Genomic DNA, 72,089 nt, shown 5'->3' with positions numbered 1-72,089 from the left:
AGCTGCTTAAGTAGGCAGAGCTTCTCCATGACTGGAAAACATATGTCACCTGACACAAGCATGGCAGCTTGGGAGATGTAGTCCCAATACAGGCACCTGTTGTCTAGTGACGCCGAAGACACCATCTAGCAAAAAACGGTGCAACAAAACGGCGCTCACCATGCGGGATGGCCACAGTTCTGTGCGCAGTCACACGGCGCCCGCAAGAGTGTTTATCCAGGAGCACGGGGAAGCCGAACCGCCGCATGCGCACATGGTTGAAGTGTGACAAGTGACCACTGTTTTGCTGCAGTCCATCATTTTCGTAGAACAACGGAGAGTGACAACACATCCATCCCTCCACGCTATATACATCTTCCCTGATGCTTCACACACACCCTCACACTTCACCTACAGGCCCGCAATGCACACGCTCTCACACTGTGCATAAGCCCACACACTACACATATGCACGCACACTGGGCGAGCACCCACACATTGTGCATATATTCACACAGCTGGGACATGCCCTGGCAGTGTGGGCTTTGCTACTTCCATTGGTGGCAGTACCAGACTGATTTGCATATGGCTGGTCCCCATCTGCAGTGGTGCAGACGGGCTAAAAATTGCTACCGCAGAAGATTGCCCAGAATACTGCAGGTAGTTAAGCTTCATTCAAAACCTTCCACACATTATTTGGCTATGTGCTCTCTATCTATGTGAGAGAGCATATCCCCAGACTTGGGTCCCTATCTCACTGTGCCACAGAAAACCAAGCCGCAGTCCACTGATGAAGCCCATCAGTGCAGAAACATGTCTGGGTTGCTTCTATTTGCATACAGAGGGGACATAGACGCAGTACCAGACTAATTTACATATCTTATGCAATGGAGTAGATGGACTAAAAAAACGGTGCTACGGAAGGCTGCCCAGGGGGCTGCCAGTGGTTACGCTTAATTCAAAACTTTCCACCCATCACGTTTTTTGGATAACTTCACGCATTGAAAATGCATTGGTTCTACGTCTTTTCTTCATTTCTTTATTTCTACTGCGCCGGAGCTGCAGGCATCAGGGTGCCACATTTACATGCAGAGTCCCATTATACCAACAACGGGACAACCTGAATCTACGGATTTTCAGGTGGGTTTTAGCTTAGATTAAGGGAGTTATCTAAACAAGTGAGTCTTGAGTTTCTTTCCGAAGGTAATGTATGAGATTTCCCGTTTTATTTGTGATGGGAGGTTATTCCATAACGTTGCAGCTTTGGTGTGAAAGGCTTTACCGAGTCCGTTGGTTTTCCTGAAACTGGTGGTTACGAGGTTGCCCTGTGCTTCAGACCTGAGTGCCCACGAAGAAACCTTGGTACATATGTAACCGGTTTCTTCTTGAGGTATTCTGGGGCTTTCCCATGGACGCACCTGTGGGCTGGCATCAGGGTTTTGAACTGTATACTATCTTCGATAGTAAGCCAGTGTAGATTTCTCCTATCTTCACTGATGTGTTCTGTTTTCCTTTTTCCTTTGATGATTCTCACAGCCCTATTTTGTATTTTTTGACATTTTGCAATTTGCCTTTTGTTTGCTCCTAGTAGCAGGGCATTGCCGTAATCTACCCTGGACAATATTGTGGCTCTTGCTACTGTGATGCAATTTTCCTCACTTAGATAGAGGCATATTCTGTGTAGGAGCCTCGCGTAATATGAGCAGTTCTTTGTCAGTTGCATGACCTGGGACTCTGCGCTCAGTGATGCTTCCATGTGCATCCCCAGAGTTTTGACTTTGTTCACAACTTTTTTTTGGGTCTCATTGATATTGAAACACTTGCATTGATGGTTCAGTCTTGCTCTGGCTGCGTTAGTCCCAAAAATCATTAGTTCTGTCTTTTTGGCATTGAGACAAAGCCAGTTGTTGGTCATCCATTTTTCAATAAACCTGTAACTTTTTTTACATTAGAACTGTCATGGGTGTAGTCACCGCTATGTTTTATTACCAGTTGGGTATCATCGGTGTAATTGGTGAAAAAAACGCCAATTTTTTACAGGATCATACAAAGAAACCTAATATACAAGTTAAAAAGAAGTGGTGACAGACTGGCTCCTTGCGGTACACCGTAGCAAATTTTTTCTGCATTAGAGAAGTTATCCCTCCAGTGGATCTTTGACTCCCTGTCCGAGAGAAAGGAGGATATCCAGTGGATTGTCTCTTTGGAACCGTCTGCTCCTCTCTCTAATGCAAGTTTGAGTTGGCTGTGGTCCAGTAGGTCAAAGGCTGCGCTAAGATTTAATAGTATATGGAGCCCTGTTTTTTCATTCTCCACTATGTTTAGCATGTAGGATTGGAGATCTAGCATTGCCGTCTCGGTACTATGTGCCTCCCGGAAACCTGACTATTGGCTTTGAAGGATCTCATTCATTTCAACGAATGCCTGACATTGGTTTGTGGCAAATTTGTCTAATACCTTTAGTAGAAAAGTTACAGTTGGTGATGGGTCTTAGATTCCCCGGATCACTTTGGTCTAATTCTGTTTTTTTTTGCTGAAGTGTGATTGTGACTGTTTTGATGTCAGTTGGTACCCGGCCTTCCCGAAAGGAGCTGTTCACCATTTTGGTAAGAAAGGGGGTGAAAATATTGGCATTCTCCAGTATCAGTTTGGGTGGGATAATTTTTTCTGCACATGTAGTGGGTTTCATTGGTTTGAGAGTTTTGAGCATATCTTCTATCTTGATTTCATGGAATTTAAAGATTACTTGCTGTGTTATAGCATTCTCTCCGTTTACTAGTTCCACCTGGTTTATTTGTGCCTCTCTGAGCTTTCCTTATTTTATCTGCAAACGCTATTTGAACTTTGTCGGAATCTTTACTGGACAGAGAGAACGGGGGGTTAGTGATTTGGGTTTTTCTATTGTCTTGAGGATTTCAAATAGTTTGCTAGTTGAGTTTTCTGCTGTTTTTATTTGATCATTGTAATAAATTCTCTTGGTGTCGCAGATACCTTTTCTGTAGTTTTTATCGCTATCTTTCAAACTGGCTTTGTTTTCTTGTGTTGTTTTTTTTTGCCATTTTGCTTCTCTCCTCCTCTTTTCTCTTTTGAGCTCGACCAGTTTTGTGTTAAACCATTTCTGGTGGTTTTTATTGGGTCTTAGTAATCTGTTTCTCAGGGGGGCTTTTAAGTTCATTAGTTGCTTTGCCTGTGAATTAAATATGGTTGGGTCAGAGTTCTTAACTTGGAAGTCAATGTTATTTAAAGTTTTTTCGAGCAGGAGTGCGTCTTTGTCTTTTTTGTTTCCATACCAGATGTTGACATCCCCTAGGGCCAAATTGCTGTGTTTTTACCTTTCAGCGCATTAAGTTGTTGGGTGATGTCATCATTGAAATCCGAGACAAGTGATGTATATAGGTCTGTATATTGGAATTATGTTAATGCTGCTGTTTGCTGTGGAGAGTGTTTAAGATGCAATATTTTGCAGCCTGCGCTGGTGGTCGTAGATGGAAACATACAAATGTTGTCTCTAACTATCATGGGAACTCATCCCCCTGTGCCTGATTCCCTGTCTTTGTGGTATATCACATAGCCTTGGGGTACTGCTATAGAGCATGTAGGCCCACTGGGTTCCTGTAACCATGTCTCGGTTATGCAATCCACATTCACTGAATCCCTTATGATAAGGTCATGAACTTCTTGGGCGTGTTTATGCTACTCCTTCGCCACTATATGTTGTCATTATTTGCATTTCAGTCATTTACTTTAACTCCTGGTGCTTTGAACTTTCCCCACCTATGTCACTTTTACCACTGTCTCCTTTTAGTGCCTAAATCTAACCCACCATTTATTTGTTATTTATTCTGTATTTTATTTTCTGTAATGCCAACCTAGGTGGCAAGCAACCGAGTGTGGCACATTAGACATCACACCTTCAATTTCCAGGATCATCCGACCGGACCAGGCACCTATCCAGTATTTCTAAGCAACGTTGATTGCTCCTGGCCTGGGATGGAGAGTTGTGAGTCCAATAATTGCAAGGAGGCGAGTATTATGCATTACAAAATGCTTTATTTAGCTCCACATCAGCTGGAAATATAATACAAAAATACAAATACCATAATCCCTTTCACCCAACATCTATTCCCCATGAGTGTAGTCCTTTAAATCATCTGTCCCAGTGAAGTCCATCCTCTCTCCATCCTGCAACACCATCAGCAATTCACCATAGAGCCTTGAGGGAGAACCGTAAGCATCTCGCCAAGCCCGCACAACCCCAACGTGACCACCCTAAGAGCCATGCTCACCTCAGCTAGTGAAGATTCCCTCTGTCGGAAGAGACAAACAAAAGCATTACGGAGGGTACTCGCAGGAGGGATCATACTAGCCTCTATGCCATTAATAGAATCATGACTCTGCGTCACATGCTGGAGCAGTCGACATTTTATGGCATGGCACAGATGTAAACATTCACTGCCTTTCCAAGACAGCTCAGGAAGCATGCGCAATAGGCTTGCAATAAAAGCAGTAAAATATCCCTGCATGAGACAAAGAACATCCTCCACTCTAGCCCCAGCCCAGAAGGTCTTAGATGCCATAGCCCCTAGTAAAATGAGCCTCAAAGATAGAAACCTGGTCCATCACTCACCGGTTTCACCCTGCCAACAAGGGGGATGCCAATGGTCGAGCAGGCACATGAACGGAGATAATTGAACAGGAGAGCACCACGAGTCCCACAGTCCTAGATTCATACTCATGGAGACACAGTAGCGCACACAACTGGAGAAAGTAGGAAAAAGAAGGGATGGTGAGGGGCGTAGGAGACACATAAAATCTGGGGGGGACAGGGGACATCTTGGGGACTTGTTTTATTTATTTATTTATTTATTTATTTATTGTGTTTTAGTCAAAGAACTCGACTTTTCACAAAATTAGAATTAAAATAGCAGTACGTATTAAAATACAAATATCACTGTATAAAACAAGAGAAAAGAAGAAAAGAAAACAGAAGAAAATTAAAGGATGCAGCAGCAAAGAACATGTCTTTGTATGTTGCATTTCTGGATTTTTCATCTGACTATGAGCTCATGGTAAGAGAGATGAAATAACAATTACTTCCAGTGGACCACAGCTAGGACGCCAGCTCGTTAAGAGGCAGATCACCTGTAAGGGGACTCCTGCCAAATAAAGGAGTTGAAGCCTTTTCTACCAACTGCAAGTTGCTACTTTTTTGTGTGTGGGGCAAGGGGACGTGTGTGTCTCTCGGAATGGAAGGATGGGGGTTTCAAAGAAAGAGGAAATCTTGTTTGTACCTCTGAGTAAGCCCTGCAATGGGAGTAGAGGGACCTGGTGTGTAATGTTGCTGCTTTGACTGTCCTCTGGGGTGGGTACAGCAAACAAGGAGGATGAGCGATCGCAAGCCCACCCCCTTATAAGCACTCCCCAGGTCCGCGGCCGGATGTGTCGGACCCAGGGGATGCCTAGTAGGTGGGGTGTATGTGGACCCAGGGGGGTGGCCAGAGGGGCAGCCCGCTATGTGGGCTGCCCCTCTAGCGCCCCTGCGAGGGCCAGGCCAGCCTCTCACGATGAGTCTGGTCCCTCTTATTCCATCTCATGCTGGCTTCAGAGCCTAGCCTTTCTTTGCCTTTGTTATTCTGAATGCAGAACTGGACTCTGTTCCTTTCTCGTTTAACATTTGCTGCCAAGGCTGATCTATTTGATTCTCTCATATGTTTCTAGGACGACAGAGCATGGGTCCTCTGCCCTGTTACATTATTCAAAGAGCCCCTCTGGCCTTTCTTTGCCTCTCCCTTGTCTCACTGCTTGCTTGCTTAATACATGCCTCCTTGCTTGAACACTCAACATATTCTTCCTAACACAGCAATGGCAGCTGCAGTCTGTCTTATCTTCTATCGGTTCCGTGTCTTGAATTGGCCTCTTATTTCCGCTTTTCTATAAATGAAGGGGATGATGTCACACTTGGTTAAGACATTTTGATCATGCCAGGAGCTAATTTTCAGCTGCAATTAAGCGATTACCTTTTAGAATTCTGGCTTTAAATAACGTTAGTATCACCTGGAAAGCACAGAGGTTGCTCAACAGGGTTCCGGGAGCACGAGGGGTACCCTACTCGTGGGCATGGATGATTGGAGTGCATTCTTGCCCTGGTTTGGAGCCTGGCCCCTACAGTCATGATGGGGGAAGGGGCCTATTACTTTTGGTTGTATGTACCATTTGAGTGTGGGCAGACATTGCCTCCTGCTTTAGCCCACTAACAGCTCTGCTTTGCAACTTTATCACACATACCTGTCAGGTGGCATGTAACTCAATGCTACTAATGTTATCAGCCTTAGAAGTCTGGAATCCTTTGCCACATCAACTAGGGTACAGGCTTGCCACCTGAGACTTACCCATGTCTGAGTCGGCATCTGTTGCCCTGTGGGGAAGGCACACACAGAAAGAGCAGGGCACAGTGCCCTTGTGGGTGTTTCAAACTTCTTCCTGGGGGTGGGCACAATACACTCTGCAGAGAAAGTGGCACATGCTGGGCAACATGCTCCCACTTTGACAATTTCACCCAAAGAGTGAAATTGGCCATTTGAAATACCTCTGTTGATGTATTATTGCACAATTCACACTGATGGGTTTAAGCCCCTGCTTAACGCGAGATGGCAATTAAGGGCATTTGCCAATGCACTCAAGAAGCACAGGACACCCTCTTACCAGCGACATGCGATGCTCACTCATTCTGATCACGAATTGCCATTTATCTGGGGTCATGTTAAATGTATTTATTTATTTATTACATGTGTAGCATCACGCAAAACCCCCAAGCATTAAGGCGCAAAGTAAACTGCATGGAGTGGATCACTTCCATTAGTGCAAGTTTTTGCTTTTCCGCCACAAAATGGAAGATTTTAGCGTAAAAGGCAGGTGAAATCACATTGCTTTTCCACTTTGGAAGAGTGTAAATACCTCGCGCAATTAGTGATTGCTGGCGGAATTGACAATGGCTTCCTCTGGACTCTGCCCGCTTTTACCAGGTTTCATTTCCAAGCAGATCCCAGAGGAATCCCTTTCCTTATCCAGCATGAGAATTCATGCTGGCAGTAAGGCCGCATTTGTTTGGTGGAGTGGGAAATACAGGGGGTCCTAGTGTGTCCACTCGGCTCCCTAACTCCACCCAGAAAATGCATGAAAATCTGGCCAATTAGAAAAAGCGACAGTAATAGTGTTTTCCACCACTTTTTCTGAACCAATTGACCTGGAAAATGCTGTGTTGCATCGGAAGCTGAATGCATTCACTTTGGCTATTACCCCACCGGAAGATTAAGCCAGGTGCTGAACACAGGTGTTACATATTCCTTTGCACAATTTGGTGCATTAATTAACTGAGCTACCTTACAAATGATATCTCCTCTGGGGCTTTACTGTCTTAACGCCTGCATGGGGTTCTCTGATTTCCTTCGTGCCTTCGACACCCTAGGCCCAAATCTGCAGGTTGTCCACATGGGCAAAATTCCTGAAAATCTGATGTGCGAAAAGACTTGGGGTTACCAGTGGTTTAGCCTTTTCCTGTTGTGCCCAGGTAGTTGCACCCACACATGTGAGGTACTGTATATGTCAGGACACCTGTGGGAACACGGGAAGGCAGGACAGGTGTTGGCGGCATGTTTCGGTGGGATGCAAGAGGGAAATGTCTGAAAATTGTAGATTCTCACCAAATTTCAGTCTTTGCTGGGGGTTGGGGGTAATACATTCTGTTGCGATTCGAGCAAGTCAGACCTCTGTGGATTCCCACAGGTGTCCTCTTTTTGGAAATGCATGGGGTTCCCTGTTTTCCTTGGTGGTTTCGACACCCTAGGCCTAAATCTGTATGTTGTCCACGTGCGCAAAATCTGCTCTGCCGAAAGGCTTGGGTTTACCAGTGGGTACGCCTTTTCCCTTTGCGCCCAGGTAGGTGCACCCACACATGTGAGGTACCGTTTTCATCGGGACACCTGTGGGAACGCAGGATGGTAGGACATGTGTTGCTGGCAGCGTGTTTCAGTGGGTGTCCAGAGTGAAATGTCTGAAAATTGAGTTTTTTTCCACCAAATTTCAGAGACATTTCCCTCTGCCCACCCACCGAAACACGCCGCCAACAACAGATGTCCTACCTTCCCGTGTTCCCACAGGTGTCCGGACGAAAACTGTACCTCACATGTGTGGATGCACCAACCTCAGCGCAAAGGGAAAAGGCTAACGCACTGATAACCCCAAGCCTTTCGGCAAAGCAGATTTTGCTCATGTGGACAACCTACAGATTTGGGCCTAGGGTGTCGAAGCCACCAAAGAAAACAGAGAACCCCATGCATTTCCGAAAAGAAGACACCCGTGGGCACCCCCCTTTCCACTAAAAACATCCATGGTGGTTCAGTGGCCCCCCACACACACCCAAAACAAGTTATAATTTGTTTTATTTTTGTTTTGCCCTTTTCCTAGGGGCAGATGGGCACATGTGTGTGGTCATCTGCCCCTGAGGGGGAGCAAAACGTACTGCCCCAGGCTTGGGGGGTGGCTCTGTCAGTATTTGCAGTGGCCTCCCCCCACCCCAAATGGATGGGGGAATTTCATGTACCCCTTCCTAGGGGCAGAAATCTGCCCCCAGGGAAGGCTACATAAGGTGCCCCCATCCACTTAGGGTGGGGGGGAGAGGGCCACCCCCCCTTGCAAAAATCCCTGGTGGCTAGTGGTCCCACCTGCACCCACCCCACCCAAAACTACGTTTAAAAAAATAATCTTTTTTTTGTTTCCCCTCCCGTCCCTGGGGTCAGATGATCACCCATCTGCCCCCAGAGTATTGCCCCCATGCTTTGGGGGCCAGGGGGGAAAGGCAGCTTACATAGTAAGCAGCCCCTCCACCTACTTCAAAAACAGATCCCTGCACGACACACCAAACACATATTCTGGGGGGGATAAATGACATTACATCCCCCCCACTTAAAATTGTGATTTGTCCCACCTGCCCCCCCATGTCCTACGCCCATGAGTCGGTTTTAGTCCTGCAGTGAATGGGAAACCTAACCACCTCTGTGAAAGAAATCCTCCCTGAGAGATCAAATGCCCAGACATCTCAAACCCTCCCGAGAGACACAAAACACCAGTTTGGCAGAGAGGTCTTGTAAGGACAGTTCACTGTTAGGTGGGAAGTTCCTGAACAACAACGACACAAGTCCACATCCTAATGTCAAGAATACTTGGACCTGGTTTGGGGGGCGAGACACCCTAATCCCCTTCAAATGTCTGCACACCAACGGATGCTCACCCAAAGGAAATGCCGCCATCAAAGCATGCTTGACAGAAATGGCAGAAGGATACGTGTTAACAGTGTGACAGGATAGGAAAAGAGTCAAATTAGCCAAAACAATTACCAGCTAAATTACTCCTGCATGAAAGGGACCCAAACCATGCGGCAAGCTCCAGCGTGTCCCGATGGTACTGGTGGCACAGGAGCACCGAATGAGCATGGCATCTGACTGCAAAAGACTCTCGGGGAACCATTGGCCCCTGACACTAGCCAAGCCACGAGCTGCAGTAATCCCTCGAGAATCAATGGATGAGGATACATCTGCGGTTCCAACAGGAGGTCTAGAGAGGTTAGCAGGAGAACTGGTGGAGCCATGGCCATCTGCGGCAATAGAGGAAGCCACTATTAACCCCACCAAAGAGGTGTAATCAGAACCAACTCCGTGCCCTTGTGCTGGGCCTGAAGGAGAGTGCATGTGATTATTGAAAATGGTGGGAAAGCGTAATGCCTCCCTGTCCCCATTGTTAAAAAAGCATCCATTCCCTGGAAATGGGGTCTGGGCCCTAGCTGAAAAACCCTGGCAACTGGGTTCTGAAGCTCTTGCCAGAACCGGCACTGAAACCTTCAATTACTGCTGCCTCAAGATTGAGGGTTCCCGTCAAGTATTCAGCCTGCACCTTGATACGATATCTCATGCAAAACTCCCAAAACACTATTGCCAGATATGCCAGATCCCGATGCCCCATAGCGTGTTGATGTTGCAAACTGCTGGCGCATTGTCCATCAGGATACTCACCATGCAATGGGAGAAACAGCTTGCGAAGGACCTTTCCGCAAAAAGAACCGGCAAGCATCTCTAAAAAAAATGTTATGCCATGAGGACTCCATAGGAGACCCTAGTCCTCCAGTCAAGAGTGTGACACGCCATGCATCCCACACTGCTCTGATTTACGTCCATTCTAATAGCTGATTGGGGAAGTAGGAAAGATAGCCGTGCTGTTTCCACGAGCCTAGTTGTTTTCTCCACTAACAATTCTTCTTTTTCATTGGTGGGCAACAGGATCTAACCCACAAAACCTAGCCCTACTCGCAGCACATCAATTTTCATTCATTGAAGAGCCCTGTAATGCAGAGTTCTGGGATAAATGACCTGAATGGATGGTGACAGAAGGCAGATCTGGCAGACTAGATATCTCACAGAGATGACAGAAAGACTGCAAGCACTCTTGAGCTTTCGCTTGAGAAGTCTCAATTTATTGGGGCATGCCGGAATGTGGAAGATTTGGAATCTATAGGAAACCCCTGAAACTGCATCCTCTGAGCCTGGATCAAATCAGATTTCTGAAAATGTAGAATAAAACCAGGGACTGAAGCAGTGCCAAATGAGAAGGTACCCGAGCAGTGCCCCCTGGGGAGCTCATGATGAGAATATCATCTTAGCAAATGATTAGGAGCAACCCTCTTGTCCTGAGATACTCAGCCACTGGCGTGAGCATCTCTGGTTAAGCACCAGGGCACAGATGACAGCCCAAAAGAAAGGGCATAAAAATGGTGTCACTTCCCCTGCCACACAAGCTGTGAGGTCTGAAGATGGACACTGTCAGGTAGGCATCCCGGAGGTTTAACCTCACAAACCAATCTCCCGGTCTCAACACATCTTTCTAAATGGCAGTTGTCTCCATATTGAAGTGACGATACACCAAAAACTCACTCAACTTCCTCAGGTTTATAACTGGTCTGAAACCTTGCCTTTTTTTCACTGGAAATATACAGGTGAGGAACCCCTTGAGGTGGACGCAAGCCCTTTATGCCACCTTCTTGGCCAACAAATCTTTGATCTCCTGATGAATCGGACTCCAATCCTTTGTTGACATAAAAAACACCCCTTTAGGACACTGTGCATGGGGGAGCAACGAATTCCGACCGAAAACCCTGCATGGTCTGCAGTATCCAAGGGTCTCGAGAAACAAGTAACCAGTTCCTTGTAGAAAACTTCAAGCATCCCCCTTCTGGATCCTCCAAACCTCCTGGAGCATGCAGACTTACCCTGACCGAGGGCAGCTCTTCTGCAACCTCCCCGAAATCCTCGACCTTCAGCAGCTGTGGCCCTCTGAGGGAAGAAGCTCTGCCTGGGTCTTTGAGATATGGTGAACAACTTGGACTATCTGGTGACCACGGGGCCTGCTGCACAAAATCCACAGCCAGCCACACTGCCCCTACTGCGGGCTGCTTGGGAAGAGATCTGTTGAGGACCTTCTGAACAGGTGAGTGAGCTCTTCCAAGAGATGTGAAGGTGCCAACATAGCAACCTAGCTCTTTTACAAAATTCTCTTCAAGCAAAAAAGGGCCCATGTCTCTGTTTCTCCTTTCTTGCTAGACTGTGGAGTTTGCATCTCCTAGACAACGTATAGCTCTCTGGGCACAATTGCTTTTTTTCTACTGGATCCAGAGTCTCTCCAGCAGACTTATCCTCTTCCACTGTCCAAGATTTTAACTAATGGGCCTATGGCGTTCTACAATCTGCCCACTCCCTTCGAGAAGAAGTGACCATCTTCCGGTCTATGATTGCGTAGCAGCCATCCCCTGGAAAGGGAGGGAGGGACATGGAAACTCAGATTTCATTTGGCTTCTAGCCATTGGTTCCAACTTGCTTCTAAGCAAGAGCTCTGTGTAATGCCCCGCTGTCTGGGAAGGAACCTACTCGTGAGAGTTGGGGTGGAAGAATAGATCTGGGCAAAGCATGGGGTTGCCAACAGCATCTTGAAAACCTGAAGCCCCTTTTTCTGGGCCTAGTGGATCATTAACATCTCCACCAGGATCGTCCTCTGTCAGGAATGCCTTGTATCTTGCCCACGGCGTGTAGACGAAAAATTCTAGCCAACAATAGAACCCTGCATATGGATAGAAACCAATGCCAAGGGATCTATTACTTGGAAGAATGAACCTAAACGCGTGCAGCAGACCTCCTAGAACCGGAAAGGAAAAGGCACATTAACAACATCCTTTTCTTAGTCAATAACAAAGGAGTACAACCAAATGACACCAACCTCAACTGTGGTATAACTAGCTATGGATAACACAGCACTGGCTGGCAATACAGGATAGAATCAACAGATGTAAACGGAGATCTGAAGCATCTGTAGAATGACAAGGAAAATATATGCAAGATGAGATAATGTTGAGATGGATCAGAAGAGTGAGAAAAGAAAGGTCATGGGATCCTTACCGTGTGCTGAGATGAGACAGTGTCTAAATTGAGGCAGCAAGGTTGAAACGCTACAAGTAAGGTCCAAAAGCACTAACAAAATGATAAGACTATTCCCGCCAAAACACGAACACGTAGAGGCCAGGAAGTTCTTTGTAGTACCTGGCGAAACGAGGACACTCCCAAATCACCCCTCAAGGTACATAGGAAGTCTCTAGTCCGTACCTGGATGATAGAGAGTGAATAATGGCTTCCGGACTTACGGGATAGCGTGTGCAGCAGGTAAGGATCCAAATGAACTAGCAGTCCGTTGAACAATCCGGGTCGGCAACAGGAGGGTCAGTTCAATATCCCAAAACAAGACACGAGAGCAGTCCGTAATGAGTTCCGGGTTGGCAACGGGAGGTTTCGTAGAATCCAGATAGAGAGAGAAAAAGCAGTCCCTTGGGTTGGCAAGAGGTCTGGCAGGCAGGTATTGGGAAGGAGCAGGGTAACAGCAAGGTCGAGAGGACAAAGCAAGGTTCAAGAATACCAGGGCAGCAATAATCAAAAGTAATTCTAAACAGGCAAGGAGTAGGGAGAGACGAAGTCCAAGATCAGGCCAGAAGTCAGTTAACCAGGAAACACAGTAAATCTAAAAAACACAGGACGTAACACACTTCAGCCAAAATCAGAAGCGCTGACTAATAAGCAAGGAGGACTTTAAGAGCCGTGAAGTCACATGACTGAACGTGCGTGTGACGTCAAAATGCATTAATGTTTATGCCCTAATCTCCATGGCAACCGCCACCGCATAGTAAAGGGCGTATGTTTCTTAACTGTTGTAAATGTCAAGAGACGACGACTATATCGCGGTGCACCATATTTCATCCGATTATGAAAAGGCAGTACACGTGATTGCATGTATAATCTTGGGGCACTAGGATACTTACTCGAAAGAGAATGTGACGGAAGAGTGGATGAACCACCGGGATTCCTGATATCCTCATCCAATTCTCAATTAAATCAGGGCCAGACCCCAAGCCTCAGTCCCCTGGCAATGAGTCTATGGCCTTTATTCTAGCTCTCTTGGCCTGATTCTGGACTCCCCCAGGCCTGAGGGGCTTGTTAGTGACAGCAGCAACTTTTCCATGAATGTACCCAGTACCCTCCCAGGCCTGGGGTTAGCGGGCTGAGGACAATCAGCCCAGGGTGACTCCTGCTCTGGGTATTTCCTCTTGCAAGGGGCTTTTTCTGTCCTTAACCCCACATCGCTCTGCCCTGCTGCTGAAGCCTCATCCCTAGGGGGAACACTGGGAATTCCTGAGGCTAACGACTGAAAAACAGAATCTTGAATAGTCTGGGAGATCAAGCACAGCTTTTGCTCAAAAGCTTTATCCACTGCCTGAGAAAGGGGACGATTCTTAATGGAGATACAGTGTGCCTGCCAGCCTCCTTGTCTAGAGGAACCTCCCCTTCTTCCTCCCCATTGTCCTGGATATAATTTAACTGCAAATTGCCCTCCTGTGTAGGGGAACCAAAGCCTCTTGTGCTGGAACGGTAAATACAACCTTAACCCACAATATGCGTACCCAGGTGATAAGGTGTTTATTTCCAGATCTACTGCACGTCACGCCAAAAAACTGTTTCAACCTGGCGCACCACCTAAGGAGCCCCTCAAACTCTAAATGAGACCGCCTTTCTCTCCTTAGCGAATGTGGTGCTCCCTGCTTGCCGCCCCCACTTTACCTCGAATCAGGCCAATTCCTTGTGCCAGCCTTGAGAACTAAAGATGGCCGCTGCAGGCCTCTGGACCACAACAGCACATGAGGTACTTATCTTAATCACGTGGAACAGTAAGAAAGGGTACTGACTACACTGAGAGGATTGATTTATAGGATATTCATGGACAATATATGTTGGGTGAAAGGGATTATGCTACTTGTAGGTCTTTATTTAACTCCACAGCAGTAAGAAATATTATAAAGAGGTTTGTAATGCCGAATAGGAATCCACCCTGCCATGCCATAAAATGTAACTGCATTACGTCCTGTGGTTACATGTGGAAGAACAGAAAAATAGTTGCTGTAAGTGTGTCTGCGCATGAAAGAAAAATACGAAAAGATCACTGTATACCAACATGCTCTGTGTGCCACTAGTAAAAAGAGCCAGAGCGGGCGGATCCAGCTTCCCATACCTTGCACCCACACACTGGAATGCACTACCTCCCACAATCTGAGGTGATCCCTCCCTCATCGCTTTCCGTAAAGCTATGAAAACCATCCTCTTCACATAAGGTCCCTCGCATCAGCATGAATACTAATCATATGTCCCACTGCATAAAATGTAATGTTATGACCAAATGCATAAGCTGTAATGATAATTATGTTTGTAACATTCATAATGTGCCAACGACTGCTACCATTCCTGTACCCTTGTAACTAATTTCTTGCAAGTAACAACGCCTCAATGCCCCTGGGCTGTTTGCGAGCTATATAAATATAAATAAATATAAATAAATAAATATCAGATTGCTTGGCAACAACCATAAAATAGTACTAACCAGCCTAATAAAATGTATCTGATCCTGGAGTAGGCATTTCAAAAGTGACCAAATTCTGCTACATGTTCTGTATTGCTATGGTGACGTTATGGTGCTACGCGTATAAGTAGGTTTTCCCCCTCCTCCTCAAAGGAAGTGACATGTCTCCCTCCCATTTCCTCGTAACTGGGTCATATTTTCTGTGTAGTCAATTGACCAACCCTTTACTGTTTTATCTCCCCCAGGACAGAAGCCTAGTGTTGTCTTGACCTAGAACAGGTGTAGGGTTCAGTGTAAGGCCCAAGCCAGGCTCTATACATTTCTTTAGATCGCCAAGAACTTGTAGCGTGCTCGTTTGTGATTGCAGTGCATATTGCTCAGTGCAGCGAGACCGCCTTGCTCAGCAGGAAGTGGTCTTCACAGCTCTTAAAATAGTAGATTTTTTCTTTTGTTCTTATGAAAGTTTTCCTCCTTGCCCCCCTTCCTACCTCATCTCCTCTTAAGCCCTTTCAACTGCACCATTGTCTCGTCAACTATTTCTGTCAAAGACCTCTGAGCATTTTGTCCTCCGCTTTGTTGCAAACTCTTCTCAACATGGGGAATTTTGTCCTTGTCGGTCAGCGGTTTTTGACCTCCTATGCACAAGCACATGTGCTGAAATCTAACCCGCTGTCAGCATGAAAGAGTCATCTCAGATGCTAAAAGGTTTTATAAGCATGAACGTGGGCGGGAACCTTTCTTTCACTCTGGTTGAAGTAGACATATTTAGAAAGTAACCGGGAGGTGTGTGGGTGCTGCACTAGCCGATCTATGCGATTCAAACAGAAGGTTTCCTCATTTAGCAAAGGGAGACTGACTGGCAAACACAGCACTGCAAAGCGAAGGCTGCCAAACTACTCCAGTGTGCAACAAGGAGATCCAAAACCCAGTCAAGGCAAAGCAGAGCGACGTGGTGTCCAGAATGGCGGAACAACTCGATCTGACGCAGCAAAAAAACCTCCCACCCAGCACGGCCCTTACCCTAAGTGTTCGTAATCTGTCATCCCTTTACACACAGGAAGTCTGTCCCGAGCAGCGGTATTCTAGCACCCCTTATGCTCCCCCCTGTGTACCAGCGACTCGCCCCTTCCCTGTTCCAAAGTGGGCAAGGAAAAAGATGTCCGGCTCCGACCTCTGCAATGCCATTGCTGCCTTCCTCGTTCTGCTGGCGCTCTTGGGAGCTGGATTGGGGCTGTATAAGATTCGGGAGCTGCAGAACGATCTTGTTAAACTGAAACAGGTAATATCTAGCCCAATTGATTGATGCATAACTCTATGGTTATTTTATTCACAGAGTCTTTTTTCCATATCAACTAACAGCTCGCTTTTTCGGCAGTCAACCAATGGCGGTCAGTTTATCCCAGCCTTGGAGAGACAGCTTGGTGAGTCTACTTGATTGTCTTGGGCTCTGGTGGAGGGGTTTCAGAACACATGCTGCTTCCTTCTGGGTTTATTACTCTATCTGTAAAATGTTAAATGTAATATTTCTCGGCTTAACCTCCCTGTTTTACCTTTTAATCCTGGACCAATTTATTCAACAGCCTCCTAATTTCTTCTAAAGGTATTCCCTTAGAATTAAAATGATTTCTGTTGTTTACTACCTCTTTGCTTCACATCACTCCCCTGCTATTCTCTGCTTTGCCTTTTGACTCCTCCCTGTCGCCGATCCATCAACCCTCACTCCTCTTCTTATTACAAATACAAGCATTAGCAAAGCCAATAGTTTTGGCGTTTGCAGTTGGTTATTGTATTTTACATGTATAGGTATGAAAACAGTGAATGCATGTGCCATATGCATGATATGATATGATAGGTTATTTATAACACGCTTAATACCCAGGGGTTTCTAAGCGAGAACCCGGGGATCGAACCAGGGGTGTTGCGTGTTGTCTTGCTTCCAAAGCGAGCACGTTACACCTGGGCTATCCTCCCGAGACACTGTGTAATTACTTTGAAAGTTCAAAAAATGCTGCAACGTAAGTGCTTGCCAGCAATTAAGAAAAAAGACTTCAGTTCACGCTGGTGTACACATTGCTTTTACTTTGTCCATTAGCTTTGCAACTATACTTTCAAGGGTTGAGGGCATAGAACAAAATAATTTGTACTGAGTCCCTCATCCTGTATGGAAGTCAACAAATACTAGACTGCGAAGAGCGAGAACCCTACACAAAACTCAAATGATCAATTATCAGTGCCTCAGAGTGCAAGCAAGAGTGAGAGCTTAGGTGCGTGGGTGTGCGTGTGAGACGTGTGGTGCAAAAGAAGGCTTTCTGTGCAAGGGAGCAAAAGAGCCACGGTACAAAGGTCTGACAGGGTGAGAGAGAGAAAGAGCCAGGGTGCGAGAGAAGGGGCGTGTGCAAGAATGAATGAAAGACAGGGAGCCACTGGGTGAGAAGAAGGCACGGGAGAGATACCAAGTGTGTATGCATTAGATCAAGGGTGTTGCGTGGACAGGGGCATGCTTGTGGGAGCGTGAAAATAAGTTCAGTGTGAGTGACACCGTGCTTAGAAGGGTCAGAGAGGAAGTGGGGTAGCGCGGGAGAGAATGGGGTAGAAGGAGTGGGGTAGAAAAAAAGGGTGGGGTTAGTGGAAGCAGCGTGTCAGAGGGCTGCTAAGACTCTCAAACTGGAGCCAAGGGAAACTGTTTGTGTAACAGAGGCTCAGGGGGAGGAGAGATCAGGCACACAGGGCCCAATACGCCAAGGTGATGTTTGGTGAGCCATCACCATGCAGGCTCTGCAGGACAGCCTATCTCTCCTCACTAAATTACCTTCCAGAACGCAAACAAAGTAAATAATTAACAAATGGCCCTCTCTCTCCTTGGGGCTACCCCTCCCTGCCCTGAGCCCAGTGCCAATGGCAGCTCTCTTCAGTGAGCTTCTGGCTCTGTCTGGGGGAGGCCATCACATACCTCTCAACCTTTTTTGATACCAAGGCGGGTGAAAACCCAGAAAGGCCATAAACATAAAAGTAGGACTGCCGTAAAAACATGAAACGGCAGTCCTACTTCTATGTCGCTGACCTTTTACGGGAGGGGGGTGGGGAGGAATGCTCCCAGGCACAATCCTCTCATTGGAGGAGAGCGCCAGGGAGGGGAAGGGGGAGGAAATGGGGGCGTGAAAAGCATGACACTTGCTTTTCACGCCTCCATTCGCGCAGGAAGAGTCGCGCCGGGACCCGATTTCGGGATCTCGAAATCGGGTCCCGGCAAAAATATGAATCGTAGCTCCCACCTTTGCCAAGGCGGGTGAAACAGATGAGCTGGCGGGTGGGCGGGTGTGTAGATGCTTTGGCGGGTGACACCCGCCAAAAGCGGGTGAGTTGAGAGCTATGCCATCAGTGTTATGTCATCAGCACGCTATAACCCATTGGCCAAGGGCACGGAATGACAGATGCACTCAGATCACTGCACTGCCTGTGCCATGAAAAGGACAGACACGTGACCTGTTACAACACTGATGGTTGGCACACATATTGTAAGAAATATCCAACCATGAGTACATATGGCAGCAGGCATCTGAGAATAAATCGTATCTCAGCAGAGCATTGCAGTTGCCATGACAGCCATTTATTCTACGTTCCTTCCTCTTTTACCTGTAGTAATGGTTTTGGCTTACGGTGTCGCTTTGCACCACTAAAAGCACCAAAACCAAAAATGTTGGGATTTTAGACATTCTCCAATCAAATGGAGCCAGACAATAAAATGTGAGTAGATAATAAATAAAGCATGAAATCCATTTTTAATTAATGATGGCTGAGCACAATAAAATTAACCACGGCCTGTGAAATAAAGTCCGAAATCGGTGCAGCGGAATGATGGTTGTTTAAAGGAATGAGACTGGGCCAGTGGACTCTAGATGCTGAGAGGTGACTGGGATACATGGTTTGCCTAGCAGATTTGCACAGGCACCTTAATGAATGCCATGACCACTGGGTTGTGGATTTAGAGTTTGTCAGGATTGACACAGCTGCAGTATAGCCACATGCAGCTACTTGGTCACCAAGAAGACTCCAAGGGCCAAAGCCCGAAGTCTGAGCTATCGTGGTGTTATAACTGAGCAGGATTACTGCCTAGAGTCTAATGCATGCAGGAACCTGTAAAGGTATGAGTGGCTAAATGTTACAGATTTCTTGGAACACCTAGGAGCTCATGTTTGTATGTGGTGTAACTTGAATGAAAGACATAAAACCCTTTAGCATAGCTCTCAACTCACCCGCTTTTGGCGGGTGTCACCCGCCTTGCAAATAGCTGACTCACCCGCCAGGCCTCCTGCACGCCCATTCATTCCAATGGGCGTCTCACCCGCCAGAAACAAAATCGGGTGATTTCACCCGCCTTTGCAAGACAAATGGTTGAGAGCTATGCCTTTAGGTAAATCATTAACGCCTTCCATTAATGCCCCGCCACATATTCAGTAATTTCTATGGTGGAGAGAAGGGGCGGAACGCAATTTGCTTTTCCGCCACCTTCCTTCTTCTCCGCCGTACAAAAGATCCAGCACCACATAGATTTTCATGCCAGAGCAAATGCTGGAGATTCCTGTGGGATCCGCCTGCTTTATTCACAATGCAGGCGGATCCCATAGGGAACCATTGTACACTCGGCCTGCCATGCTTCCAGAACGGTAAGTGGCGCTCACAATTAAAAATAACTGCTGCCTGGCATGCCAGGCAAGCATTTACTTACTTTGCATGGTGGAGTGCAAAAGTGCGGGGCAAAAAGTGGCGTACATATGTGTATGGCGCCTTTTGCCCTGCACCTTTGCACTCTGCCGTGCAAATGATGAAGATACGGTGGCAGGGAGCATCCTACGTGTATGCAACATGTACCGGCTCCCTGGCGCCAAATTACAAATTACTGATTAAAATGAGCTCCTTAGGCTCCTCTGCACAGACGCTACTCTGCATACCTCTGTGCAGATAGTCTCCTGTGCATAGGAACCCCTCTGCATAGGTCTTGGCAGAGAGGCTCTGCTGCATGATCCTGGGAAAGGGGCTTCTTTTGCATGGCTCTGTGTGCGTGAGTGGTAAGCACTGAAGATGCGTGTCTGGCTACAGCCCAAAGGTAAATGCAGACTTGAAGGTTGGTATGGACATACGCGGACTTTCACCAGCAGGTTTGTCGCGGCCATTGCAGTTGGCACATTAGTCAGAAGGGACAGCAGAGAGCCTACATATTCGGATTGATGGCTTCTAGAGAGCAAAGACACGGGCCTGTCATTGGGTAGACTGGCAGTGCTGTAAACGGTCTGTGATTACTTAGAGGGCATTGGCTTGCAGCAATCACTGGATTCATGCTTGCACTGTGGTGCTGCTAATAAGCTGCCTCTTACCATCTGGGGAATCAGCAGCCTCTCAAAAATCAGTGTTTTTCAAAAAATCATCTCCTCTATGAGTCATAATAACAAATCTTCTGATTAACCCACATTCAGACAGCTTGACAGACAAAGGAGCAACATTTTTAATCAGCTAACATTTACACAAAAAGTATGTTTCTTTTTTTAAATTATTGTTTTCATACAACAGAAAGACCTGAGTGACCATAAACATAATAGCAAATCGGCGGAAATGGCAGCACCGTAAAGAATTCCCACGCATGAGCGAATATACGAACTCACGCAATATCTTAACCATCCACTGAGGGCACATCATTGCCAGTGGACAACACATATTGCAAATGTGGGCCCCAAATATCCAGAGGACGTGCATGCAAAGGCATGGTACTAATGCATGCCACATCCATATCATACAAATATGCATTATCTTCAAGCCAGAGTGCAACCTTGGGCCTGGGTCTTCTCCAACCTTAGCCCTGGGCCCTTTCCACTAGACCGCAGCCACCCTATTGCGAGCTCGAACCAGTAGACGCCCCACCAATCCGTGCATGCACCCGGGCACGGGACGTGTCAATCCCAAAAGGGCTAGCATCGGGTCCGTTTTGATACGCTCCTTCATGATAAGGGACACACTCAACTCCCAGAACGCAGCGATCTGAGGGCACGTCCAAGCTAAGTGGACAGAATGTGCCCCTTCAGATCCGCAACGCAAACACCTATGTGCTGCTTCAAGGTAGTATCTGTGCAGCCTAGCCAGGGTGGGATATGCTTTGCGTGACACCATCTATGTGTGCCCTCTGCATGCGCCAAGCGATCTTCTGAAATCTCTACTCCTAGCTGTTTTCCCCACCTTTTCCTAGGAGCATCACCCACATACGCAATCTCAGACGTGAGTCTTCCATAGGTACGTGAAATCAGTCGACCCTCTCCTTGAGCACAGATAATATCATGCAGGAGCATGAAAACGGGGGGTTGAACAGGAAAGAAGGCGAACCGAGCCCTGAATTCATTCCTAAAACAAAAATACAGGAACACATCAAGTCGAGTATCGCCCCCCCCTTTTTTCTTAAAGGCCCCCAGTGATAAGAAGGTTTCCGACCACATAGTAATCCCCAAGCGTAATAATGCCAATCTATGTTACCAGTGCAAGATATGCATTCTCCTGTGACTCCCCTCGCTGGAATCAGCAGGGAATACAGTATTTCCACCTTAAAACCTCTCGCTATTTTATACCAGGCTGTGCAGGTGCATGAGACAACATTCGTTACTGCAGGTCTACGAGTACTACTGTGTAAAATAATTCTACATAACTGGGAAGAGGAATCCACTCTCCATCTGGACATGTGGCCTGGATGAATATTCAATTCCCCAGAAAAGAAATCCAGAGGACATCACTTATAAAACAGCATCAAACGTTATTTAAATTGATACAAAATTATATACGAACTAAATCATGAAAAAGTCATAAAGAACAATAATTGAATGTAGGGGCAACAACATATATATAATGAAAATGACACAAAACATTCTCACATATCAGCTGGGTAGTCTGTCCTCATCCCAACATTCATATCCACATCCACAACTCACATTCATACAACGCATTAATCACAATGACATAACATCACAAAAACCTCGAAAATATTCAAAAAGTATATGCTTTTTTCTTTCTTCTAGAATGGATCTTAATAGATTTTTGGCAAAACACAATAACATTTCCAGGTATTACAGGACCGACCGGTTTCGACGTAAAGGGTACCATTTGACCCTGTCTTCATCGGGGAACATACAGCACTGTACAAATAGACATATTTTTCATATATATATAAAAAATGTCATCATCCTACATCTAACATGTATTTCAATAACAGTTAAAACACATGAGTGTCATTAGACACCCTTTTTAAGTCAACATGTGCACGAGAACCCAAGGTGAATACCAATAGTCCGCCAGCGACTTTAGTGCTACAAAGCCCGAGCCCTAGGCAGGCGAGTACTCCCACAGTTGAAAGAGACCCAACACCACACCAGCCTGTTGATGTGGGTACAAGTTTGTTTTATACCTAACGTGCTCTGCGGTCACTTCCTTCTCAGCAGATAAGGACCAACATTTGATTGTGGCCTAAAAAACAGTTATTGCACATGTTACAAGGACCCATTATTCACAGCCCGTTCACTGCGTATTTCAAAATCAAACACAAAACCCAAGTCCAGATACAGGTCAGTTTTCAAACAGGCTCTTAAGGGTCCCTATGCTCACCAAAAGTCTCTTACTCTGGGGCATGATGTGTTGGACATTACAACTGCAGCCTTCACCTGCATTCACATTGATGCTTCGTGTTCTCAATGTGTGTTAATCATGCAGTACGGATCCTGCAAGCACAAGAACAGTGACAATGGTAGAATGCCACGATGTAAGTGAAACTCTGCGAAAAAACAATGACCTGTATCCTCCCAACTAATGCTTGGTGCGAATGTTCAGTCAGGCCAAGGTACTCAACATGCAATCTATAGCATGCCAGATCTATTGTCCGCTTTGTCTGTGCCCAACCTTGGGTGTGACACATATCTAGTTTGCTTAATATACATGTATACATGTCCTCTATCGTATGGTCATTGCAGCCCTGGCCCGATGACATCAAAACAATAACAATATTGGTTCCCTGAAGCAAGTTTTACCTGTCTGATATGGATAACAACTCTGAGAAGAAAGGGTCCACACCATAACTGGTGTCCTGTATGATCTTACCAGTGCCTTTCAAAATTCCCAAACTAGAGTCATATTTTAGAGAAGAACCCAGCTGCTTATCCTTCATGGATCTCGGTCTGCTCGAAAAATGGCTGTCTCTTCAGTATGAGATGCAATCAAGTATATGACTGCTGCGGACATTGAAGTATTGAGACATTGAGATGCAATCAAAAGGTTTTCACGATCGGGCGTACTTCAATGTCTGCAGCAGTCATATACTTGTGGCGTTCCACGTCATCACGTAGTACATGACTAAGGTGATGACTGGATTGGCAACGCACACTTGTAACTGTACCAGTGTGGACATGTGGAACGGGCCCTCCTTGCAAAATTGTCCCATTAAGTCATGTGAATCTGGCATTCCACATCGTGGCATAGCGGTGGAGTGAAAACAAGTCATACCGCACACTTATTCCCTGTGGTGGAATCACACCCAAAGTTCATTAACAATCTCGATCATTTATTTGCTTCAACCCATGGGTGCTCTCTTCTTGTCTCTCCCCTAATGGGCCAAACCCTATAGTGAAGAAACCGCATACTGGACTACGGTGGTCCAGCTGTGAACCTATTGGAGCATCTGGCATATTGTTATAAATAATAAAAACCAGTGGGCAATGAACCCATTGTGGAGTAACCAGCGCCAACTGTCACACCTAGGGGTCATGGCCCCTCTAGTTTATTGTGGAGTATGCCACTCATTGCCATGGAGGCTTACTTGATGTACACCATAAAGGTTCCTAATAGGTCCATGAAAAAAACTCCTTGATATCCATCATTGAGTTAAGGTTTAAAATCCCACTGCTCCATTGAATTCAAGCCTATCTCAGATGTCTTCAAATGAAAGATCCATAACTGTTCCCTGTAAGCCAGTTTATTAACTTCCTGTGCAGTACTGATCTCATGAATCTTGTCGACACAAAACCAAGACAGGTCCTCCAGGGTATGTCCCATTTCAAGAAAGTGCAGCACCAATGGGGCATTCAGGGTCTGGGTACGAATTTTGGACCGATGTTCATTGATCGTTAAGTGCACCTCCCTTGATGCCTTGCCAATATAGATCTTTTTACATGGGCAGGATATATTTTTTAAATATTTGCATGCCACACAAGAAGTACAGGGATACTGTCTGACCACGGGGGCATGATGAATATTCTGGGTCATCATATGCTTAGCCGTAGTACGGCTTGCTTTTGTGAGTTTTTGTTTCAAATGTTTGCTTTTTTTGGAAGTAAATAGTGTTTTTTTTCCAATTTTACTCCTGCTGTGTTTGAAATTCTCCCATTTTTTTTATTGTCTCTTGAATTGCCTCACTATGTTGACAGAAAGTGGACGATCGCTGTAGATGGTTCGCCAATTCAGATCTTATTTTGGGAATAAGTAAATTGTCCCAATTGGTGAACATGACTCTTTTCCTATAGCGTTTGATCAGCTTTTTGGGGTATCCCCGTTCCAACAATCTAGTCTTTAGGACATCTGTCGAAATGGTGCTTTTTAAAGCACTTTTTTCAGAAAGGATTGGAATAAAGCAGTTTGTTTACAGACACATCTGAACAAATAGCATCTCAGCAACCGTCAGTCAACCTGCTGTGCTAACTTTTCAGCATTTTGCTCAAGGACTCGAAACATATGCCCTGAATCATTGCATTGGTGCAGTTCATGTGCATGACTTAAAATCCGGTCCTGTTACAACTCCAGTCCAGTCGCTTTTAGTCGGAAACTGTAAAAATCTCAGGGCCCTATTCTCAACTTGGCGCAGTGAAGGTGCTAAACAGCACGATTCACTGCGCCAAAAGAGGACACCCAGGCTGCACTACTATTCTCAAGTGGGCCTGGGCATCCTCGTAGAGCACGACAGTGAACTGTGAGGATTTCTCCTGTTTTTAGTTCTAACGGGCGCAATCCAATCTCGGCAGCATTTTTGTAAAATAACGACATCGTCGTTATTTTACAAAAATGCTGCCGAGAACACAGGTGTGTATGAACACGTTCCTATACACCAAAGTGAGCAACTTCAACATTGCAGGATGTTGAGCTGCTTACTTTGGTGTATAGGAAAGTGTTCATATACACCTTTATGGTGTATATGAACACTTTCATTTAAAGCAAGTAGCTTCAACGTTGTAGGATGCAACGTTGAAGCTGCTTGCTTTGGTGTAAATGAAAGTGTTCATATACACCCGTGTGTATATGAACACTTTCATTTACACCAAAGCAAGCAGCTTCAACGTTGTAGGATGCAACGTTGAAGCTGCTAGGTTTGGTGTACACAGAAAGAACTTCTTTATTCGTAAAGGGATCATACAGAGCACATAATTAATGGGTGGTGTCGCCGTCATTTTAATTGCATGAACTCTCCCCCATAGACTCAAACGCAGTTCATTCCACCTTTTCAAATCCGACTCCAAGGATTGGACTACCTGAGTCAGATTGACATCCATCATATCATACACATCATTAGTTAACCAAATTCCAAGATATCGCATCTTGTCCGGACACCAATTGAAAGTAAAGTTCCTCATTTTCAGAATAGAGCATGAACCAGATGCCGGCAGAGCTTCGGATTTTGACCAATTCATCTTGTACCCCGATATTCTGTGAAACATGTCAATTTGTTCAATAAGTACAGGAATATAATTCTCAACATTTTGAATAACTAGCAACATATCATCTGCATATAGCCAGACCTTCTGACATACTTCACCATAATGAATCCCTTCAATTCTTTCATCTTCTCTTATTTTCACAGCGAGGAGTTCCATAGCAATAACAAACAATATGGGCGACAATGGACATCCCTGCCTTGTCCCTCTTTCAAGTTCAAATGTGCCCGAGACCATACCATTTGTGTTCACACATGCTGTAGGTAGGGAATATAATAGTCTTATCCATTCAATCATGTTTTTTCCAAATCCGAATCCTTCTAATGCTGACAGGAGATACTTCCACTCAATCCGATCGAATGCCTTTTCCGCATCCAAAGACAACACCACCACATCATTACAATGTTCTCTGCTTTCAAATAGAGTCAACAAAAGTCTCCTCATATTATCCGATGCATGTCTCCCTTTCACAAAACCTGTCTGGCTCTGGTCTATTATATCCATCAGAGAAGACTCTATTCTCAAGGCCAATGCTTTCGCAAAAATGTTATTGTCAATGTTCAGCAACCTAATTGGCCGATAACTACTTGTTTTAATCGGAGACTTCCCCTCCTTCAAGAAAACAGATATCACAGCATGTCTCGCAGATACCGGGAGACATCCATCAAGCAGAGATGAGCGCAACATTGCCAACATTAGATCCAAAACCTCTCCTGGAAATATTTTATACAGTTCCGCTGGCAATCCATCCGGGCCTGGACATTTCCCTGAATTCAAAGCACATGCAGCTGTCCTGAGTTCCTCCACACTCAGCTCACTCTCCATGGTCTCCCTCAGTGTCGAGTTTATATTTCGCAAATGGCACCCATTGACAAACTGACACACTTCCTCTTCAGATAAATAAACTTCAGAAGAGTATAGTCCATTGAAATACTCCTTGAATGCATCATTAATTTCAGCAGGTTCAAAAGTCACAACCCCATCTTGCTTTTCTATAGCATTAATTGTCCTTTCATTATTCATGATCCTTAAGCGATGAGCAAGAAGGCGATCACATTTCGGACCCTTTTCATAGTACTTGCTTCTTGTTCTAAAAAGAAGTCTTTCAGCTCTTGTGGTAAGCAGATCCTCTGATTTTTTTTTTTTCAGTTGTAGACTATTCAAATAATCCACAAAGAAACTCCTCATATTTCCTTTTCAAGAATCTCAATTTCCTTGGGCAGTTTCTTCATCTCACCATCCCTCTCCCTTTTCTTTTTGCTTGATAAACCGATCAACATTCCTCTCATGTAGGACTTGAAGGCTTCCCACACATATTCCACTTTAACTTCACCAGTCCAATTTGCGGCCACAAAGAACTTTGCCTCTTGCACTATTTTATCCACAATTTCATTGTCATCAAGGAGTGTTACATTCATTCAACATGTATTAGACTTTGGTAAGGAGAAGATTAGTCTCATTTCCATTGAGATCGGTGCATGATCTGAGACTATAATTGACTTAATGTCTCCCCCTTTGAATGACTGCGTGCAAAGACCAGAAGTCAGAAGGAGGTCAATCTGTGAATATACGTTATGCCTGGCTGAGAAAAAGGTATATTGTTTGACTGAAGGATTCTGTAATCTCCACACATCTGAGAGATTCCATTCATCCATAAGTTTTTTTAAGGCCATTCTTTTCAAATTATTAATAGTGTCCACAGTGTCCCCACCTTTATCCATTGCAGGATTAAGAGCAACATTGAAACCCCCCCGTCCCCCACAATAACATTACACATATCTACATTCTGTAAAAACTGTGCAAGGGAAATGAAGAAGCTTCCATCCCCCCCATTAGGAGCATATATATTGCAAAATCAGTAGGAGACATCTTGAATTTTCACAGTTACACAAATAATTCTCCCTTCCTTATCTTTCTCACAACTCATTTCTGTAATCGGTTGATTTTTCTTAAACAGAATGCACACACCTCTCAAACTAGAAGTGAAGGATGAACAATAAGCATTACTGACCCATCCCCGTTTCCATTTATCCAAATCTGTCTCCAACAAGTGAGTCTCCTGAAGTAGTGACACATCTGCCCCCATCTCTTCCAATTTTTGTAAAATCACCTTCCTTTTGTTCTATCTCTTTATACTGGCTTAAACTATAAGCCTACGCATAGCATACACATGACACTGAACGTACATGTGAGGAATGACAACAGACGTGTGCATGTTGAGGTATCTGACTGAGATGACACTGCCCTTTGAAACGCATTCCTTGCACTTATTCTGAGCGCCTGGAAACAATGTGAAGTTAAGTGCCAAAGTGATAGACACATGGCAGCTTCTTTCAGGCTGAGACTCGTTTGTGAAAACGCCTACTTTAACATGTGCCACATTCCTCTGTTTTAGAACATTGCAATGTTGGCTGTTCCAGAGATATAATGACTGGAATAAGTCCACTCTCCCAACAGTCCCATGTTTCGCCTTCATCATTCCTTGTATTAAACAGATCATTGCACTCTTGTCGGGTGGAATGTTCTAACCGCAAATAATATCCCCTTTGTCGAGCCATTACCATAAATTAACGTCCCTTGGACCTGATTAAATGCCCTCACTTCTCACAGGCCTATCAACTTGGGATGTGTCCCTTGGGCCATCACCAACCGCTAAGGCCCTCTTCATGAGGCATTATCGTTTAATTCTACCCTGACTGGGAGGAATGTTCTAAAACATAATGCTACATTTGACTCATTACCAAGCCTCATTTTATCTCTGACTTTATCCAAATATTGATTCGTTTTCACCTGTGACGTTGCTAAATCTTGACCATGTTAAATTGATTTCAGTGGAATGGCAAGCTGGCCAAGAATGTCCTTGTCACAGAACCCTCACTGACATTCTACATTTTGACAGTGAGCCACCCCACTGCCACACAGTCAGTAACCAACTGTGCTGCCTTCTGCATCCCAACTCAAATCATACCCCGACCACAGCTCACAGCTCCAAGTCTCAAGAACAGTGCACGTGCTGGCAAAGTGACAGTTTGCTGCCAGACACCTCCAGCCTTGAGGGAGAACTGTTAACTCCTCGGCCCAGAACTCCCCCTCCTTAATAACCCGTTTGCACAGTCCCCAGTGCTATTGATTCGGTAAAACCTCCTTTCATCCTGGGCTGTTTTTTCGCTGGGATTTTTCCTGTGAATGTTTTAACAAAAAAAATCCATCAAATATTTTTGGGGGTTTGAAAATTATATATATGGGATGTGGGTGTTTGGGAATAGATAACAAATTTAAGGGAATGGGCGGTTTGGGTGGGGACCCCCACCTCCCAAAATCCTTAAAAAAAAATGTGATGGGTTTTTTTAGTTAAAAAATTCACAGTAAAAAAACCCCAAAAAACGAGCGAAAAAAACATCCTGCGACGAAATGACATGGAACCCTTGATTCCTTGTACATATATCAAGTCCCACTTGATTACTATATGTCCTGTGTCTTCTCCTGTCCCCAGTTTATGTACGTAGCCTTCCCTAGCACCACCTGCTCAGTCACCCCTGTTATTCCCATTTATGTAAGAGACCTATTGCAGCATTGCCCCTTTTACCGTGATCCTACTGTAGCGATTATGGTTGAAACATCGTTTTCTCTCAATAAGTACAAAAAAAATTCAAAATAAAGCCACTTTTGCTGATTGTAGGGTCAATCAGTTGCCCCACCACTGGTGACACCCAGTGCCACCTCTCAGCATTGCACTGCCTTAGAACCCCTCCACCCTAACCGACTACTCCAATCTGCATCCAAACACAGACTCCTAAAATGCACCCCAGTCCAGCTCACTGCACTAACCAAAAGCCAAGTGCTGTTCACTGTCCCAACCACAGTCCTTCTGGACTCACTCAGTGCCAAAATCCAACTCGGAACCAATGTCTGAGGGTCACCCCCAACTCCCAGAGCCCTAAACAAACATCTCAATTTTCTCACAAAGGGAAGGTTTCGAAACAGCCCTTTGACTGCACTTGGCCCTGGAGCCAGCTGCCCTTGGCTGTCAGGGTGCCCCAGTCATCAACACGTCTGGCACTTGAGCACTTACCAGGCGTCCCCTCGCACTATTTCCTAAGCCACCGAGGAGAGATGGTTTCAAACTCAGCAGTGCTTAAATGCAGCTTTACGGTAATGCTGAGTGCCTACAAATAGTTTTCAAAGGACACTTCGTAGATGGACTGCTATACTTTTAATGGACCGGTACTGCTTAGAGCATGTTGTTATTCTTTAAAGGGGGAGTACAGACACTTCACTGCAGGGCTGCCATACTGGCACTTGTTAGCAGGGCTGTTCTATTAAAAAGGCAGCAGTGGAGTTTATCAGAAGAAATGCTCTGATTAATTATCGGTAATCTTCATTACTCCTAGTCCTACTCTTCCTCATCACAGTACTTACTTCATGAGGCACCTGCCTCCGACACAGGACCTTCTTCTATTTCTTTAAATCCCTATAACTCCTCCCCCAGATCCACGTCACTCAGTTTCATATTGCCAAGCCGGAGCATGGGACCTTCCCTGCAGGGACGGTGAGGAGGGTAGTTAGTACTGTGACGAGGAAGAGTAGGACTAGGAGTAATAAAGATTACCGATAAGTAATCAGGGCATTACCTCCACGTCCACTCTTCCTCATCCCAGTACTTACTTCATGAGGTATACCAAAGCAGCAACGGGGAAAAGGTCCCAATGAGACACAGAGCCAAAAACAGTGCAGCTAAACACACCCACAATAACTCTTAAATCACATCCCCACAAACAAAACTCCAAACACGAAGGAACCAACCCCCGAGTGCGAGAAACTCAACCCATAGTGGTTGATGAAAATGCCTAGACCAGCCAAGGCGGCAGCCATACAAATCTCTTGCAGAGAAAAACCCTCCTTGCATCGGCCGAGGAAGCCGCCAAACCCCTTGGAGGACCACCCCTTATCGTGCGCAGGCACAGGCAGTCCAGAAGCCACATAGGCCCTGGAGATCACAACCCGGAACCACCGGAAAAAGGAAACCACAGATGCGTTATGCCCAGCCCCAGCAGGACCACAAGCAATCAGAAGACTATCAGATTGGTGGAAAAAGCAAACCAAGCCAAATACTACAACACGTCCCGCCGGACATCAATGTTAAGCCGAGCCACCTCCTCAGGCGTTCTTGGATCATGAAAGAAGTCAGGGAGAACCAGACCCTGAGAGGTGTGAAAACTGAGAGACAATTTAAGGGACAAAACTTCGGACCACACCCCAGCACCACTGAGTCTGGCAGCACCCACAGGAAAGGAGCGTGACATAAGAGAGCCCCAATCTCCCCAAGCCTTCGGGCAGAAGTGAGGGCAATAAGAAAACAAGATTTCAGTGTGAGATGTTTGATATCAATCTCGGAAATGGGCTCAAAAGGAGGCCCATGAAGGAACCGTAATACAGGAGGGAGATCCCAAGGGGGAAATCCTTTATCAGCACAAGGACGGGAAGAAGAAAAACCCTGGATCAACTTCCCCACAAACACCTCCCCATCCAAGTGACCATCAGAGTCCCCCAAAAGGAATTTCACGGAGGCCCACTGTGAGCGAAGCCTGGAAAAACTGCCAGGCCCCTGTCAAAGCCCCTCCTGGAGGAACCGAAGGATAGCAGAGAGGCCAGAACGCAGGGGAGGGAACCCAGACCGCCCATACCAGTCTCGGAAATGGCCCCAATGTCTGCCGAACACCTTCAGAGTGGAGGGTCTAAGAGCATCCATTATGGACTCAACTACAGGATCTGAGAACCCCTGAGATATCAACCTAGACTGAGCAATAGCCACACTGCCCATTGCATCCGGTGGACTTCCAACCGGAGATCCCCTTGAAGGGGACACGGCCACCTCGGAACCAGCCAAGGTTCCTAGAACCGAAGCTCCAACAGAGAGGGGAGCCAACTCCGGCGGGACCAGAACGGAGCTAACAACAACACAGTCACCCTGGACACTCTGATGCGCCAAACCACCCGGGGCAGAAGGGGAATAGGCGGAAAGGCATAAAGGAAAACCCCAAGGCCACTGTACAGAGCGGGCGTCCATCCCCCAATCCCCTCGGCCTGAAACTGAGAGCAGAAGAGTGGAACTTCTGCTGAGGCCGGGGATGCAAACAGGTCTAGAACCGGGGACCCTAATCTGACACAAGTCACCGCAAAGACCTGGGCCAACAGGACCAGTTCCGCAGAGGAGTGAAAACCGGCGTCTGAGAAGATCCGCTTGAACATTGTCCACCCTTCTGATACGTGAGGCCACCAGAGACACCAGATGAGATTCCTCCCAGGTGCCTATCAGCACTGCCAGAGCATTCAAGGAGTAGCCGGAACCCCTTTTGCAGTTGACATATGCCAAGGCCGTCGTATTGTCTGATCGGACCAAAAACCGCCGACCGTCCAGCAACTCCTTGAAGTATACCAGAGCTTGGACAATGGCACAATTCTTGCCAATTGGATGATCGCCGGCTCTCCCCAGATCTCACAACCCTTGAGCTGAGAGGACCCCCAATGTAGACCCTTTCTGCTGGTGTTGGTATTAAGAGAGGCCAGAGGAGGAAGGACCAAACACCTCAGCCTGTAAACCTGAAACCCCCCTGCCACCATAGTAGGGAGTCTCGGAGCGCTGGGGACACTGAAAACAAAACTACGAAAGCCGAGATGTCGTGAGCCAGTGGGAGAGAGTATAAGACACCAGGGGACGTAACTGAAGACGGGCTCAAGGAACCGGAAAACACGCAAGACGCCACATGCCCCGTAACTTCAGCAACAGGCGAGCCAAGACATACTACCTTCTGAGAACCCAGGCCAGAACAGCCAGCAAGCGCCCCCCCTGCACAACATCCAGAGTATGCTCTCCACAGACGTCCGGACAAGCAGTGCAGGGTCTTGAGACCCATAAGCAGGTGACACATTCTAGAAGGCATAGGGACCAGGACCACCCGCAAGTAGAAAACTTGACCCTGAACAGGGAGAGGAACGGGCAAGACGGTAACCCACAACAACCGTTTGGAGAGAACGGATCCCATGGCCAACTACTTGGACCGTGAGCTGGGTACCAAAGTCCTAACCATGCAAACCTGGACAGGAGGGGACAGGAACGGCAACTGATACCCCTCTCCGGAAGGAGCCCATTGCCCAGGAAGCCGAACCCCACCGGTCCCATACACCTCCGAGAAGATCGAGACGAGGAGCCAGGGAAAACCGCCAGTCACTGCACTTTCATCACAGGGAAATCACAGGACGTTGAAACAGGCCTGCGCCACAATATAACAGCATGCTTGTCAGCCCACAAAAAGATCCGACCTATCAAAAGGAAGATACAGGACAGCCCAGAAGTCCAGCAGACTATGGCCCCCTCAGGCAACAGAGGAGCCACCAGGCTGGCGTCAAAAGGGCAGAGTACTGTCACAAAGCGGGGCAAAGCAATCCATCCCGGATAGCAGGCATCAAAGGCAACCCCCTACCTGGGGTATGCCTATACTGGAAAACCCACTGAAGTGACATCCCCCTCCACTGGGAAGAGGACAGGACAAGGAGTCTGCGTCCATAGCTAGCACAGACCCAAACACACCACTAACACGCCATATGACTGAGAGGTGGGTTGAGCCCTGCATCCAGTAGCTGGTAGCCCTATGCTCTAAATGGTTCCAATGCGTCGGTCTAGGAAGGATGAAGGACCGAGTCAGCACCGCTGAGACTCGAACCCGAAGTGTAGACTATGCCAGGCCGGTACCCTTCCGGCCACTTGTAGACATGTCCAAATCTGCGCCGTATTCACAGGCAGCACGCAAGGAATGCAGCCAACATCTGGTGCATCCTGGGCTGTGTGTGTCTGAGGAGCGGGTGATATGTGACATGCCTGTGACAGTACAGAGCCCCCGCACTTTCAAATACTCTCTGTCAAAGTCACCCCACGACAAGAAGCAGAGAGGCCTCACAACAAAAAGGGAAGGCTAGCCCATTCTGCCAAGTGCTTGCCATCATTTCCAATAAAGATGTGTACACAGAGCACCAGGAAACGGCCTGTCGAAGGAGTCAAGGTGGCTATACCAGCAAGAGAGGGGAAAACATCAAGCACAGTTCTCCCCTCTCCTTACCTTCCCCCAGATAATGCAGCTAACATCCGGTGCATCCTGGGCCGTGTGTCTCTGAGGAGCGGGTGGTATGTGACATGCCTGCGACCGAACAGAGCCCCCACACTCTCAAAGACTCTCTGCCACTGTCACCCCACGACAAGAAGCAGAGAGGCCTCACAACAAAAGGGAAGGCTAGCCTATACTGCCAAGTCTAATCAAGATGGCCAAAACAGGAGGAGAGGGGAAAAACATCAAGCCCAGTCCTCCCCTTTCCTTACCTTCCCCCGGGCCGTGCAGGACCCGGGACACAATGCTCACGCTGTGGTCCGGAGCCCAGCAAAGAACCGAGCGAGGCAATCCAGCTCAACTGTGACCCCAAGCCCCGCAGGGGGCCCAGGAGCAGCGCCGCACCTGAGGGAGCCGAGGGCCCCGCCACACAGCCCCCCCAGGGGGCCAGCAATCGGTGCTCCCCGGTGCCCCGCACCGGGAAGAAAATGTCCAACCTGCCAGAGGCAGGACAAATTAAACTGAGTGACGTGGATGTGGGGGAGGAGTTATAGGGATTTAAATAAATAGAAGAAGGTCCTGTGTCGGAGGCAGGTGCCTCATGAAGTAAGTACTGGGACGAGGAAGAGTGGACGTGGAGGTAATGCTAATCATTGATGTAGCAGTACTGGCGTTCCTTAGCTTGGCTGCTATACTTCAAGTAGGTGTGCAGTCATAATGTCGACTGCAAAAAGTCGAATGACAAAAATGTCGACAACAAATGGTTGAAACATTTTTTTACGAATATGTCATTTTTTATTTTACATGGTTTTTATTGTGGCTTTCGTGCTTTAAAAATAGGGTTTAAAAAAAAAGGGGGGTTTGGGGGGGAACCCCCCCATTTTCAACAAAACATTTAAAAAAAAGGACATTCGAAATTTTATTTCTTCAACCATTTGTTTTCGACATTTTGACTTTCGACATTTTCACATTCACCATTATCACTATAAACCCTTTAAGTAACCATAACCCACACATCTCTGTTGCAATATTTTTCATGGGGCGTGTAAGCAAGGCATGGTATCAAAGTAAGACAGACGCAAATGATCACAGTTCAAGGGTGTTGATTAAACTGTAATGTGGGTGAGATAAACGCCTAATCTAAGCCTAAATCTAAGATGGGAGCAAGCTACGACCATCAAATCATAATAATAAAGTCCTAGTGGAGTCTAGTCAAATAAAAGGGCCTATACTAAGAATAACCTATTGCAATTCTTACCGCTGTGCTACAAAAGAGGGAATCATTTTCACAAGAAAAGAAAGAAGTGTTGACAAACAGATGAATCAGGATTTTATGGCTGGTCGCCCACCCACCCCCCATTCTTTAGCACGGTACAAGGCAGGACTTCACGGGCACAGCACACTCAAATACAGACAATGGCTGACACTGCCAGGCCTATAACATCCAGAAGCCCAAAGAACCGGTGCCAGCAATACTTAGTATTCCATCCAGGAAGGAAATCTGACTGATCTGGATGGATAGAATCAAGCCCTGCATAAAGGGAAGAAGTCTGCTTGCCTACAATTTTGCATAGATCCTGATGTCAACATTAATGAGAGATATTGGCCGATAAAATGCACATTCATCCGGAGGTTTCCCATGCTTGTGTAACAATGTTATCATCGCCTCCCAAAGTGTGGGGGGAAAGATGCCTCGTTCTACTGACTCCTGATACATTCTGTGTAGGTGAGGTGCCAGAATAGTCGGCCAAGTCTTGTACAATTTAGTTGTTATTCCATCAGGTCCAGGTTCCTTTGAGCCAGGCAGACGTTTAATAACACCTAAAATGTCTTTAACCATTATTTCCTGGGTAAATACCTCCCGCTGCTCCATCGACAGCCAATGGAGCTCAATCTCATCCAAATATTGTTGGATGCTTGACTCAAATTGGGACTCCCACGGAACATAAAGAGTAGCATAACATTCCCCTAACACCATGACTACATCAGATGTTACCCATACATGTGCACCATTCTGACCTTTTATTGAGTCTGTTGGTGTAACAATTTTCTCCCTAGCAACCATTCTGGCCAATAGTGCTTCTGGTTTTTGGCCATCCCCGTATTGTTGTATTTTATGAGCCCTACTCATGTAACTTCCCACTGAGAATGGTCTCGGAATCTGTCTAATTCTCTTCCAATTTCTGTCAGAGTACATTTGCCACCTGATAAATGGAAGTCAAACTCCAATGCCTTACGTTTGACTTCATTGGTCATCAGTTCCCTCCTGATCAACCTGAGGATCCCAGCCTCTTTGGCAACACACACTCCAAAAATTACATTTGAAGGACTCCTATAGCACCCCTCATGAATCTAATGAGCCGTCAGTGATAGCAAAAAAAAGAATCTCACCCTATAGTTTTTGATGGAAAACTGCATCCTTAAGGGCTTCGGCTTTGAAATGCCATGCCATTCTCCCTCAATGCACAGATGCTGTTGAGCACTCTAGAGTGACCAGGGAGTGATCAGACAAGGTGTGTGGAAGGATCTTGCAGTTCCCGACTCGTCATGTAGTTGTTTCCGAGACTAATAAAACCTCTGTATTGTGAGCCCAAGAGTGAAAGGTGGAGCCCCTCTGATCAACATTTTGCACCCTCCATATGCCTACTAAATTGACGATAGAGCAGATGTTCTCAATCTTTTGACTTGCCCTGGACCTCTTTATCAGACACTCTTTGGACCTATCAACCAGGGGATCCAGAACCATGTTAAAGTCCCCCTCCCAGAGCGCTACCAAATTCCTCACTGATATTAGGTTATGAAGCACCCAGTCCAAAAATTCAAGTTCATCTGAGTTTGGTGCATTAGTATTAACCAATGTAACCCGGATATCTTCAATAAATCATTGAACTATCAGCGCTTTACCTTCTAGATCCTTCAGTACCCCTTTCATTCGAAACATGAGTGAGCTATGAAAGAGTATTGCGATTCCCATAGTGTAATTGGAGCAGGATGAATAATACCTGTGGCAACCCCATTGCAAAGCCCATTTACCTTCAGACAGTTGCGTAAGGTGTGTCTCTTGCAAAAATGCAACATTTATATTATGCCTTTTCCTATACAAAAGTATTTTATTAGTCTTACCCTTATGATTGCCTCCCCTGATGTTCCAGTTGACGATCTTTCTTTCAATGCTTTATTTAGATTTTCATGAAGAACAAATAATCCAATAGCACATGGGTTCCAAAATTATATCGATTTGAATTCAATGCAAACATATTCTTCCTATATTGCCCTGTATTTCCATCATGAACATATCCATTAAATCATCTGAAGCTGCTATAACAAGATACACAGTGCCAATAGGTCAACAAGATATAATACACAAACACAAACTACATAGACTGAACAGGACAAATCACAAATGAACACACGTCTGTACACAACAAACCACCAAATAGACCAATACACACATGTTCAACACGTGAACTGCTCCAAAATCACGTGCAACCATACATCTCATTGAAAGGCCACCATAATTCCAGATAAACCTCCTGGTTTTCTTTTAATAACATATGCTTTTCAAAGTTTGAAAGAGTCTGCACATCTGACAGCCAAACCACAACTAGCGTTTATTTCCTCGGTTTCCACACTCTCAGGATTTGCTTGGTCGCCACAATCAGTACTTTATCAATCCAGTATGATGAGACACATGCCACATCACATCTACCTTTGGGTGAAAGTAGAAACCACGGCAGATGAAGATCTTGGGAATGCCACCACCAAGATTGTATCCAACCTATCGAGCACATCCTTCCAGAAGTCAGCAACCCTAGTACAGTCCCATACCATGTGTAGCAGCTAACCCCTTTCTCGACCACAACCCCAGCATGTCTCAATATCAAGCATACCCAATCCACAGATCTGCATCAGAGTCCGGAAGAGGCGACCTAGAATCCTCTGGTGAGTATAACGTAAGGTGATGATCTTAAGTACCATCATGGAAATTCTGGGGCTTACCCTGCCCAGGGGCCATAAACATGCAGACTATTGACTGTACCCAGTTTCCCAATAAATCCACTGGGGGTGCGCAACAATGTGCCTCTATCAGGACAGTTTTCCACATCCTTTCACATTCCAACTCGTAATCTCCTGATTTGAATGATAAACCTTATTATCCGGACCTTCAGCTTAAGTTGAAGACATGCATTTCCCAAGCCCGCATTATTCAGGCGAAATTTTGGAAGTTTTCTTATTTGCCAGCTATGATTTTTAAAAGATAAAAAGTAGCTCATATACTTACATATGGGGCTGAAACGAGGCATTGGCAATCAAAGATATTCTGGCAGAAAATGGAGGGTTCCTTTTGGAGATCAGTACTGGGCTTACCACAGTCGGTGCCCATTTGCGTAATACGTCACAAACTTGGAACGTCTCCCTCTATGCTGTGTATAACTGGAAACTCGTGTCCCTCTATAGGAAATACCTGATGTCCGCCAATCCAAATTGCATTATGAATACTTTATCTAAATGTGTATTGTCAACAAATCATATAAAGATGCAATTTAGGAGATCAAAAATTCAAGACATTATGGAATCAGAGGCGATCCAGGAGAGCCTATTGTTTGCTTATCCCACTAGGGCCAAAAAAAATCTCTGGCTGAGTGACTGGATTAGAACCAGAAAATAATGCTGTAAACTGTGCCTATTTGGGGACCATGCTTTTGGGATAAAAAATCTTAATACCCCTGAGCCTTACTTGACTAGACTCCCTGATCCTAAGCGAAGAAATTTGTTTATGAGACTTAGGATGAACCTATGGTTTACCAATGATGTTTTATATATGTGCAGAATTAGTCAAAGTAATGACTGCAGGTTTTGCTCTATAACGTCTGAGCTGGGGACGATAAAGCATTTGGTTGCAGTATGTCCTGCCCTGAGCAGTTTAAGGACTCGACCGTTTCATCTTTGTTTTAAGGACTATCAAATTGTAAACACAGATGTATTGTGGAGGGCTCTGTTTGACAGTCATAGAGCTGGAATTAATGTAGCTCTGGTTGATTTTATGCAATCTTTAAATCTGCCTGAAGTAGTCAAATCTGTGATTAAAAAGAAAGATTAACTTTTTTCTTACTTTCTTTTCTCTGTCTTAATTAGTTCTCTGATGTTTAAACATAATTAATTATGTTACTTATACTCTGAAACTTATGGAAAATTGTAAAATTTAAAATGATTTTTATTTTCTGTGTTTAAATGGATTTAATATTTTATATTTCGATGTTAATGTGCTATATATTTGAAAGGCTGCTTGTTCAGCTATAACAAATAAAAAGAAAATAGACAAAGTATTTTGTCTTCTAGTTTCCCAATGTCCTCGTGGTACTTATTGACCCACACTTCCACTCCATAAAGGATACATGGAACAATCTTAGAGGAGTATAACAGCAAGATAGTCTTAACAGAACAACCACCCTACCAAGGAAATTGCTCATCACACATGCAATTCTCATGCAATTAGCCTGAGTCTCGCTCCTGTGTATAGCCCAGTCCAATTTGTCATCAATCACAACACCAAGATATGTATAGGTAGTAACTATTTCAACAGGCTTTTCATCAATGTTCCACTTCTATTAAGGCTTATATTTCCTTTTCGTTTTGTCAATGTTGATACGAAGACCATTTATCCTCGCATAGTCCCACAACGCATCAAGAATTATTTGTAGCCCACTCGGGGTGTCGTCCAGTAATAAAAGATTATCTGCATAGCCGAGCCAGCCTATTTTCATTGTTCCCACTTTGACTGGACTTGCAGCAGGTATGTTGAAAGTCTCAGCTAAGTCTGCAAGTTAAAGACTAAAGAGGATTGAGGACAGTATGCAACCCTGTTTAACGCCCCTAGATGTAGGGAGCACATCTGTCACTCTGCCCTCTCCATTCAATCTTACTTTAACACTTGTATCACAGTGCAGCTGCATGATCATAGTTAGCAGGACCATGCTGATTGTTCCACGCAAACAACTTGTACCATAGTCTATTCTTCATGACCGTGCAAAAAGCTGCACTAAAATATATATATGCACCATACACTGGAAGGTGGTGCCTGGTCCAAGCATATTCCACAGCTGACACCAAAATAAGCAGATTAGGCACGGTGCTTGACTCGCCTCTAAACCCAATCTGATTAGATGGTTATATTTTAGCATCTTTAATCCATTGATTGAGCTCATTCAGCCATACCTTAGCAAATATTTTGGCTGGTATATCTAACATGGCTAACATATGATAGTTTGTTGGGTTCTTCCAACAGCCTTTGTCATGTACAGGTAAAATGATACTTTCTCTCCAGGAGCATGGGACCTGACCATATCTCCCAATGTCTTTGAATAATATATACAGAGCTTGGGCTCAGACACTGTGGGCCATTTTGACTAAACCATTACATGTCCCATCTGGTCCTACAGCCCGAGAGGTATGCAACTTCACAATGATCTTTGTGATATCCGACACTGAGGTTTTACACAACCAGATTACCTTGATGTTTAAATCGGCAGAATCTTCCGGTTCTACAGACCCCAATTTATTAGCTACATGGATTCTTCAAGCCTCCTCAGATACACTATTTTAAAGATCCCCTAATCACCAACCAAATTCCTGTGCTGTTACTATTCCTGGCATGGTTGGATAATTGCATCCAAACTTCCAAACTTCTAGGTGGCGTTTTTATAATGGGCTCCACTGAAATCCACCTGCTATACGCCATCGAGCCCCAGGTGTATATGCATGGGGTATTCCATTGGAATCCTTTGGTTTTACGCCTGCATGAGAATCTCAGCAACATACAATTTGGTGCTGCTCCGAGACAGAGGAGGAAACATAAGCAGAAATTGAACCTCTGCTTGGCTGCCCTCCTACAACCCGGGACGACATGAAAATGAGGCAACTAATTAAATGGAGGCGTAAAAGCATGACACTTTGCTTTCATGTCTCCATTTAATGCCAAACGTGAACCCTTTATGAGTCAAGATTGACGACCTCCTGAGGTGAACCCACAACCAGCCTGTCACAATACCTGGGGAGCCATTTTAGTGAAACGGTTTACTGCCTGAAAGTTTCTCCTTCCTTCCTTTTAGGACTTCTCCTAGTGGTCTCTCGTCATACTCACACAGTACCTATTTCCAATGGCGGTTGTCTCTGATGGGACAGACCACCGTCCAGATACACTCTGTACCCTGGGTTGGGTGTTTCCATAGGGCAAAACCCCACCAAGCTTTAGGCTCTACCAGGCAATTCAACACAGTGGGGTTAATATGTGCAGTATTATTCACCTCCCGCACTCACAACACCCATGTCAACAAAATATGTCCTCAAAAGTAACTTATGATTTTGCGCACGAGGAATCATCCTCTGACAAAATCATCTAACCAAAGTTTCCTCCACCTACCGTGATGAAGAGTCTGCCACCTAGAGGATCTCGCTCCAGGCAGGGGGCTCTGAATACATGCTGCTTGCTCTTCCTATCATAGCCCTGAGAATATCTGGCCATGAAGAGACAGAACGCATATGTCCATCAAGTCAGGCACCTTAATCACCAAGCTAACTGTCACCCGACTGGCTAAGCAATACCACTATGGATACAAACATGCCAATAGAAGAGGCAGAGCCATAGCCGGCTCGAGCTTCGCAAGAGCCAAATGCTTGGTTTTGGCTTGGCTTGAGTGCCTTTCTTAAAGAAAATCCCAACTGGAGTTGAGGCAAGCATCAACTCATTTTCCATTATGTGGACAGGGTAAAATAAAGTGGAGGTGACACCCAATGACAGCTAAAAGAACAGCATGCAATCATCTACTTGCACAGATTACTTGCTTTATGTCTTGCCTTCCAGCAATTGCATGTTGATGCAATCAGAGCACGTGTGGTTTGAAACCTACAAAACCACAAACTGTGCAACCAGAGAACCCGGCTTCCACAGTTCATGAAACTATGAAATCCTGAGAAATCACTCTACTTAAAAAAGTAATTTCTTTTGGCTAACACAATTGGTGACACAACACAAACAGCCACACTTAAATTTACTGTATTAATCTTCAGTGCTTGCTCCAAAAATGATACAGATATTGATCATTTATAATGTGCACACCACATGCGGAAGTATCCCTTTACATACTCACTGCTGTGTCACTTGTGAGCCATGCTGCTGTCCTTATGGAAAAGCAAACATGTTTTGTGGGCAAGAAGGTTTGCCTGGGACATTTTAGTTTACTGAATAAGGAGTCTGCCAGGACAACATTTCAAGTTGGGCGGTGTGGGTAAAATGTGGCGGTATGACTGTATACTGCCACATTCCCGCACCGCCCAACTATAACTTTAGAGGTAAGTTGGAGGATTCACCTCCAGCGATGAGCTGGAGGTAAATCTGTAAACCTTCGCTCAATTTCGGTGGAATTACTGCCGAAAATGCCCCATTGATTACCATGGACTATAACAAAAATGGGGATTTACACTGCTACCGACCACTTGTAATCCAGTGGTAATACCGCTGGACCAAGAGGCAGTAACGGTAATACAGTTTGGTGGTATCTGGGCGGATCTTCTGCCCAGATACCACAAAACTCGAAATGAGGCCCAATGTCCTTTACTCTCACACAGGATTAGGGCAGTTGCTATATTAGTCAAATCGGTTTTATTGCGATTTGTGTACTTTTAAATTGTGTGTATGAAACAGAGCATTATTTCAGCTACTTTAAAACTGGACAGTAACACAGATTTATATCAGCTATCGACGTTAAGATATGTCCCTACAGTGCAGTCTGGGATCAAATCGGAAAGTGTGTGATCCTAGTCAAGTCACTTGATTTCACTGTGCCGTATCCTGCAACATTGAGATGCAAGGTAGAGGTTTCCTGTTAGGTTGAGGAAGCAGAATGACAGGTATGGGCTCTGCGTTTGAGGGTTGGGGACAGACAGCAAGGTATGCATCATTGATTGCTTGGCTTGCATTTGGCTCTTCGAGCTAAACTAAGCCCCATCGATCAGCTATGGCACTGCTTGACCTATGAATGCTGTGTTACCCCACCTCTACAAGCCATCATTATACATTTCATTCTTGGAGATACAAGTGCAGCCCTGGTTTTAAGTTTGCATTTTGGGACTTGTAGTCCTGGTGTTCCCCATTATTATAGATGTTAATGTTAAAGGTATTTATATAGCGCACCGTCACCAACAGAGTTGGTCTCCAGGCGCTCAGGTGGATCTGTAAAGAAAAAGGTGGGGGGTGGGTTAGTGGTTAAATAGGGCGTAGGAAAGTGAGAGGTGGTGTACTGTTAGCAGCTTCAGTTCGGTTTTCACCGTGCGCTGAGCTTGGGTGTGCATATAGGATCGAAGCAGGTCCTCGCGTGATGTTGTTATCTATGTGTTGATTGTTTGTTGTTGCGGTGTGGTGAAGTCCGTGCGGTTTTGTGTTATAGAGGTGGTTGTGTGGGATTTGTGTGAATTAAGTATGCAGAAATTTGAGGTTTTGGTTAGTGGGTTGTATGTCTCATAATCCCTATAGTTTAGTTTATGTATCAGGTTGTCATACTGGGTTCGTAAATTCTTTCTCTTGGTGTACTGGGTTCGGTGAGCATTGTCCGTAATTCGATAGCGGTGTTATATGATCCCTAACCAGATCATTGCTATCTATTTACTGTCGATGGTCCATTGGGTGATATAATCTTCTCTTCCCTTTCCCGACTGTCTAGTGTCAGGGTTGAGGCTGACCTTCGTCTAAGTTTTGACCTTAGTACACCCAGGGGGAGAGCATAATCCCTGCTTAGGTAGTGGAGTTATATTATCAATCCCTGCTCCTTCCTATCTATTACTGTCGGTGCTTCATTGCTGCCTGTGCCTTGGAGGGATGCGAGGTGTTATTGCTGTGTCATACCCTGCTCTCCCGATTGATCTGGGATGTTTCATGGTATGATTTGATGTGATTTGTTTTTAATCGATAAGTGGGAATGTTACAGATCCGTATGTCCTTATTTTATGAGGGTTGATGATTTAGGGAGTCAGGGTAGGTTCTTCACTCAGCCTAGTTTCTCTATGTATGTCCTTATCGGCAATTCGTTCTGGTTATGGTGTGAAGAGCCATGATTTGAGGAGTTTACTGAATTGTAGGTGATCTCTTGTGGTTCCGTATGTTCTTTGGTAGCGTTCCAGGTTTTTGGGGCGAGGTGAGAAAAGGAGGACCCTCAGAACTCCCTCTTGTTGTATGATTTGGGTTCCAAGCGTATGTCGCTGCTGGATCTGAGTGGCCTTTCAGTGTGATGTACGTTTAGTTTGCTTTTGAGGAACTCTGCACCTTGGTTGTGGATTGCTCTGTGGGTTATGCACATTGATTTGAACTTGATCCGCTGTTTGATGGGTAGCCAGTGTAGCGTTTTCAGCGCTGGTGTGATGTGTTCTCTTCTAGGTAGTTTAAGGAGCAGTCTGGCCACTGCATTTTGTATGCGTTGGAGTTTATTTAGGAGTCGTTCAGGCAAGCCTAGGTATAGGCTGTTGGTGTAGTGTAGTCTGGACATGTTGAGGGCGATGATGGCAGTAGTTTTGTTGGTGAATGAGAGGAATGGTAGGATCGTTTAACCGATCGCAGGAGAAAGAAAGATTTCTTGCTTAGGGCGTTTACTTGTGGCTCTAGAGTGAGTTTGTTGTCCATCAGGACTCCCAGGTTTTTTACAGTCGATGATCGGGCTGGGGTTTCGCCAAGTCTGGTTGGCCATGGGATGTAGAGGTTGTCTTCTCCATTTTTTGTGATGATCATTATTTCTGTTTTGCCTGGGTTCAGTTTAAGGTTGTTTAAGTTCACCCAGTTGTATATTTCACAAGGGCAGTTCTCTAGTGCTGCGTTGTCTTCTTGTGATTCCTGTATTTTGTAGATTATTTGTGTGTCGTCAGCGTAATTGTAACAGGTGAGGCCATGTCTTTTGATGATTTTAATTCATTGTGACAGGTAGATGTGGAATAGTAGTGGCGAGAAGAATGATCCTTGTGGGACTCCGCATGATGATTCTCGTGGGCTTGATTTGTAGGGTTTCATCCATATTGTTTCTTGTTCTAAATCAAGGACTACAAGTGCCAGAACGCAAAGTTAAACCATGACTGGACTAGCGTCTCCTGAATGGAATGGATAATGTTGGCATGCATGATTGTGGTCACTTCTGTGTTCTCTTTCTGGACCCATCGTCCAATAGTGACAGATGCAGATAAAAGGTAACTCAAACTAAACAATATATGATAATCACAGTAGGCATCCATTTTATTTAAGCACCCTCAGTTTTACAACATGCTCCCAATGGAAAACGCAACACTATTAACACGTGAATAGTATCTGCGTTTACATAATTTTACGGCAGCTACGAAGTTACAGTATGAGTGTAATTTTCCACAAGAGAAGAGCTCGGTTCTAAAATGTCAATTTTCCACACAGGGAATTGGAACGTTGAAGTGGCAATGAAGACAAAAAAGAGTGCGGCCCATCTCACAGGTATGTAAACCTGGTAAACGGGGTGCCTGTTTATGGAGGATTTGTATCGGGTTTTGGAGTGGGTGGGTGAAAAGGGCAGTGGGGTGGAGTACGCGCCAAATCTCTTTTCTTTGGATAATTCTGGAATTTGTCGCGGTGTCCAGTGCAGGGTACAAGGTTTGATTTAATACAGACTTGTGCAGACCATGTGACTTGCCTTCTGGGACTGGGCTGCACATTCAGTGCTCTGATCATTTTAGAAAGTGATATTTGGTGAGGAGTCATGCTGACATGGAATTTTACTGGGCTAATGCATGAACCAGTGAAAGAGTGCAGTGTGATCTGAGTTACTAGAGGTAGCAGGTCGCATCAACGATCTTGTTGGAAGCTGGGAAGGCCTATTGGCCATGGAGAAGATATGAACAGGAGGGCTTTATAATTGGACAAACCCTGACAGAAAAGACAAACCTGTACGATTACTGCGACCCCATCACTGCCACCCCGAAATTGCTGACTTTCTTTTTTTAATTCGAACCCCTTAACACCACAGCCCCAGCTACCTGCATTATATACCATTATCCCCCGCCACATACATATGTGGTTTAAAGGGGCTTGAAATAAAAAAAAGGCAACATTTTCGGAGGTCGCACTGATGGGGGTGCAGTAATGGTATAAACCCGAAAAGACAGCCTTTACCTTTTTTGTATTAACAGTTTTATTGAAATATTTACAGTTCAATACAAACAAACAGGCCAGACAAACAAAAAACAACATGTTTCTATGTCAGATCCAGAAACCTGCCCCAAATCTCCTTGTAAATTCCTCCCATCTTTTGCCTGCGCAGGATGACTTTCTCAAACAGCAACATCTTCTGCAGGTCCTCAAACCATGCCGCCGATGTGGCAAAGTGTGTATCCTTCCAATCCCTCAATACAATATTCTTTGCAGAGAGAGAGGGGCCCTAACGAACTGGCACCTTTGTGGGTAAATCCAGTCTTCCAAGAGTTCATCCTATCCCAGGACGACAATGGTCGCAAAATCGAAGTCTAGGTCTATTCTCAAATCTCAAAACCTTGTTCATTGTCTTCGTGACTTCACACCAGAACACACGCACACTACAACATTCCCACATCAGCCTCTGCCTTCTTGAGTCAAGGGCTGACTGAAAGAAAATAAAGGGTGCTGTGCTCTTGCAAAGAAGGGTGGAGCACAACCCAACCAAAGACTCTGGTCCCTACTTGGGGTCTTTCCTTCCCCAGGGTGTTATCCCTGTAACAGGGGAACCTCCACCAACAGAATCATACACTACTGACATAAGACTGCATGTCTGTACATCTCTTAGGATGTCTGGATCCCTGTGCTCTCAGAGCATTGTGACTGCCACTAGTGAATGACAGAAGGGACCCCTAGCCCTGAAGAAGGAAAGTAAAGGGGGTGGGGAGTGAGGCCAAAATAAGTACCATTAGGGCCAGGTAGCTCCACCATCCACCAAAGCTGTATAACTCCTTATTCCAAGGATCCTAGACAAAGAGTTATGATCTATAAGAGTGACTTTACTATGGAAATCTATGCATTGCTGTTTGATAAGTAGATGGGGACAGTGCCTCCAATACATAAACTCCTAAACTGCTTGGAATGGTAATGTAAAACTATGACTTAAAAATGATCGACTATGCCAATGCGATCTAATGTGCTGAACACCCAATCGCGAAAGGTGTCCCCAAACGGGGATGTGGTTACATTTGCCCTCGGAATCCTACTTTCCCAAAATGGAGTCTCATGCCTAAAACTCTTGAACATATGCTTGAGCTAAATCTCAGAGTGCTGAAGTGCAGTATTCCTACTTGTTCATACATGAGGGCCATGCTAGGCTCTTGCCAATATATATATGATGCACATATGTCTTAATAGCTCTCACTGAATGAAGCCTGCGCTTTGTCTACTGTGAACGCACTTGGCCTTATTTTGAGTTTGAGGGTAGCGGCAAACCATCTGGTGTTTTAGAGTATCATATGTTGTAACATGCCACCCAATATCAAGTTTCATATTTGCAAATCTTCCCATCCACCTTAATTTGATCGGAGGTAGTCCTTTCTACACAAAACCATTACTGCATGCAGTAATTACCACATGCGGTAATATGAAATCCCCTTGGATTACACAATGGGGAATAACAGAAGGGTCTGAATGAATCCTCATCATTCAGACCATTCTTGTTTACTGCTCACTGTAACAGTAAATTAATTTGGCGGTCTTACCAGAAATGATAGCGCAAACTCCTAATTGGGCCCACTAACATTAAATGCAAAGTACACACAAATATGAAAGTTGAATATGATGAAATACGTTCTTAAAAATAAATAAACTTTATTTTTTTTCTATTCCTTTCAGGACACAAAATACACTGAATTCTGAAATAAAGGAGGTCATCACAAGTTTGCCGGTATCTCTTTGCTAATTCCAGCAGGATACCGGCAAACTGAGCCTACTATTTCCGCTGCCTGATATCCCAGTATAACCAGGATATCCCGGTGGCAGAAATCAGGACTCGATCAATGGGATTGCTGGATCTGCTATATTTGCCAGTAGGGGCCTGATTTAACCCTCCAGCTCTTGGCTCTTGCTATATATATATATATATATATATATATATATATATATATATATATATATATATATATACATATATATATATATATATATATATATATATATATATATATAATAGTGCGGCAGTCACCACACTATAGTTAAGTTGAGTATCGAGATACATAGAAAACCCAAAAGATGAATTGCCAATAACGTTTTGACTCGTATGATGAATTTGGCTGACATTTTGCAAACAAGTTGTGTGTCATCCACCTCCCCCCCGACAGGTCATTTTGGGAAAAAAGTACTGTTTAAGCCTACTCCTCTCTTATTTTCCCATAGCGAAAAGTTCAAATTTCTGTACAAAAAAACGTGGGCACGAAGCGTTGACTCAATTTGCAAAGAGAGGGCTGTGTGGTTATTGCATACAGTAGTTTTTGGGTGCCTTGTCCTTCCCTTGTCATTATGACTCACAGGAGATCATTTAGGAGGAAAGGGTGTGTCCTGTAGTAAGCTCTGCTCAAAGGGTTCCTGTTTCCTTCAAGGTGTTACCTGACATGGGGGTCTAGACAGAGTCAAGGGCTCAGTCTTCTTTCTAGGTCTATGAATATTTCCCAGTTATGCAATCTGCGCCCACTGCTGCCTGGGTAATAGCAAGTCCCAGACTCAGTACTAGCAGCTAATACAGGAGCTCACCTTGATGGTTCCATTTCCATTCTCAGAAAGAGGAGGGGGCTACAGTTTAACTTTAATTTCTGTATCCCTAATCCAGCCTGAGGCTTGAGGAAATGGGGAACCCTGTGTGCAAGAGATCCCAGTACACACGCACACGCACTGGCCGGGGTTTTATAGCACACACTCTTGTACCTTTGGGTGCCCTATCCCTTCTCTGCTGCCTGAAGTTGATTTATAGCGTCTCATCACTGTTGTCTGAAATTTAAGGGAGTTTCCTCTGCAAAAAGTACTACTGGTAATCAAGTGACAATTTCAAGATTACTTCAATAAATTAATCATTTCAATGACAAGAAATATGTATTGATAGTAAGGAGGACACTTCAAGACATTGCCTTTATAATCATGGATAACATATTAAAAAGGCAGATGCTGAGATGTATAACAAACTTGTGTTTACATTTTTTTAAATTAAAATTGGGGAAACAATTATAAAGAAACAGAACAAAAGCAAAGGAGTGGTAGACGTATATCCATGAGGGATAAAGCCCTCCGGATGTCATTTGATGTGTCCATCTAACACATTCAGCAAATGGATTATGAAGCAAACAAAACCAGAATGTCTCAATAGTGTTGAAAATACATTTTTGAAGAGAATACTTCTTGGATTATGTAATGCATTGACATAAGCTCTTACGTTTCGGCAGCAACAGCATGATTAGTAAGCAAGCCTTCATCAGGATGCAGAGGCTTAAAGGTCGTACTCATTTTCCGAAGTCAGGATGTGTTACCCACTGTAGGACACAATCTATGAATGAGGAATACACAGTATGTCTAAAACAAGTAAACAAAACACATTTTTTTTGTTTGTTATTTAACCTCTTCAAAGAATGCGCCACAAGGATTGAAATTGTGCTTATTTCATTTCTTTGACAGTGCCAAAAAGGCATCTACCCTATCATGGTTGGGTCTGTTTATGTTTAAACATTATGTTCAAACATTCATAAACACCTACAGCAATCAAGGTGAGATTATTTCTAGTATATTGTTCTTACTTTTTTAAAACCCACATTTCCTAGGAAACCAGACCTACTGGGCCTCATTACAAGTAGGGCGGTAAGGGTTAACGGTCACCGGTAACGAGACCGGTGCCGTTAAACCCTTACCGCCCTACTGCGAGTTCCCTTTGCGGGTCCTTCCTTAATGCCTGCTTTTAGCAGGCGTTAAGAACGGGACCCACAAAGGGACTTTAGAGCTAATAACGGTACCGTAATTTACGGTACATTTATAAGCGCATTCCCCATTCCCTTTGAGCCCAATGGGGGCTCAAATGGGAATGGGGAAGGGCCCTGGTGAATGGGGAATTACCGGTCCAGCCAACCTTGGAATGGCCCAGTAATTGCTCCATTCACCAGGGCGGAATCGGAACGCGTTTGGAGGCAGCCATGCCGCAAATAGCGGCGTGGTTACCTCCAAACTCGGAATGGGGCCCACTGACTTTTTTCTTCTCTGCCCACAGTGTTGAACACATGTTTTACAACCCTTTCATTATTAACCCAGTACTAAACAAACGTGTTTCACGTGACTTTTTCATTTTTATGTTGATAACTCAAACACTGAGATTCTTGTGTTGTGCACAGATGGGTCTTTATGATGTTTCAGCCAACAAGATATGTGCATCCTTGTGGAGCACTCTTTGTAAGGGTACATATTTGAATACACCCAAAACAAATCTTTGCTTGTATCGGTTTTACAGTGTATTCCTCATACATATCGTTTGTCCTGTAGCGCTTAATACATTTAATCTTCTGACCATGAATATGTACCTTTATTTTTTGGCATCTTGATGAAGGCTTGGCTACGAATCCCGTTGTTGCTTCCGAAATGTGAGCGCTTAAGATAACACATTACATAATCCAAGAATTATTCCCTTCAAAAATGTCTTTTGGACACTATTACAACGTGTTGATTCTTTTTACCTCGTAATTCATTTGATGAGTTTGTTAAAGCGATACAAATATTTACATACAAAGGACTTTATCCCCCATTGAGGTATAGCTACCTCTCCTTTTCTTTCGTTCTGTTTCTTTACAATTTGTTCTCTATTTTCTTTTTAATTGTAAACTCGTTTGTGATATATATTGGTATGTGCCTTTTAAATGTGTTGTCCATGATTACACAGACCATCTGCTAAAGTTTCTTTCTATCAATACAATTTGCTTGTCATTAAAATAGTTTATTGGTTTATTTCTCTTGAACTTTAAGTTGTGTTTTTAAATTGGCACTTGATTACCAGTAGTGCATTTTGCAGAGGGACATCCTTTGCATTTCATTTGTAATCTCCCTTTCCAGCTATTTCATTTGCTCAATAGTTTCTTTTGACTTCATTGGAAGTTTGCATGAGTCTGCCTGACCTGCCAGAGACCAGTGGCGGAGCCAGGGGGGACAAGGGAGGTGCTTGCCTCTCCCTGGCTTCACCCTGGTGCCTGGTGCGCCCCCCCCCGGCTCCTGCTGTGCTGGGCCTGGGCTGCGGCGCATGCCATTAATTTATTAATTTCAATGTGCCCCCTTGCTCGGCCCGCTCGTCCGGCCGTGCCTAACACTGCACGCATGTCACACTTGCAAACAGTCAACTGCATGAGGAGCGGCCTGGACACCGGCAGACCTACTGATTAATGCTTATGCAATAAAATGTGAACAATCAATGGCAAAAATGTGCAGGCATCTGGGCACTGTTGACCGCCTGCTTATTTCAATATTAAGTTAAGATGAGATGTGGGGAAGGGAATTGGGAGGGCGGGCACAGTGGGCTCCAGTGACTGCTTGCTTATTCAATACTGTGGGCCTCATTACAACCCTGGCGTTGGACCATGGGACCATGGTGCTATTAGCACCATGGTCCATGCCAGATTCCGCCATGGTGGATGGCGGATTTACCGCCCCATTCCGAGGTTGGCGGGGCGGTAAATCCCCATTCACCATGGCCCCTTCCCCATTCCCATTTGTGGCCCATAGGGCTCAATGGGAATGGGGAAGGCGCTAATTACGGCACCGTAAATTACGGTGCCGTAATTAGCACCAAGGTCCCTTAGCGGGATGGACTTTAACGGCTGCAAAAAGCAGGCGTTAAAGTGTGAATCTGGCGTTAAGGGTTTAACAGCGCCGCAGCCTTTTACGGCGCCGTTAACCCCTTAACGCCAGGGTTGTAATGAGGCCCTGTGTCTGTGATTGAACTGAACACTGAGCCAGGTACACACAGTAGCAGCGGCAGCCCGCAGCGCTGATTGTAGTTCCATATTTTGTTCAACTTCCACAATTATCTGGCTGATGACTCCACCCCACCGATTAACCTTCCTGTGCCAGGCCAGCCTGGGGATGATGATCACGTCAGGTTGCAAAACGAACTGGATCCTTAGCATTCAGGCGAGAGAGACGACCCACAGACACAGTGTGAGTTTGAACTGTTTGATGAAACAGTTAGTTAGGGTGCCGGGCCCGGCGGTCTCAGGACTGGGGTTGACTAAATGGACTGTGGAGGCTGGCTGCATGCAGGTGCCGCTGCTGAGCTGATGCATTGCATGCCTTCACTGTGCTCACTCTGAAACTCATGCAATGCCAAATTGCCAATGAATAAAAATCTCACCATGATGCAATATTTGGCACACTGCTGCCTGAGCAGTTTCCATTTCCCTGTCGGCCGGCCCGATCCAGGCCTGCTGCCTGCAGGCCAGAGCCACGACTGACTGGGCAATCTAGGCACATTTGCTATAAATGTAGCAAATTCCATCCCAGCAGCACAGAAACAACCGAACTGCTGCCACGTGCCCTTCGGGACCTGTCCACATCCAGGCACCGTCGCGCTCACTTATCAGCCCACCAGCAGCGCCCCAGCCTGTGTGCTGTTCCTGTTGTAGTCAGTGCCACTGACTGACTGCTGCTGGCCTGCCGCCCCTGTCCTGGACTGCGTGCCTGTGCTGTGACTCGTCAATCTTGAGTGCCTGACTGAGTCGTGCCCCGGCGCCCACACCAGCCTTGCTGCCTGCTGCCCTTTCTAGCTTGCCCCCAGCCCAGCACCCAGTGCTGTGCTGCCTGCATCTTGGCTCGGCCTCCTGCCCAACCCCACCTCACCCAGCATCTGAACATTTGTAATCTACATAGGCCAGAAGCAGTCAGAGACTCACCCAACTAGAAGTAAGTAAATAAGTATGCGCCTGCGCCCTGTCCCCAGGAGAAGGCATCAAAGACTGCATGCACCCGCGTTTTATACCAATAACAGCTCACATCTGTCTAGTGTAGGTGGAGCTGGTTTGCATGTGGAATTTCTGTTAACAATACAGATTTTCCACACATTCGTTACAGAAAGTCATGATTCTATTAAAGACTCGGAGGCGAAAGATTATGCTCTGACTTCTCTTTACTAACTCGAGCAGCAACAATAATAAACCAACAATATGGAAAACAATAGGAGAAAAACTACAAATCCCAGCAAAACCCAACATATTTGTAGTTAGTTTTCCATAGGTTGAAACAAACACGTGATCTTCTTCTCCAATCAGCATCACTTCTCCCTTATAACATGTATTAACTCCAAAGTCCTTCCCCTTTCTTTCGCTGGACTAATAAACTTGCGCCCCAACCGGTAGACAACTTAATCCCCTTTATAATCTTCTCAATGTGTCACTTTCTGCTCCTTCCCTGAAACAAATATAAACCATTACCAATCTCATTACGAACGGGTGGGCAATCGCATAACAATAACATTATCCTCACACATACAATATTGCATTATTTACAAATATGACATCATTATTTGTATAACAGCGATTGAAATTGGGTGGAATAATCTTTCGCCTCCGAGTCTTTAATAGAATCATGACTTTCTGTAACGAATGTGTGGAAAATCTGTATTCTATGTCAAGACTCGGAGGCTCAGATTATGCTCGTTTAAAGCTTACCTACCACCAATGACGCTACTTGCTCTACTGGTCTAAAGTAGAAATCCTTAAACGTCTCCTCATTAGACCAGACTGCCGCCTTTAGAATATCTTCCAGGCGAGCTCCTGCCAAGAAAGCAGATGATGCCATAGCTCCTCGTGTAGAATGTGCTCCGAACTGCTTTACATCTAGCCCTGCACCACCTGACCCATCTCGACAAGGTGGCTGACGCTACTGCTCTAAAAGGTTTCCTAATCGCTATCAACAACTGACTCTCTCCCGCAGGTCTCACCTCATTAGCTTTTTGTTCATACACTTTCAAGCATCTAACTGGACACAATTTAGGTTTGCCTGGAAAAGCCATGTACTCAACAGAGTTAATATTTGTCTTTGTTCTCCTCTCTATGTAAAATATTACCCCTGAAGGTGAAAAGGATTTCCTAGTTACTTCTAAAGCCTTCACATCAGATACTCTCTTACAAGAAATAAGACATAAAAGGGTAGTTAACTTGGCCCACAACACCTTCCGGGACAAGAACTCGTTGTCCGGCCAATCCTCAAACATTTTCAACACTATACTCACATCCCATAAACAAGAGTATCTAGGAGCGGGAGGTCTCATGCATCTGATGCCTTTCAGAAGCCTACATACTAGAGGATGTTCACCTACCGGCTTATTCTCAATGTATACATGACCTGCTGAAATCGCTGATCTATAATTGTTAATGGTCCTGTAAGCCTTCGCCTGCGCCGCCAGCGCTGCTAAAAAATTCACTATGTGTACTACATCTGTATGTACGGGATCAACCTGTCTCTCCAGACACCAATCACTCCATCTATTCCATGCCACTCTATATGCCTTCCCCGTAGCCGCAGCCCATGACTCCCTGATGAATTCCTGAGCTGTGCCTAAAAGTCCTGGCTTAGACCAATTTTTCCTGAAATCGCCCAAGCTATGAGACTCAAGCTCCCTGACTTGACCAATGGATGAATCTCTCCTGCCGGATTTACCAATATATCCTTCCTGTCTGGCAAACGAATAGGGGCTTCGAACGACAACTCCAGAAGATCTGGGAACCAAGCCTGACCTCTCCAGTCTGATGTTATCAAAATCACTGTGGCTAATTGACTCCTGACTTGCGCTACTGTGCGCGCTATCATGGCGAACGGGGGAAACGCATATTCTCTTGCTGGTCCCCAGACCTGGAGAAAGGCATCTGTCGCTGTCGCTTCCGGATCCGGCCTCCAACTGTAAAACCTGGAGATCTTCTTGTTCAACCTGGAAGCGAACAGATCCGTCTGGCACGGACCCCTGCGACGCATTATCTCCTGGAATACTGAGTCGTCCAGCTGCCAATCGCTGGAGTCCCTCAGGTATCTCGAGTTCCAATCTGCTACCAGATTGAGCTCCCCAGGCAAGTGTTCCGCTCTCACACTTATTCCCTTCTGAAGACATATCTGCCAAAACTCTTTGGCCATCTCCATCAGCCTCTGCGGTCTCGTTTCGCCCAGTCGATTTATATATCTGACTGCCGAAACGTTGTCCATTTTCAACAGAATGGCCGTTTTCGCTCCTTCCCGTGTCCAACACTGAATCGCGAAGGAGCCCGCCAGAATCTCCAGGCAATTGATGTGGAGACCCAGCTCCTCGCTCGACCATCTCCCTCCTGTCGACTGGTCTCCAAATCTGGCTCCCCATCCCCAACGGCTGGCGTCGGACTCTATCACGAGGTCCGGGGATGAGCCAAATATTGCCCGGCCATTCCAGGCTTCCATGTGGTAGTACCACCATTCTAACTCCAATCTCGCTTCCTGCGATATCCTCACTTCTTGCTCGTAAGATAGACCTCTCCTGAGATGATCTATCTTCAACCTCTGCAATGCTCTGTAATGCAAAGGCCCTGGGAATATTGTCTGGATCGATGAAGACAGACGACCTACAAGTCTCACTATTTCCCTCAATGAAACCTCTTGCTTCGTCATCATCCCCCTGATCTCCTTCTTGACTGAGTTCACTTTGACCAACGGGAGCTTGAGAATGCCCTGAGTCGTCTCTAAGCTGAACCCCAGAAATTCCATCTCCTGGGCTGGCTCTAACTCCGATTTCTCGCAGTTTATCAGAAATCCTAGCTGCTGCAGTAACCCCGTGGCCAGCTGAACCTGTCGTACTAGAACTCCTTTGTCCTGGCACATTAGACATATGTCGTCCAGGTAAATAATCAGCCAGATCCCCTGCTCTCTCAGGTATGCCATCACTGGTCTCAACAGCTTGGTGAAACACCACGGCGCTGACGCCAACCCAAACGGAAAACATTTGAACTCCCATTTCCGTCCTTTCCATAGAAACTGCAGAGGTTTTGTCTGCTCTGACTGAATTGGAATCGTTAGGTACGCATCTCTGAGGTCTATCCTTGCTAACCAGTCTCCCTGTTGAAGAATATCCCTTAGAAGATGGATCCCTTCCATCTTGAAGTGCATGTACACTAGAAAGTAATTCAAACCCCTCAGGTTTATCACTGGTCTTAACTTGTTTTTCCTTTTCACCAAAAACAGATTGCTTACGAAACCCCCTGGACCTTTTGAGGCTGGACCTATTGCATTCTTTACCCTTAGTAACTCTACTTCATTGTCTAAAAGTTCCTCGTCTTCTTTGCTGAACTTTATCTGCCTCGGCAACACTTCCTGATATGGCTCTTGCCAAAACTCTAACTGAAACCCTCTCACGGTCTGTCTTATCCAAGCGTCTGAGGACAACTCCTCCCATATTTCGACATGCAATCGCACTCTTCCTCCTACTGGAGGAATACTCACATCTGACCTTTTCATAATTTACACGTCTCTCACCTGAATTATTCTGGTGCTGTTGCTTGCCATTGTTCCTCCAACCTCTACCACTGCCTCTTCCTCTGGAAGGGAAGAAGGGGTTGGATCTCCGGTCTTCCTGCTTCCAAGAAGCTCTGTCTTTGTAGGAGCCTCTATACTGACCACGGCTGGACGAGCGGCCCCTTCCTCCTCCAGCCCTGTCGAAAATTCTTCAGCCGAAAATCTTCTTCAGCGAAGATTGGGCCCTATCCATCGAGACGTATGTGCTGGTGAATTTCGCCATGTCCTCAATGAATAGGTCCCCAAAGAGCTTGCCCTTTGCTGCTGTCGCTTGTTCCCCTAGTGTGGAATCCAATTTCATTAGGATAGACCTTCTTTTTTCGGTGGCTAACGCTGTATTTGCCTTACCGAGCAGGCAGAGGATCCTCTGAGCCCAGCCAGCTACAATGTCTGGGTCCATGGGCTCTTTCTTGGCCTTCGCCTCCTCCGCCAGCTGCCAGATCCTCGTCACCGGCCCTAGCATATCCAGCAACTTATCCTGACAGGACCGCCAGGACCTGTCGATGCCCCTCTTTACGTCCCTGCCGTACCGGCCCAGGAACGTCAGGATTCTCTCATCGATTTCAGGGGTCTCCGCTACCCTGTCCGGAACCCTGGGTCTCGGACACGCTGACCTCAATTTGGATCTTGCCTGTTTACTCAGCGGTGCCCGCAAGCGTCGTCTGATGTACTCCGCGATCTTCTCCGGAGGGTCCCATTTATTGGACCTAGGATGAATGAGGTCATCAGGATCAAACTCATCCTTGAGAGGATCCTCCTCTTCCCTCCTGCCTTTGTTTATAGGCTGGCTTTCATCCTCTTCAGGGGAGGTCTGGTCTTCTGATGAGGTGTAATCCTCAGATCTAGAACTGCTCTTGCAGTAGTCGTCATCCGACTCGCTTGAGCTAGTGCCACGCCTTTCGCGAGATCTCGCCTTCCTTTTCCCTGATCTGCGGGGTGAACCCGTGGGGGTGTGGGCGCTACGGTCCCTGCGGGTTTTACGTTTGCTTCCCCCTGTCTTCTTGCGAGCCTTGCAATGGGACAAAGCTGCCAGGCTTCGCAAAATGCCCCTCTCTTCTCGGGGCTTCTCGGCACTCTGCATCCTCTGGACTGCCTCACTCATGCGCAGCCCACTGACGTGAGGATCTTCGGAATCATCAGTGTAATCGCTCATATTAGTAACGGCTTAGTAGCGTTATAGAAGTGCCTTTATGCAGTTTACTTGGGCTGCCCCGTCACAATAAATGTATTTATGTAGCTAGGCGAGTCTCTGCACCAATCGCAGTCTTGCCTGGGACTGAGCCCGTCAATAAGATTCCACAATCTTTCAATACCTCCTCCCCAGCAGGCAGAATGATGAGGGGTCAATGTGCTTATTTCACTTGGATCGCACAGTTTCAGGCTTCAAAACGGATTTTCCTGCCTGCGGTACCAGTACTCGCTAGAAGGTGGCACCCGTGGCTAACCAAACCAAGCTGGTGCCTTCCTACTGAAATAGTAGAAAGACGCTCAGGGCAACGATGCTTTAGCGAGCTTAAAGCTCAGAATGTAAATATAAATCTGTCCGTGATATCCAACGCACCTTTCCTCTTTAAGGAGTCCCGTCGCGCCGTTGCGAACTTCCGTGCCTACAGTGCCTCCTAACGAGAGAACTGACGTCGGAACGAAAGTCCTGTTGCGTCTTCCCTGCGGATGTATTCCGCCAACAACCCTACGTGCTGTAAGTCTAGCTATGCTTGCGTGCGCGTTGTGAATTCATAATAAGACAATACATAATACGATTCAAATCATTCGTAATATACAAGTAAATAAAGGACACTTATCTCGGCTGCTCGAGCAGCAAAGAAAGAGGAAGGACTTTGGAGTTATTACATGTTATAAGGGAGAAGTGATGCTGATTGGAGAAGAAGATCATGTGTTTGTTTCAACCTATGGAAAACGAACTACAAATATGTTGGGTTTTGCTGGGATTTGTAGTTTTTCTCCTATTGTTTTCCATATTGTTGGTTTATTATTGTTGCTGCTCGAGTTAGTAAAGAGAAGTCAGAGTATAATCTGAGCCTCCGAGTCTTGACATAGAATAGATAAATGCAAGCCGTACACACGTGCACACATCTGCTTTGCTTCAAAGCCTGCATGCTACTCAGTGCCTCATCATGTGCCTGCCATTGCCCATTGATTACTGTGGTTGCTGATCCTGTGACTGTATCCTCGTTATTGACAATAGTGGAGACAGAATGAGATGTGTGTATTAGGCGCAGGTTCCATGAAATTTGATGAACTGTGGCGTTTGGTGCAGTTGATGCCTAAAGATTTTGACTCATTTTTGTTAATAAAGTCAGAGCTGTGGACTTTGGGCTCGGGGCGTCGAAGTAGCTGCTGAGCCGGGCTAGCAGCCCAAGCTGCAAAGGAAGGGCCTGATTTTACATGGAGCTCTGAAAAGCAGATGGAGTTTAAAAGGGTGACGGCCATTTCAGCAAGTAGTGCAAGTACAGGAACGGTGTACACTGGAGAGGCACAGCCGCGCGGTGCCTTTACAAGCTTTGCAAGATTATAATGTGGTTTAAGATAAATTCAGGTGAAAGTGAACCATTGAAATGATAGAATATGTGTGTTTTGTGTAGTGTTTCGAGGGCGGCCCGTAGGTGTGCTGCTATGAAAGCTTGACTCATTTCTAGTGATTTCCAGTGGCACAGGTAGGCTGACCGAGAGAAACGGCCTGGTGGTACCCAGGTTACCCCCTGCCTCCCACATGCGTCCTCTGGTGCTGAAGTGGGAACCTGGACAATGGGGCATTCTAAAGGTATGTTAGCAGAGCAGGAGTTGTTTCTAAAGCTAGGATGGTGGCCAAAATACAAGTGGCATCACATCAACAAAGGGTCGTGTTGCTTGCCGCATGATAAGGTGTTCTGAAGTAGGAGAGAACACTTATTGGACCAGCCTGCTCTAGAAGACGACTGGCACAGAATCCATGCCAATTTAGTAGTGGGGCCCTTAGCAGGACATTGAAAGGTAACAGGTGCATACTTGTAGTGATTTAGCAGTCCGAAGCATTCCCAAAAAGAAATTACCCACACACAAATGTTTAAAGAAACAGAAACATATATTTCCTAGATTCAGGATTCCCTGTGAAATGAGTACACAATGGATCCCATTTTACAGGTCAGGCGACCAAATATATGGTATGTGCATCAATCAGCGGTTTCATATTGTCTCGATCATGAGATCAAATGAGGGCTGACAAAAGCAGCCAATGCTCAGAGAGGCCAGCAAAAGTCTAACCTAATTATTCACCGGCAATTGTGAGAACAGAAGCACTTAGTTACAGGGGCCACCCGCTCCACACTGCTGCAGCAGTTGCTGCTTACCACAGCTGTGTGAAACGGTGCACAACATGGCAGGCGGTGTCGCGCGGAGCCCAGGAGATTCCTGTCAGCGGAGTCGGACTGGTGGTGGCGTGGCACTTGTGGTGACTCAGTCAGTACCTGACTGGTGGTGACTCAGTCAGTACCTGAGGCCGATGCCGATGGGGCTTAGTTTGCTCTCTGGCTGCATTACTGCATAGTGCATAGGCTAGCACAGCCGTGTGTCCGACCTGTGGTATACGGGGGAGTGTCCAGGCTTGCAAGAGTGGGAGAGCAAATCACGAAAAAAGTCCTGCTACCTTTCCCCCCCAAATGCAGTGCGCGCAATTCCATACACTCTGATTCGCGCCCCCAAACCTCCCACCCCTTACCCAATCTACTTTTTCGCTGACATTAGTGGCAGATGGAATTTTAAAACATAACAAACAAGACAAAACTGCAGGATCATTACAGCTCATTGCTGCTTTTTCATTGATTTTAAGCCTTAATAGGTAGCTTCATTTTAGTTGATTTTATCTGATCTTATTATTGTTATTTGCGCCCTCGTGTTTCATTATGAGGTTGGAGGTAAGGGGTTACCGGCACCGGTAAGGATGCCGGTAACCCCTTACCTCCGTATTCCGAGGTCCCTTAGCGGGTCCCGCTATGGGCGCCTGGTTTTAGCAGGCGCCGGAACAGGGAGCTAATAACGGGCCCGCTGTCAGCGGGCCCATTATTAGCTCCATACTCATTCCCATTGAGCCCTGTGGGGGCTCGAATTGGAATGGGGAATGGTTCTCGGAATGGGGACTTACCGGTTCCTCCAAGGTTGGAATGACCCGGTAAGTCCCTATTTCAAGAACCCGGACCCGGAATGCCTCCTCATAATGAGGCCCACTGTGTCTTCCTAAATCTTTTTAAAACCTTCTGAACTCCTGAACTGTTCAGAACTACAATTCCCAGCAGAATTGTATTTTTAGGAATTCTTAAGCGCAACTGAGGCGTGAATATGCAGGCGCCAACAAGCTAGCTGGTCTATGACGGCCCGTGCAGGGCCGGATGAGAGGAAGTTTCACTATTGCCGAACACTCCCTCGATGGGGATTTCAGAAGTTCTCGCCGCCATTACGGCAGCAAGGAATATATTCAGTCCATATGACTAAAGGTCAGTCTCTCAGTCAGCGGAGAGTTGTGATGCGTGCTGCCTTGATGCTTCTTCTGTTGTTTTGCCTCATCCTTCAGAAGCCATTCCACTTTCCGGCAATAACACCTTATTAACAGGTATGGCTCATATTACATCCACCTGTACCTTGGCCGTGCCTCATGTTTTAGGAGAGATGGCCGATAATGGGGCTCTACCTTAATTGAACATCACCCTAGATATTGTATCTCAGGGAGGGGGAGACACTAATGTTTATAAGGAACTGAATACAACACCAGGAAAGGCAATTTTAACCCCAAAGGGGGCGGGCCGAGCTACTCCTGGGAAGACGCAGGATTGCACCATTCCTAACCTGTTGTGTATGTTACTTTATTCGAGATCTCTAGTGAAACACGCATTAGAGGTTGCCACATAAATTGATGAAAAAACATTAATGTGTGTGCTATAACTGAGACCTGGGGGCATTGAGCAGGTGGTCCTTTCCTTAATCTGACCATACCAGAAGGCTATGATATGATATGGCAAGATAGAGAGGATGGCAGAGGGGTTGGGGGATTTGCGCTTATTTTTGAATCATCTCTCACTATCTGGGAAACAAAGGGACAAATTACGAAAGGTGTAGAGTCGTTACATGTGAAAATTGGACTTAATCCCGAATCAACCACAAATATATTCTTAATCTATAGACATCCATCCCTGACAGATGATTTCATTAACGCCCTGTCTAATCACCTGCTCTCATCCTTAAAGCCCAATTCTAGCTTTCCTTTATTGGGTGATTTTAATTATTGGCTGGGGCATAAAATGATATTCTGGCCGCTGATCTTGAGCTAGCTTTAGCTGATTTGGGCTTTGAGCAAATGATTTGTATGCCAACCCACTGTCTGGAGCATACTTTAGTCTTGGTCTCTACCCTCAAGGTCATCACTAGGTTTTTCAGGTATCTCCTTGTCCGCGGTCAGACCACTACTTTGTACACCTACAGGCAGATTTCCTGAGGAACTCTAAGGGTGGGAGAATGCAAGGGTCTCTGTGAAGAAACCTGAAACTGCTGACACAGGAAAGAATTGAACCCCTGTTGTGCCCTTCGATCAGTTTCACATCTTAAGACTCTCCAGAGGAGATGTCAAAATCCCTTTCATCTAATATGAATAATATTGCTAACCCTTAGCACGTCTCAAATTTAGAAAGGTAATGAGAGTGATGAAAAACAAAACATGGTTTTCACTAGAGCTAAAGAAACTCAAATCTTCCACCATGAAACTGTTGTATCTTTGGTAATCCAATCCCTGCGTAGGAGCCCTGTCAGCCTACAAAGGAGCAGCTAAGGCTTACAGATTGGCGTTATTGATGCTAAAAAAAACTCCTTGAATTCTAGAATTCTGAATGGGCAATCAGAAATGAAAGAACATTTAAGATATTAAAGAAACAAGAATCCACAACCCCCACCAATGCCAGTCGTCTAGTAAAAGATGCATCACGTTGCCTGGAAATTCAGGAAGCCATGCAAGATAAATTGAATAGCATTAGGTCGGACATCATTCGTAAAAAAGAAAGTCAATCCATTCCTTCCGGGAAGGTTACAAAGGAAATGCTTGAAAGATGCTTAACTATCCTTTAATTTAACTTTTCAACTATAGCGGTCGCTGAGTTGTCTGTTGTAGTGGATCAGTTAAAAGCCACTAAATGCAAAGACGATCCCTGCTTGGCTATTATAATTAAAACTTGTCCTCCCACTTTATTGGAGACTATTTGCAAGTTTGTGAACACCTTCCTTATGGAAGGTTATGTGCCGACAGACTAAAATGGCGTGGGTCACACCTATATTAAAAAAACCTGCCTCACCTATTGAGGCTCTGCTTAACTACAGGCCCATCACCAACACACCTTTTTTAACTAAAAATTTTGGACCGTGTTGCATATGGGCAAATTGCAGATCATCTGAAAAATATTCCATTCTCAACTGTCGACAGTCTGGGTTCAGACAGGGGTATGGAACGGAGACAGTTTTACTTGAATTGAGGTGCCTTGTGAATTTTGGTCACCAGGTTGGGGGAAATGGCAAACTTCTCCCTGACAGCTGCTCGCTGGATAGCTTCATTTCTAGATAACAGGGAGAGTAGAGTCTTTCATGAGAAGGCAGTAGCCCCGCCTGTCACAGTCAATTTTGGTGTTCCGCATGGTGCGTGCATATCACCTTGCTTATATAATATATTGGCACCCTTTTTCACCCCTTTTGGAAAAAGAAGGAATTGTTTTTACAAATTATGCGGACGACACGCAGTGTGTCGTTCCTATTGTTGGAACACATGCACTTGATGAAGCCGAGCTGAACAGGACTTATACCATCATTGAGAGCTGGATGGTGCGGAACAATTTGGCCCTGAACAGAGAAAAGACGGAGCTGATGATTGTAGGCACTGTCTATGATAATAAAGCTTGGTCCTTCTTATGAGAGCTTTCAACTAGGGGATGTGAAACTAACCCCTCAAAAGAAGGTAAAAACCCTCTGTGTTATTTTCGATGAACAGCTCAACATGAAGGCTCATGTTGGGAGCCTTGTGTCGGCATCAGTCTATTATGTTAAGCTCTTAGCGCACCTTAGATCTTTCATTAATCAAGTTAATGCTGAAACAATTGCAAGAGCTATAGTTGGGTCCAAAATAGACTATTGTTGCAGCCTACTGGCTGGGCGAGTAAAACAGACTACAACAGACTGCAGGTGGTTCAGAACGGGGCAGTGCATGTGGCCACGGGTCTGATCGGTAGAGACCACTTTTTGTCCGCCAGACGAGCTTTACACTGCTTTAGCTTTACCCTGCAATGATCCCCCAAGTGAAATTTATTTCATCAGTGACCTCTTTAATTGATGATTGTCTATTAGTCTTTGAAGACCCAGCCATTTTAATATGTGGAGATCTAAACTACTCATGGTTCAATGGATCAAAAGAACCCTGTGTAACTAAAGACACAACCGGACCTGTCCAAAGGTTAGACAGAGGTCAACGGTGGGCTAATGACCTAGTATTAAGAGACTGCTCAATGTTAAATGGCTGTACCAGAGGTGATATCCCGGCTGCTAATACATGGCATCGTGGAACAAGCAAGAAGACGCTGGATTATATCTGGGCATCAAGAAATTTAATAAGCAGAATCACCAACTTATCAACAAGTAAGAAAACAAAAAGTGATCACGACGCACTGATATTAACCTGGCAGTGGTTCCCCCATGTAGTACCAGCAAGATACAATGGAACGTTGGCCACAAACAGCAGTGCAAACAGACTACGAATAAACGCCAATCAGCTTGGTGTATTAACATCTTCATTCTTTCACTTGATGATTCTGCCTCCCAGGTTAACTATGCCCCATTGTTGACGCAATTTAAAGTTGGACAACAAGAAAGCAAAAGAAACACCATTGTTAACAAACACCCTTACAGCGTCTTGGTAGGTGAAGCTAAGAAGTTGCTCCATAAAGACCTGAGGCTCTTGAAGAAATTGAAAATCTTGCCGACCAGAAGAGAAAACGGCGCCAACATTACCGTAAGTGGATGAAATCATTTAACACAATTCGTGATCAAGATCGAGCAGAAAAGATGCTGCGGCTAAATGTTCTATGGAAAACGATCATAGCTCTGCGCAAAATGCGTTTAGTCCCTACTTCGAGACCTTATGAGATCTTAGGTGCAAAGCATAATCACTCACCATCATATCTACTGGCAAAATGGGAGAGGAAAATACAAAAAATATTGAATGAGGCAGATGTGCCAGTAGATCTAGTACTGCAAACACTGCAAATTGCAAAGAAAACTATTTGCCGCTGGAACTGGATACTCAGCAACGAAAAACTCATAAACTTGGCAACAGCCATACTTTGGAACAGCTATTCATGAAATTGACGTAACTCCAAAATACTTGGCAAAATTTCCATCTGGCTACCACCGTGATCAGTTTATGAGATTTCGTTTAAATTTATATAAAACCAAAGAGATTTTGATGATGAAGCACTTCCCTAAAACACTCAACAATCAATGCCGCCACTGCAAGAATGCTCCGGAATCTGTAAAACATCTAGTGACTGAATGCAAAGCAATTTCATCACAGCGTTCGTTACACTTGCAAAAATGTGCCCCTCAAATGGAAATATGGAGGAGTGGTGGTGCTACCTAATCTCAGGCAACAATTCTCGATTGACCTGTGCAGTCATTAACTTTATGGATGCCGTAGTGACTGACACATAGTTCAATCAGACAACTCATTGAATTGTTTGTCAAACCGGCCGTCTAATGATAAAGACTTTAAGCGACGGTGGTCGGACAATGTTGATAATTATAATAATTCTGTTCCTGGTGAGGCCTTCCATGAAAACCGATCAGGGAAAATTCGGGCTGATCAATCTGGAACATCTCAAAAAAGCAGCGGCCTCTTGCCAGAGGTGCGGTTTAGGATTTGCAACCTCACAACTGCCTGACTGAATACCCAAAACGGACCATAATCAAAAGGAGAACTCGGTGCAATTCCCTAATGTGGCACAAAGCACAATGCTCCAGTCTGGGAATTCCCAAATAAAACACTCTTAAATATTTTCCTCAGTTACACGTGTGCAACTTAAGACAGTAACAAAGCAGGCGTTTACCAGGTTTCCATTTAAATAAACAGATTTTTTATATGAAAATTGTCCAGTCACCAACGTTGATGGATGGCGTTTGTGATTCATTTGAGGAGAAAAACAGGGCTTATTTTTTTATTTTTTTTTAAAGATTATTTTCCAACAAATGTGACATGACAAATAAATTAGTCATCCATATGAAAGAATGCGTTGTAAAATATCAGTAAGAAAACCTATGTCCTTGTACGCATGATACCTTGTCCAGGCCTGTACATTTGGGACTGCAAAGGGTGCCTAATTAGCGTGCCCAGTGTTTGTTAAGTATTGAAACATTCCTATCATGGCATCAGTCCTTACTCCAAAGCAGCAGGAACTTTTTATTCTAAATTCTGTAATCAAGAGAGTATTTTGAAATTGATATTTTATTTCTATCGCGCTCATACACAAGTGTTTCAGAGCGCGAATTTAATGGATGACCAATGTGTCCTGATTGTGGCAGTGCTATATTCCATAGTATTGTTGTCTTTTCCTCTGTACTGATGCAAATGTCAATATTTCTTGCAGGGCCTAAAAACGTCCAGCCTCTCCAGCTGGAGTGGGAAAGTTCCGGCGAGGAAGCCTTTGTCGTTGGCGTTGAGCACAGCAAGGAGGGCCTGGTCATCACCAAGGATGGACTCTACTTTGTGTATTCGGAGGTGTTGTTCCGTGGCGTGGGATGCGAGAGCAAGTACCTGAGGCACTCTGTGAGCAAGCGTACGCCGCGCTACCTGGGCGGGAGCATGATGCTGATGGACAGCCGGATGACTAGTAACTGCAGGCCCGACAGCACATGGACCCGCAGCAGCTACCTGGGGGCAGTGCTAAAGCTGACGAGCGATGACCGCCTCTATGTCAACGTGTCTGACGTCAACATTGTATCCTATGATGGGTCAAAGACTTTTTTTGGTCTTTATATGCTTTAGAGTGTCAGAAAGTACCATCTGCACCAACAGATATGGAATATGGCTAAACACCTTATCCAAATATGTTGTGTTATACACCCTCATCCTCTCACTTGGTGGAAAAATGCTGGTGTTTCTTTACTAACTCCCTTAAGTCATAGGATGTTCCTCTTCCGTATATTGTTGGTGGGGTCTCCATCCCCCTCCTGTCTGTTTAGTGGTCTCAACCATTCCCATCGTTCTCAAAGTGCCCCGCCATTTTAACCACTGAACTTCAGCACAACTATTACTGCCAGGGCCTCCCTCTTCCTATCAATGCAAGTGCATTCCCCCAGAACACTCAAATGTGTTCAGTATCTTCCTCATGCCATTTGCAGTCTAAATTCCCCCCTGCCTCCTCCACCCTCTCTCTCTTTCTCTCTTCCAACTCATCAGTGTGTGGGTATTTTCCCTTTCCATCTGTGCCAGCACCCCATTGGTGGCTGTGTCTCTCCACTCTCCGCCGCAGAAGTGCCGGTGTCACCTCCCACCAAACCCATCATCCGTACAAGGATCTCTTTTCCTTGTCGCTTTGCTGTGCGTCTTCCCCGTCCAGTGGGGCGTGAGTCTCTCTCCTCACAGTGCTAGAATATTCTACACCATGTGTGTATGCATGCTATGATTTTCATTCCACGCCCATTATGCCCATTATTTTTAAGAGTACTACAGCACCTTCGTAAATGATGAGTTTGGGGATTGTGGGATTCTCTGGCAAATGTCCCATTCTGTGAAGACACTCCTGGCTACTTGAGGCATCCTGTGGCTACCTTTTCACGGGCAATTACTGTAACATACTACCTTGGATGTCAGGCCTGCAGGGGTTTGCGACTCAACCTTGAAGAAACATGGATTTATTTGCAGATAGTCACAATAAAGTTATGGAATATTCACTAGTCTCTGTGTGGACCTTATTTTCTTTAAAAAAAAGCAACCACAAATAAATCAAGAGGAAGCACCAGCATACACTTCCCATGCCACTCAAGCCACTGTGCTAATTTTTGTTCGTTTATTTACACATTTGTATGAAGCTCTGACCAGGTTTATTGGTTGCAAGCGCACTGCACAGAATAGTAGACATTGAAAATAGATGTATATGTTATATTGCACATCAATGGAACACTAAACAGCAGTGCATTGAAAACATATGATGAGCCAGGAGCATTCTAAAGATATATAGGCAAAATGGCACCTATGGAACAAGATGCAGATAATAAATAAGGTCCCTTTCAGATAGTATCAGAAGAAGATAGTAGATACAGTGAGCCTGGGCTCCTATCTAACATCATGAGGGCAATGTTCTGACACTGAAGGCGTTAAGAGACGGTAAGGAAGCTAGATGATCAGGAATCCGATCTCTCGTGTTTGAGCAACCACACCTTGTACGCTAGAACATTGGATGAGGGAGAACCTGGCTGATGGCCTTGGAAGGAAATTGGTTTAAGGTGTGAGCCACAGGCAGGTGAGATTGACTATAGGAACAATGGAAAGTTACAGCTTGAGTTCCCTACATAAACTGGTGAAGAGTAGACAAGATGGAGCTCTGGAGGAAAAGAGTTGTGCATTCCCAGGTCGCAGTCTGAGGACAGTTGTTTCAGAGTTTGTGTTCTCCTGAAGTTAGGGTAATCCGGGAAAAGTTCCTCCTTTCATAGTGGTCATGGGAACTCCCCAAATGGCTTGTTGATCCATCAGGTGTTTCAAAAACATAAAGCATAGGATTTTGTAGATGAGGCAGGTCATTTTGGAGATATAGCGCACTTAAATGTAAAGCCACCTTAGAGCAAGTAGGTCCTTGGTGAAATGGTTGTACTGAGATGAGACAAGTGGCAGGGTTTAGAGGAGAAAGAAAATGTTTAGGTAGGCATCTCAGAAGGGCATTTTCATAGTCTGGACTAAACAGCACTAAAATCTGTACAATGAACCTAAACCCTATTCTAGAGGCAGCTTGGCTGTAATGGATTTTGACATTGTAAAAGTGGAGCAAATAGAATGCAGATCAAGGTGCAAGAAACAAAGGCAAAAAAAAAACTGCGGTGAAGTCTGGCCTTGCAAGCTCATCACAAGCACAGAAACTAGGGCCCGATGTAAAAAAAAAAAAAGAAAACGTTTTTCAATGGGAAAATCCATTGAAAATGCTTTGTAAAGCATGCCTGTTAGCAAGCTTCACAGTGAAATACATTACCACCAGTGCATAACAAGAAAGGGTCTGATTCTCAAAGATCTGCACTGGAGCAAATGTGGAGATGCCCTGAGCATCTCAGATTTTCCTCTGCTATCTTAAACCTTAGTCACAAAGCCTTCAGCTCAAGCAGATCTGGAGCTGCCCTGAGCTTCCTTGAGATGCAGATGTTCAAAAGCCACTCACATAGATTTGCTCAAGAGCATCTCAGAGATGCCGCAGGCACCTTCCGTTTACTATTAGTCCTGGTGAATCAGGTGTGAGGTAACGGGAGCAAATCTGAGATGCTCAGCGCATCTTTAAATTTGCTCCAGTGCAAATCTTTGTGAATCAGGCCCAAAGTGTTTTCCTATGCTGCCACCCCAGGCTGAAATATAACCTTTCAGAATAGCTCGAAATATGTTTTTTACTGCCAATGAACCGAGAGTAAATGTGCAACTTAAAAGTGATGTAGCAACTGGAGCCAGCACCAGGGACGTCATTTCACCAAAAATGCTGGGGTTAGCGGAAGTGACATCACATGGCCCTTGACCCCGTGATGACATAAAAGGAAGTACTGTCATTCATTTGACCCTGCCCCCCAAGTGACATCACGGGAAGTGATGGCAAACGACCTTCAGATTTTTCAGATGGGTCTAGTACCCATGTTTCCAAGGGATCTCATTTCAGCCATATATAGGAACCGAGGCACAGAGGGAGACATGATTTGTCCACGATCACCCATTTGGGGAAGGTCATTTTCCAGATTCTACATAGGGTCTATATGTAAAACATACATAATGCAGCATTTCTAACAGGGTAATCATTGGACACAGAAGTACGCATTATCTGTTGTATTGCTGTGTTGAACAAGCCAAAAAAGCACTTATCTATGGGGGGAGGGGGGCGTTTGCTGCTGTCTAATCAGGAGAAAATGCTGCACAAGGAAAGACTGAAAATCAAATCATTAAATCATTGACCCCGATTTAGTATCAACAAAATGTGTTGGTTATAAATATATCTATGAGTCAGCTGCCACTACGATAGAAGAAACCTATAAGACTGGTGTGCGTGCAATCAGGGGAGTGCACCTGATAATGTTATCTTTGCTGGAGTATAATACCTGGGACGGGTTCTTTCAATATACCCAAGACCCCATAGTTTTAATGATCTAAGCATAATACTGGGTGCCAGAGGACTTTAAAAAAAACACAATTTACTGTAATATCATTGCTGCACATGTAAATCCATGGTCCCACACAGTTATTATAAATTGAAAACATCCACGTGTTGCTTTTCACCGGGGACTCACTGGCAGACTTCAACGCATGCACTGCACACTACCCCTTGTTCAGACCCAGTGGAGCACATAATTTGGTGGCTCACCTGCGGGGTACTCTGTGGTGAGCCCCCAAGCTCTTTAACACAGCACAGGGCACGCCACACCCCGGGCCGGTATGGACCACCATGTGTGTGCAATGTCCATGATGATTATGCCGCTGTACGGGCAGCACTACTTCAAGTGAAAGTAGCTGTTTGACTAACCCGTCAACATTGAACCTCTTGAACATCTTCAACACTGAACCCCCTATCGAATGATGTACCTAATGTGATGTGTAGTACATGCTAAGGTAACCACTATGAACTTTATTATGTTTGCTTCCTGCCTTCGGCCAACCTGTTAATGGTTCTCTCCAGCGCACTGAAGCCTGAGGTGTTGCACTATACATATCAAAAAATAAATAAATAAATAAGTAAATATGTTTTTTAATCAAAGCTTAAATGTTTAACGTATCATAGAAAGAAGGGGGCAGTGCCTGGTCCACAAATATACCAGCCACCATTGGTGGCTAGTGAGTTGTATTTTTGGAGGGTTTAAATATTTGCCACAAGTATGTGATTGCAACCGAGTGTAGCGAGGGAACCAGAACTAACGAAAATGAGCTTGAGAGGGGTCAGGGGGATTTCTCCTCACTCCCCTGAGAAAATGTTTTGAATAATGGTGTATTACACAGCAAACTTTCTGTAGGGTATGGGGTAAATCATGAAAAAAAGCACAATAGATGCAAGTCACCAAAAGTGCACAGGGTATTTCCCAATGCATTATCATGCCGGTCCCTGCAATATATGCCAGTATAAAAAACATGATCATGGTGGCTGTGCCCATACATTTCCATGCTGGCTGCACCAACATATGCTAGTATACCCATATAAAACTATACTCATGTTCGCTTTAAGATTTTTTTAATACTATCATTACTGGCACTGGGCACAAAACTGGCTCTGCCAATATATGCCAGTACTCCTATGTAAAAACATACTGCCGTTGGTTTGGCCATTAAAAGTGACATGTCACAATATGAAAACCCTTCGAAACTAGCTCCAATGTAAGCGAGTCTAACCCATCATAAGAACACTTATCATGCTCAGTTAATAAAAGGTCATGCTACAGTAAAACATATACAGGCCGCTACACCAAAACATCAGTCTAGCGAGGTTACACTACTTATCATGCTTGCTTTTTTTTAAAGATGCAGAGTAATAAATGTCATGCCACAGTAAGCAATGGCTAGACTGGCTGCACCAAAATGCCAGTCTAGCCAGGTAATGACACACATGAACTCCGCCTGAAAATACCAGTAAAAAAAGCAAAGTCAATAAAGGATGTGGCAAAAATGCTCCAGTGATCCCCAGTTTCACACACGGTTCACTCCTCATACATCAACTCTCACATTCACTCACTCTGGATTCCCCACACAGGTACACACCAATCCCCACCCAGAACATTCAAAAACACTCATCATATCACTTCTCATTCACCCAGCATTCCCATACATACATAAGACACGCATTTTACACATGCAAATTACACATCATATTTAAAGAAAAAAAGCCTTCTTACCTTTTTCTTGCAGTTTCTGTCTGTCCTTCCAGGACACCTCACCTCCTCCGTGCTGCTCACAAACAGGAACCAGGAAGCTGAGAGAGCTTCCTCGTTCCTGTATGTGAGCTGCGAGGAAGCCCAGGGAGAAGGGGTTGGAGCTGAACGTGGCATGTGACATGTGCCACATGTCACAGTCAGCTGAACCCCTACTGAGCGCTTCCCTGGCCCAGCCTTCACACTGATGGGTGAGGACTGGGCCGCAGACCCACCATACCTGGTGTGGCGGGGGCCCCCACTACACCAGGAGATTACACTGTTTAAAATCTTTTTTTTTTTAAAGTTAGGGTCGGAAGGGAGTGCCCAAGGGTTGGAACTGTGGCTCCCAGGGATTGCAGTTGCGACCCCTGGAGACCCCCACATGACTTTCCCTGCCAGCAATCGAGTAGTCCCTCAGTGGGTGTGGTTTGAACAGAGATTTAGATATCCTGTTTGGGCGACTACTTTTTAGATGTGACATTTTCAAAGATACACGATTATGAGAACCATTTTAACACTGATAACTTTCTCGGCTGCAACGTTTTTTTTTAAACTGATGACACTATTATTGGACATGCACTTTTTATT

General features: G+C 45.2%; 1 protein-coding gene across 1 annotated transcript; it reads left to right on the top strand.

Annotated features, from left to right (window-relative positions):
* Positions 1-15,490: 15,490 nt before the first annotated feature.
* On the top strand, positions 15,491-67,318 carry LOC138534068 (tumor necrosis factor ligand superfamily member 6-like). Its single transcript, XM_069641193.1, has 4 exons — positions 15,491-16,252; positions 16,349-16,394; positions 45,237-45,293; positions 66,011-67,318. The coding sequence occupies exons 1-4, from the start codon at positions 15,935-15,937 to the stop codon at positions 66,406-66,408; spliced, it is 819 nt and encodes a 272-aa protein (XP_069497294.1). The 5' UTR covers positions 15,491-15,934; the 3' UTR covers positions 66,409-67,318.
* The last annotated feature ends 4,771 nt before the right edge of the window (positions 67,319-72,089 follow it).

This window comes from Ambystoma mexicanum, chromosome 1q, assembly GCF_040938575.1.
Source record: "Ambystoma mexicanum isolate Mex_15411 chromosome 1q, UKY_AmexF1_1, whole genome shotgun sequence".
In the NCBI taxonomy this organism is placed as follows: Eukaryota; Metazoa; Chordata; class Amphibia; order Caudata; family Ambystomatidae; genus Ambystoma; species Ambystoma mexicanum.
Note: the sequence above shows the minus strand (reverse complement) of the source record. Positions and strands in the feature narration are given on the sequence as shown.

Bases quoted from the DNA above. Each gene is read 5' to 3' on its own strand.
- LOC138534068 (XM_069641193.1), top strand. From the start codon at position 15,935: ATGGCGGAACAACTCGATCTGACGCAGCAAAAAAACCTCCCACCCAGC. The intron at 16,395-45,236 runs GTGAGTCTACTT...TTTTCCACACAG, and splicing joins AGCCTTGGAGAGACAGCTTG to GGAATTGGAACGTTGAAGTG. The intron at 45,294-66,010 runs GTATGTAAACCT...TATTTCTTGCAG, and splicing joins GAGTGCGGCCCATCTCACAG to GGCCTAAAAACGTCCAGCCT.